The sequence below is a fragment of the Nicotiana tomentosiformis genome, chromosome 12 (assembly GCF_000390325.3).
Source record: "Nicotiana tomentosiformis chromosome 12, ASM39032v3, whole genome shotgun sequence".
Lineage (NCBI taxonomy): Eukaryota > Viridiplantae > Streptophyta > Magnoliopsida > Solanales > Solanaceae > Nicotiana > Nicotiana tomentosiformis.
The window spans coordinates 19,357,089-19,429,177 of record NC_090823.1 but is presented as its reverse complement, the minus strand read 5'-3'; the positions used below and the strand labels follow the sequence as shown (position 1 = coordinate 19,429,177).

Genomic DNA, 72,089 nt, shown 5'->3' with positions numbered 1-72,089 from the left:
CGCTTGACCATTTGCGCTCGGATAATAGGGAGAAGATGTGATCCTTTTGATTTTCAAGTCTTCAAGGAATTTTGTGATCTTTGCGCCTATAAATTATGGCCCGTTGTCGCAGGCTATATCTTTTGGTATCCCAAATCTGCAAATTATGTTCTCCCACAAAAAATCTACCACTTGATGTTTGCCAATCTTCTGATAAGGACCTACTTCAACCCACTTAGAAAAATAGTCCGTTAAAATCAAAAGGAACTTTACCTTACCAGGAGCCGATGGTAGCGGTCCGACGATATCCATTCCCACTTCATGAATGGCCATGGAGACAAAACCGAGTGCAACAGTTCTACTGGTTGATGTACCAATGGTGCGTTGCGTTGATACTTATCGTATTTTTGAACAAACTCTTTTGCGTCTTGCTCCATTCGGGGCCAATAATATCCTACCCTCACCGACTTTAGTACTAGGGAATCTGCGCCCGAATGATTTCCACATATCCCTTTGTGAACTTCTCGTATAACATAATCAGGTTCGAAGGCTCCCAAGCATCAGGCCAGCGGGCCTTGGAAAGATTTTCTGTACAATTGGCCTCCTTTGAAGCTATATCGTGATGCTTTAGCGCGTAGCGCCCGATATGCCTTGGTGTCTTCAGGCAACTTCCCGTGCTCGAGATAATCAATGATCTCATTCATCCAGTACCAGACCAAATTAGTCGTATTTACCTCATAGTAGTTATTTGCGTCCAGAACTGAGTACATGAGTTATACTACCGTACCGGAATCTGATCCCTTCATTTCCGTTGACGAGCCAAGGTTAGCTAATGCGTCTGCTTCTGAGTTTTCTTCTCAGGATATATATAATTGACCACTCTCGAAATCGTGCAAGCAGAGCCTGAACCTTTACTACATATTGTTGCATGCGCTCCTATTTGGCTTCGAAGATCCCGTAGACCTGATTTACCACCAGCTGGGAGTCGCATTTGATTTCTACGACCTCAGAATTTGGTTCCCGGGCCAATTCGAGTCCTGCAATCAAAGCTTCATACTCTGCTTTGTTGTTAGTCAAAGGGACCGTTCTTATGGCCTACCTTAGGGTTTCACCCGAAGGCTTGGTTAATACTATGCCAAGCCCGGACCCTTTTACGTTGGAAGCTTCGTCCGTAAATAGGGTCCAAACTCGTGATGTCAATTCTGACACCATCACTGCTTCTTTGGTTGCCAGAGGCAGCAATCCTGGACTGAAAACGGTCACAAAGTCGGCCAAAACGTGTGACTTAATCGCAGTCCTAAGTTTGTATTCTATGTCGAATTCACTCATTTCGAAGGCCTATTTGGCCAGCCTACCGAGAGTTTGGGCTTATGAAGGATATTCCGCAGGGGAAACGTGGTCACCACAGCTATCGGGTGACATTGAAAGTAAGGCCTTAGCTTCTGAGTGGCGACTACGAGAGCTAAGGGCAGCTTCTCCAAATGCGGGTAGCAAGTTTCTGCTCCCGTTAAAATTCTACTAACGTAATAAATGGGAGATTACGTACTTTCATCCTTACATACTAAAACAGCGCTTACCGCTAGCTTCGATACTGCTAGGTGGATTAATAATATTTCGCCTTCCTTCGGCTCTGATAGTAATAGAGGGCTTGACAAGTACCTTTTTAAATCCCTTAAAGCTTGCTGGTATTCCGGGGTCTATTCGAAGTTGTTCTTCTTTTTGAGTAGCGCGAAGAAATGGTGGCATTTCTCTTATGACCGGGAAATGAACCTACTCAAAGCGGCCAATCTCCTTGTGAGCCTTTGAACCTTTTTTACGCTTGATAGCTGGTCCAGGATGTCTTCGATGGCTTTTATTTTGTCGGGGTTAACCTCAATTCTTTTTTGTGATACCAGGAATCCTAGGAACTTCCCGAAGCTGACCCCGAACGCACACTTCTCAAGGTTAAGCTTTATGTTATGCTTCCTTAGGATGTCAAAAGTCTCTTGCGGGTGTTTAAGATGATCACCTGCATTCAAAGACTTAACAAGCATATCGTCTATATAGACTTCCATAGTTCTCCCTATTTGTTTTTCAAATATTTTGTATGCGAGCTGCTGGTAAGTGGCTCCGGTATTCTTTAGCCCGAAGGGCATCACATTATAGCAATATGTGCCAAAGTTCGTTATGAACGATGTTTTTTCCTAATCCTCCGGATTCATCTTAATTTGGTTGTACCCGGAGTAAATATCGAGGAAACTCATTAATTCATGACAGGTAGTTGCATCGATCATTTGGTCAATGTTTGGCAATAGGAACGAGTCCTTTGGGAATGCCTAATTCAAGTCCTTATAGTCTACGAACATACGAAATTTATTATTCTTCTTTGGAACCACTACTACGTTAGCTAGACAGTCTGGATACTTTACCTCTCTGATTGAACCGATATCAAGTAGACGAGTTACCTCTTCTTTGACGAATTTTTTTCTGGCCTCGGCAATAAGAGATTTTTTCTGTCTTACCGAAGGAATGTTGGGATAAAGCGTAGCTTGTGCACGGCCACTTCCGGCGGGATACCTATCATATGTGCATACGACCATGCAAAACAATCGACATTAGATTTAAGAAATTCAATAAATCCGACCTTATTTTGGGGTGCAGTCATGTCCCCAAGTGGAATTGTTTCTCCAAGAACTTTTCGAACAATGCAACTTGCTCAAGCTCTTCCGTTGTGGACTTTGTTGCGCCCGTCTCTTTTGGTACGTGGAAATACCTTGGCACTTCATAAGATTCTGACACACCTTCCCTCCGGTTGACTTCGCTTGAATCGGAGCAGGCGTTAGTTCCTGTAATTGCTATGCTGCATGATCTTTCCCTTTGATACTGGAGACCGAAATTGCATTCATCACCTAGTTGGTCACCCCTTATTTGTTTAATTCCCTCAGGAGTTGGGAATTTCAACAACTGATGATACGTCGATGGCACAACTTTCATCTCGTGCAACCATGGTCTTCCCGGGATAATGTTGTAGCCCATATCACCGTCCACCACCTCAAAAAGTGTCATTTTCATCACCCCTTCGGCATTCGTCGACAACAGAATCTCCCATCGGGTTGTCACGCTTGCTAGATTGAACCCGACGAGGAGTTTTGTGGCCGAAATAATGCTTATGGTAAGTTTAGCTTGTTCCACTACCCTTCATTGTATAATATTGGCCGAACTCCCTAAATACACCAGAACATGTTTGATTTTAAAATCTAAAATATTTAGAGAAACTACTAATCCGTCATTGTGAGGTAGCAACAATCCATCTGTGTCATCCTATGTGAAGGTGATGTCGTCTTCAGCGATTTCCCGGAGTCTCTTGATGTGGGTTACTGATACCTTTGTCTTTTTCGCCGCCGAGAAGGTAACCCCGTTAATATCGTCCCCCCAAAAATCTTGTTGATCGTCAGCCGCGAGGGATCTTCCCCTGGTTTTGAGGGCTCTGCGTTGTCACGATTATGACCGTAATTGTTCTTTGCCCGGTCACTTAAGAATTCCCTGAGATGGCCATTTTTCAGTAATGTCGCAACCTCTCAGATGCCGGCAATCTCTGGTCTGGTGACCGTTCGTCCCGTGGTATTCGCACTATAAATTAGGATCTCTCTAACTGGGATCAAATCTCATTGCTTCGGGAACCGTGCTTCTTTAATGTTTCTCATAGCCGATACCAACTCCACTACACTGACGTTGAAGTTATATTCTGAAATTTTGGGGTAGAAAGAATCTCGAGAACCTGACATTTCCTTGTCCTGTAACAACCTATTGCTCCGGCCTTGATCAGTTCTTCTATCATTAATGAACCTATCCGCCGACCAAAAACTTCTGTCACATCCCTCAGCTCATTCATAGGGAAAGAATTAGCTCCTCGAAGACCGTGGATCTGTGTCGGAATCGTCTTTTGATTTATCTTTGTTCTTCTCCTAACCCCGAACCATGTCGGAAAACTGAGCTGATCATCCTCAATCCTTATCTTTGACTCGTACCGGTAATGAAAATCCGTCCAAGTTGTCGTTTGGAACTCGAGCAAGCTTTCTTTCAATTTCTGGGAAGCATCGGAACTCCTCAGATTCAAACCTTTGGTGAATGCTTCAGCCGCCCATTCATCCGGGTCGTCCCGTAGTAGTATCTTTTCCTTTTGGAACCGGGTTACAAATTCTCGCAACAACTCGGACTCTCCTTGTGCAATACTAAAAATATCGGCCTTTCGGGGCATGTACCTTTCTGTCCCCGGCATGGGCCTTAATGAAAGAATCCGCGAGTATCTCAAAGGAATCTATGGAATGCTCGGGCAAAAGCGAATACCACATCAAGGCTCCCTTCGTGAGAGTCTCTCCGAATTTCTTCAGCAATACTGATTCAATCTTGTGGGGGGCTAAATCGTTCCCCTTGACAATCGTTGTATAGGTGGTGATATGCTCCTGAGGATCTGAAATCCCATCATATTTCGGCACGTCTGGAATTTTAAACCGCTTCGGGATCAATTCTGGTTATGATCGGATCTGCTCCCCCCGGCCCTATCAAAGCTGACCACTTCCCTCAGGGTATTATTGTCTACCCTCTGCGTTGTTTGATTTGAGGGAGCACCAGGAAGAACTGGACCTCGCCCATTCGCGTTATTGGAAGCACCCGATAACGCTTGCTTCAGTTCTTCCATTACCTTATCCTGTTGTGTGAGATGACTTAGAATGGCCTCTTGCTGCTCCTGCAGGACCCTTACCGCTTCGACGACGTGCTCCTCTTTTGCATCATCAGGAGTCGCTACTCGAACATGTCGCGGATATCGCCTTCTGTGGATCGGTGTGGCCTCGTTCCCCTCGTTGCGGGTATCGTTGATTGCATCCTCATGCTGAGGGTGATTTCCTTGGGCCTCAAGGTTGTATGTGTTGTTAGCACCATTATCTGTCATTTTTTATGATTTTTTGCCAAGAACAAATAATCAACCACGTTAGTAAAATAGACAAGGATCAACTTAATTACACAACTGTCTAAGCCCCACGGTGGGCGCCAAAATGTCTACTCGTAAAATGGTACAGTTGAATTTATACGTGGTTTATAAACAAGTGAATTAATTTGATCCTGAAATACTAGATGAATTAGATTTAAAAAATAAGATATTTAGCCTTGAAATGGAGACAAAATAGCAGAGATAATAGTTTCGGGAGCAGGGCTTCCGGACACAACAGCAATGAAATCAAGAAGCAAGAAGTTAAAATTATATTAAGCTTTGAACAGAGTGTAGCGTATGTTTGCCAGAAAATCCGTGTCCTTTACAATGATAATAGAGTTCACTATTTATAGATGCACCTAAGGAACAATGTCCTAGGATCAAACTCCTCTTTAATGTCAATTATGAGGGTCATTGAAGAATGTGTAACGATGGACATGAATGCCATATCTTTTGTAACGGGCAGTGTATTAAATGTTATATAATATTCTTCATTAAATGTTACCAGGTGGCAGGCATTTATTTTATCTTTATGAGTATTTTTCTCTCCGGTAACAGACGAGATCCGGTCATTAAATGTTATGAGTATCATTAAATGTTACCGAAGGCTATGAAGAAAATTATGTTTGCTAATCCATGAATCAAAAGTAACTTATTGGCTGGAGAAATTTGGAAATACCACTGAAAATATATCAACTATTCTTTCCTATACAATTGACGTATTAAAACAAACTCTCTTGGCATGATGATAAGTCCATCCTCCACCAAACACTTTTTTGTTTTATAAGGATTACTGTATTTAGGGGGAGTTAGAAGACTGCACACGAATTCAGCCGAATTTAGTAGTTTTAGTTTAAGTTCCATATTTATATTATAAAATCTAGTAAATATACATAAGAATTTAATCAGAACTCAATTATTAACAATAATGTCGATAATTTAAAATTTATAGCTCATAAAATTTAAATCCTAGTCCGCCCTTGCTTGCATTTTGCAAAGTACATGGTTTGCTTTTGTTTTTGCCACATGCGTTGAAACATCCAAGGGAGCCCCGGAGCAAACAAATTTTGAAAATACTTGTCAAAATTAAGCTCTCGTTTAGCCATAGATTTTGGCTGCTTTAATACAACCCAAATTCACTCTTCTCTGGAATATTCTTATAGGTACATCCAAACTAACACGATTATTCGAGGCATTTGATCAAGGAAGAATGATGAAGCATGCAAAATTTTGAGTAAATGGTGTCTTGTCTATTGTACAAGCGGACTTGTATATATAGATCCATTGATTATGCTATTTAAGTGGATCTAGGATTTAAGGGTTTACAATTCTACTACATCTTATCTAATTTAATGGGTTCAAAATTTATTATTTGTATGTACTTAATTATTTTTAGAAAAGAAATACATGTAAGAGTGAAAGTTATGGGTTCACTTGAACCCATAGTTTCTACAGTAGATACGCTGATTTGATCGCAGGACTTTTAGGTTTTAATTTTTGTTTTAAGTTGATAGTATTTATTTTGCATTATTTTTTAAACAATATTGACATGTAGTATAAATACATATATAATTTTTTTTAAAGTATTGCAAATTGATGTCGAAGGACATGACTTAGTTCGATAGGCTATTGAATCGAACAGGTGATAGAGTTACAATTCTACTTACGAATTCCACAAAATTCAATAACTTTGGCCATATATAAATTCAAAATTCTAGCTCCGTCTCGAGAGTCCGGAGAATTCTATCATTTCACCACATCTCTTGAGAGATTTCTCCAAAATGCAGTCATTTTTTGCTAAAATGTGGCTCCATTGCTCCCCATTTTTGACTGCAAAATGGGGGTTGAATAGTGTTACTCCAAATTTGGAGTGATACTATTCATCTCCTCCATTACTATTCATCCTTACTTTATTATTATTTTTATTATTTAACTCTTTTAATTTATCTCTTTATATATACCTAATTATGTTTATGTAATATCTTTATAATATTAATTTTTTATCCTAACTTTGGCGTATAATTTTGATAAATTAATTTTCGTGCATTTATTATTTTTATGTAAAATGGTAAGTTAAATTTATTATAAGTTATAATTGTACAAAAAATATATAATCATCTCAAAAAATGAATGGTGCAAATATAAAATATTAGATGTTGCTAAAACTGAAAGGTGCGAATATAAAATATTAGATATTGCTAAAAGTGAAAAGTAAAAATTAAAAATACATTAATGGTCGAGGATGAGCGTGATCTTAATGCACCAATTCAAGATGATTGAGAATGTCCACCTCCAATAGTAGAAATGGTAGCAGATGAAAATCACCGATTTGAATAATTCTTAGCTCGACACAAAAGAATTAAGGACAAAAATGCTCATTTTGCACTTCGTAATGCATTAATAGATCATTTATGGAAGCATACTAGAGGTGAAAGTTGAATATTTATGTAATATTGAATCAGAATTTTACCATAATGTAATATTTATTTAATTATCTTGTATCTCAATGATTTCTGTCACGACCCAAAATCCCAACCTGTCGTGATGGCGCCTATCTCGATATTAGGCAAGCCGATAATCTCAATAAACCCAAACTTCTCTTTAAGGTTGAAAATATAATATTTAGATACAATACAGACACTCCCTAAAATCACTGAGTACATGAGCATCTAATATGAATACAAGTCTGAAAAATATAGTCTATAATAGTCTGAGACCAAATACAGTGAACAAAGAGATAGAGAAGGAGAGACAAGGTCTGCGGAACACGGCAGCTACCTCAAAATCTCCTGAAATTCAACCGCATAAAAGGATCAACACCCGCTATGTCTGGGAACACCTGGATCTGCACACGAAGTGCAGGGTGTAGTATGAGTACAACCAACTCAGCAAGTAACAATAATAAATAAGGAACTGAAGATAGTAACGAGCTACACGGTTATGTTTCATTTTCAGTAATCCCAGCAAAGAATAGACATGCTATCAAATCTGGCAGTTTAATGTCAAATCAATTTTTATACAGTTCCTGTTTATGTAATCCGTATATCAACAATCTTTTAGAGATTTCACGACAATGACAGATAGCAACTAAATGCAACAAAAAATGGAAATCAAGTACAACCTCTAAGGACAACAATCACTCACTGGGCTCCCAGCCCTCATCACTCCCTAGGCTCTCAGCCCTCATCACTCACTCTCAATGGGTACCCGCGCTCATTGGGGGTGTACAGACTTCGGAGGGGCTCTTACAGCCCAAGCGCTATAATCTGCACGGACAACTCACGTGCTGCACGGACAACTTACGTGTTGCATGGACAACTCATATGCCATAATATAAATATCTGGATCCGCACGGCCAAATCACGTGATGCATGGCCAACTCACGTGCTATAGTATAATATAAGGATCCGCACGACCAACTCACGAGCTATAGTATAATATAAGGATCTGCACGGCCAACTCACGTGTTGCACGGACAACTCACGTGCTATAGTATTAATATCTAACAATCAGGCCCTCGGCCTCACTCAGTCATAAATCTCTCCAGTTTCTCGGACTCTAAATAATTATGAAATCAGCTCAAATAATAATGATATGATGTATCAATAATAATAACAGAGACTGAGATAAAATGTACAAGTAAAAACTGAGACTGAGTACATATAGCATTTAGCAGGCAATTCAACAAGTGCGCAACCTCTGTGGGTCCCAACAGTACTATCACATAGCCTAAGCATGATTTCTAATATGATTTACAGTCAAATTTTATCAACACGTAGAGAGAATATATCTAACAATAAATTATTCAACTTTACAGTTTCCCGGGACGGACCAAATCACAATTTCCTCGGTGCACGCCTACACGTCCGTCACCTAGCATGTGCGTCACCTCCAAAATAATCACATGATACCTAAATCCGGAGTTTCATACCCTCAAGACCAGATTTAAAATTATTACTTACATCAAGCCGTGAAATTCTTATTCTGCAATGCCTATTCCTCGTGAATTGGTCTCCAAACGCCTCGAATCTGGTCATAAATAATTCGTTTCAGTCAATAAAATTCATTGGAATTAATTACATAAGAAAATAATGATTTTCCATAAAATTCCGAGAATTAGCTCAAAAATCGCTCGTGGGGCCCAAGTCTCGGAACTCGATAAAAGTTACAAAATCCGGAAACTCATTCAACCACAAGTCTAACCATACCAATTTTACCAAAATCCGACCCTAACTCGACCCTCAAATCTTCAATTTAAACCAAGAGGGTTTTCAAATTCTCTCAACTCAATTCACCAATTAAATGATAAAAACAACCATGGATTCGGGTAATTTAACCAATATTGAGTTAAGAATACTTACCCCGCTATTTTCTCTGAAAATCACCCAAAAATCGCCCCAATCCGAGCTCCAATTCGTCAAAAACTGAAAATGGGACAATGTCCCATTTTCAGAACTTAAACTCTCTGCCCAGACATTTTCTCTACGCGATCGCGAAGAATAATTTTCCATCGCCCAGATTTTACTCTACGCGATCGCGAAGCACAAAACGCGTGACATCTACTCCGCTCCACTTACTCTACGCGAACGCGGCCTTCGTCACGCGTTCGCGAGTCACAAAATTCCAGAGCTACGCGATCGCGAAGCACACGATGCCACTGCCTCACATTAACCCTACGCGATAGCAGATATCCCACACGATCGCGTAGAACAAAAAACCCCCCACTGACTAAATAAGCCTACGCGATCGCAAGCGCATTCACGCGATCGCGTAGAAGGAAAACATTATCAGATATCAGAAAATTGCAGCAGCTATTCAAGTCCAAATTTTTGATCTGTTAACCATCCAAAACTCACCCGATCCCCTCGGGACCTCGAACAAATATACCAACAAGTCCTAAAACATCATATGGACTTAGTCGAACCCTCAAATCACCTCAAATAACGCAAAAATCATGAATTACACCCCAATTCAAGCCTAATGAACTTTGAAATATTTAATTTCTACAAACGACTCCGGAACCTATCAAATCACATCCGATTGACCTCAAATTTTGCACACAAGTCATAAATGGCATAACATAGGTATTTCCATTTTCATAATCGGATTCCGGCCCCGATATCAAAAAGTCAACCCCCGGTCAAACTTCTCAAAAATTAAACTTTCGGCATTTAAAGCCTAATTCTTCTACGGACTTTCAAATAATATTTCGGACATGATACTAAGCCCAAAATCACCATACGAAACTATTGGAATCATCAAAATTTAAATCCGAGGTCATTTACACATAGGTTCATATCCGGTTCACATTTCAAACTTAAAGTTTTAATTTTGAGACTAAGTGTCTCATTCCACTCCGAGTTCCTTCCGGACCCGAACCAACTAACCCGATAAGTCATAAATCAATTACAAGATATAAATTGAGTAGTAAATAGGGGAATGGGGTTATAATATTCAAAACAACCGGCCGGGTCTGTAATACCCCGAAAATATTTGAAGTATTTAAGTGGTAAGCCTAGTAAATTTTGCAAAGAAAAAAATATTTTATGGTGTCGAACTAGTCTTACGTGTATGAGGATTGTAGAAATTCTTCGTGGCGAGCTTGCTCGCCGCGGCTCGGACTTTTTGGGTTGAACAATGCACCGGAAGGTTAAAAAAAATTGATGGAAAAGTGCATTTCTGTGGTCCATTATGCGACCGCAGAATCACTCTGCGGACCGCATAATGGCCATAGAGTGAGGCAGTTAATTGGGCCAATTGGAAGCAATTATGCGGTCAACTATGCGACCGCATAACTATTATACGGTGCATTATGCGATCGCATAACGGTTATGCGGACCGCATAGTGACCGCATACACAGACAGTTCTTTTGGCTATTTTATAACCAATTATGCGACCGGTATGCGGTCCGCATATCGGTTATGCGATCGCATACCTTGTTCAAGAGCTCCATTTTTGAATTTTTAAAATCTGACCCTATTTTGTTAAATACACTCTTTGGGCCATTGTTTAGACATAATCTGATATTTTAGAGTGAGAGAGAGGGTCCTAGAGTGAGAAGGTGTTCTTCTATAATTTTTCTTCAATTTTTGCTCAAGTTTTGGAAGATTAATAAGGGAAGCTCACTAGGTCTTCATCCTAGAGGTAAGATTCTATACCCTAAACCCTAATTTTGAAATCTTCTGAAAATGGGTAACTAGCAAGATAACTCTTTGGCATGAGAGTTGTTTATTTTGCATGCATGTGTTATCAAAGGGTGTAGGAAGATTGTTGAGCTAAAAATGGTAAAGATTGGGTTGTGGGATGATGGAATCCTTCATAAAAAGGACATTGAAACCTTATGCACACTTAGTGTTTGATAAAATGCTCAAATGAGCTAGTACCATGATCATCTTTCTAATTTTGATTCAATTTGTTATATTTCTACAATAAATTGAAGTTGCTAAGAATTCCGGAATATTTTAGAGTTTAAGGAAGCTCAATTGAGATGTGTTGGCTGAACTCTTCTCTTAGAATTGAATCCCACGAGATTCATGTAAATTATGTAAGTCCCGAGTGATTCATTATGAGACTGGCCATTCCGAGTAAGATTGGGTTGAAAGATATATATATTCAACAAGAATACTAAATGTTTTATTCATGTTATGTTACCAATTGAGGATGTGTTAAAATACGGGATGTGCATTAATAATGTTTCGACTTACAGTAAAGTTCAAACGAAGGCTATTATACCAAATTTTGTGAAATATCTCTATGTGCCTTAGACTCTAAATTGCTCACATGTGTACTACACACCTTGATTTGAATTGTATTTGTTGTTGACGATGATAATGATATTTGAAATTGATAAGGTGAGCATGAAATACTGAATATGGCCAATCTGCCAAGAATGATCTTATAATTATGGCTATTAGTGCTAATGAAATGAAAAGATGTGAAATTAATATGAAATGCGATGATTGATATAAAAAGGTTTATGTCTCAAATAAGACGGCCTAGCCGGTCGGGTCGTGATCGGATACCATGCCGCACACATGGTGATAAATGTGCTGGAAATTGTAATTGAAATGGTAATTGTGGTTGATGTCTCTAATGAGATGGCCTAGCCGATTGGGTCGTACGTCCACAACATAACATAGTTTGTCTTTCCCCAGCACCAATACACAACCCACACTATGTCTACGGAGCCTCTATAAATAAAGAAGAGTACAATGATAATACCGGCAACAAGGACCCGGCTATACCTCAAACCGAATACACAAAGTACAAAAGATACATGACCCCGGAATGAAGTGGGGCTCACCAAGTCAGCTGGGAAGAAGGTGTACTGCTATCACTGATCAATATCTCCTGCTGTGGAACTACCTGCATCCATTTAAAGATGCAGCACCCCCGACAAAAGGGATGTTAGTACCGTCGAATAGCACTAGTATGCATAACTAAACAACCTCTCAATAGAATGACAAATAATACAAACAAGATTATCATAATATCAATGGAAGCCTTAATTAACATCAAACCTCAATTTAGGATCAAAACAGTGTTCAAATTAATTTCCATATCTCACATTGGGAGATTTTTAGTATCGATATATCATTGTCCACAATACCATTATTCACAAAATCAGTACCACCGTACTCTTAGCACAGAGTCCGATCACGACCCGATCGGCTAGGCCATCTCATTAGAGAAATCAACCATAATTTCTCTCAATATCAATGCCACCGTCTTTAGCACGGAGTCACTTGTCCATTTGAGACTTTAAAAATGATGAAACTATTGAAAATGAATTAGTATTGTAGACATGAACACATTTTCATCTAATTAATGATAATATGTATTATCTCTATTCGTGGATGAATTTGGATATAATGAAATCTAACAGGCTTGCTCGGTCGGGTTCACTCGGTTGAGCGTCGGTCACGCTCCTCGGTTTTGGGGCGTGACAAACTTGGTATCAGAGCCTAAGGTTTTAAAGTGTCCTAGGATGTCTCGGAGCCGTGTCTAGTAGAGTCCTTATTATCGGTGTGTTGTCGACCACATCTATAATTAGGATGCTACATGGGCATTTAGGAATAATACCCTTCTTTCATGTTCTTGATCGTGCGATAAAACTGGTTGTAAGATTGTTCCTCCTTTAACTCTTGCGTTGCTCTAATTTTCAGTACATGGCACCTAAGAAGAAGGCAAGAACTGGCCAAAGAGTGACAGTTGATCGTAAAAATTGATGATGCGGGTGAGCACCCGAGGAGTGAGGATATTCCTCTAGTTACTACACCTATTGATCAGACCGCACATGTCCCTACACCTACTGAAGGTGCAACAATTCCTCCAACTAATATACCAGTTCCATCTCCAGTTCCAACTTCCTATTCTGGTGTTTCTGATGTTGATCTTAGCGGATCCATACAGATATTGGCTCAAATAGTGGCTTCCCAGACCCAGAGGTCAAATGTTTCACCCACTTCTTCTAGTCAGCCAGAGGATTCTACTGGTTCCAGGGTGAACAGGTTTCTCCAGTTGGATTCTCCGGTGTTCACGGGTACTAACCCAGAGGAAGATCCCCAGGATTTCATTGTTGAGATGCACAAGACTCTCAGAGTTATGCATGCTACTGAAACAGAGGCAGTGGAATTGGCCTCTTACCGCCTGAAAGAGGTGGCATATTCTTGGTTCGAACTATGGGAGGAGTCCCGTGAAGAAGGGAGCTCTCCGGGAAGGTGGGGTGAGTTTGTCGATGCCTTCATTGATCATTTTTTGCCTGTAGAGACTAAGTCAGTCTGTGCTGCTGAGTTTGAGAACCTGAGGCAAGGTAGCCTGAGTGTGTGGGATTACCATATGAGATTCGCGTACCTGTCTAAATATGCTATTTACATGTTTCCCACTATGGAGGCTAGAGTTCGCCAATTTGTACAGGGCCTTAGTTCCTTGGTAATTAATGAGGCTACTACAGCTGCCTTGAATTCTGATATGAACTATGGAAAGATTGTGGCATTCGCTGAAGCCACAAAGACCCTTAAATTAAGGAACGGAATGGAGCGAGAGGGTAATAAGGCCCGGTCTATGGGCAACTTTTGTGGTTCTTCAGGTGGTGGCAAGTCAACATTCAGAGGAGGGTCGTCATGGCCATCACAGTCCTTTGCTCAGTCTTCGGCTAGTGCACCGCCATTAGGGCCTAGTCAGCAGCAGCAGTAGAGCTGTTTCAGTCCCAGTCAGGGCAACAGGGGATCCAATCAGCAGGGTCGTCATGGTGGTAGATTCCAGCAGCAGAGGAAGACCCCATGCCCTAGGTGTGGAAAAATACACCTAGGAATATGCTACATGGACTTACCCATATGCTACGGATGCGGATTGAGGGGTCACATTCAGAGGGATTGTCGTTCGTCCCGCCAGGGTGCGGGCAGGGGCATGGCACAGCCAGCCAGTTCTGCAGCTACTACATCTGCAGCATCTTCTCCAGCTCGAGGCACTTTAACACTCACAGGGCGTGGTGCAGCTAGGGGTGGAGCACATAATTCGGGAGGATCCGGCCGTTTCTATGTTATGAGGGGTCGCCAGAATTCAGAGGCTTCTCCAGATGTTGTCACAGGTATATTGACTGTCCAATCTCATGACGTATATGCTCTTATTGATCCCGATTCTACTTTGTCATATGTCACACCTTATGTTGCTATGGAATTTGGGATAGAACCAGAACAGCTTTATGAGTCGTTCTCTATATCTACTCCGGTTAGTGAGTCTATTTTGGCCGCGCGGGTTTATAGGGATTGCGTTGTCACATTGCATGGTCGAGACACTGTGCCCGATCTTATTGAATTGAGAATGGCCGATTTTGATGTGATAATGGGGATGGATTGGCTTTATTCTTGTTTTGCCAAGCCTGGTTGCCGAACCAGAACTGTTAGGTTCGATTTTCCAAATGAGCCAGTTATTGAGTGGAAGGGTGACGATGTAGTGCCGAAGGGTAGGTATATTTCTTACCTTAAGGCCACAAATATGATCAGCAAGGGATGTATTTACCATTTGGTTCGGGTTACGGACACCGATGCTGAGGCACTTACACTTGAGTCCGTGCCTGTTGTGAATGAATTTTCGGGAGTCTTTCCGGATGAACTCCCTGGGATCCCCCTAGATAGGGAGATTAATTTTGGGATTGATGTGATTCCAGACACACATCCTATATCAATTCCACCCTACAGAATAGCACCAGCAGAATTGAAGGAGCTAAAGGAACAATTAAGAGATTTGTTAGAAAAGGGTTTCATCCGGCTGAGTGTGTCGCCTTGGGGCGCACCGGTCCTTTTTGTAAGAAAGAAAGATGGGTCACTGAGAATGTGTATTGACTATCGACAACTTAATAAGGTAACAGTCAAAAATTAGTACCCACTGCCAAGGATAGATGACTTATTTGACCAATTGCAGGATGTTAGGTACTTCTCCAAAATTGATTTAAGATCCGGGTATCATCAATTGAAGATCAGGGAGCGGGATATTTCGAAAACAGCTTTTAGGACCCGGTATGTGCATTTTGAATTTATGGTGATGTCTTTTGGGCTAACAAATGCCCCAGTAGCCTTCATGGATCTTATGAATCGCGTTTTTAAGCCATTCCTCGACTCCTTTGTGATAGTGTTCATTGACGATATTCTTGTATATTCACGAAGTCAGGAGGACCATGCTGACCATCTCAAGGTAGTTCTGCAAACCCTGCATCAGCACAAATTATATGCAAAGTTTTCAAAATGTGAATTTTGGCTCGAGTCGGTCATATTCTTGGGTCATGTTGTCTATAATGAAGGAATTAAGGTTGACCTCAGAAAATTGCAGCTGTGAAGAATTGGCCGAGGCTACAACTCCAACAGAGATTCGCAGTTTCTTAGGCTTAGCTGGATATTACAGAAAGTTTGTGGAGGGGTTTTCTACTCTTGCCTCTCCATTGACTAAATTGACGCAGAAGGCAATTAAGTTCCAATGGTCAGATGCTTGTGAAATGAGTTTTCAGGAATTGAAAGCAAGATTGACTACGACACCAGTGTTGACTCTACCAGAGGGTATAGATGGATTTGTGGTATATTGTGATGCTTCAAGAATCAGGATTGGGTGTGTATTAATGCAACATGGAAAGGTGATAGCTTATGCTTCTAGGCAACTAAAGAATCATGAAAAGAACTATCCAACACATGATTTAGAACTTGTGGCGGTGGTATTTGCATTGAAAATTTGGCGTCATTATTTATATGGGGTCCATGTGGATATATTCACGGACCATAAGAGCCTTCAATATATTTTCAAACAGAAGGAATTGAATCTGAGGCAGAAAAGATGGCTTGAATTACTCAAGGATTATGACATTGATATTTTATATCATCCAGGGAAGGCTAATGTTGTGGCGAATACTCTTAGCCGAAAATCTATAGGTAGCTTAGCACACTTGGAGGCATATCAAAGGCCATTGGCCAAAGAAGTTTACCAATTGGCTAGTTTGGGAGTTCGTCTTACGGACTCTAGTGAAGGAGGGGTAATTGTGCAAAATAGGGTTGAATCATCACTTGTAGTGGAAGTCAAAGAAAACAAATACAACGACCCATTGTTGGTACAATTGAAAGAGGGGATTCATAAACATAAGACCATGGCCTTTTCTCTTGGCATGGATGATGGTACACTAAGGTACCAAGGGCGACTATGTGTTCCAAATGTGGATGGTCTCCGTGAAAGAATTTTGACTGAAGCTCACACTTCTAGATATTCCGTGCACCCAGGTTCTACAAAAATGTATCATGATCTTAAGAAAGTCTATTGGTGGAATAATATGAAGAGGAATGTGGCAGACTTTGTGGCAAGATGTCCGAATTGTCAGCAAGTGAAGGCCGATCACCAAAAACCCGGTGGGTTGGCACAGAACATAGAAATTCCAATGTGGAAATGGGAAATGATTAATATGGACTTTGTGGTAGGATTATCGCGCACTACGCGTAAGTTTGACTCGATTTGGGTGATTGTGGATCGACTCACGAAATCATCACACTTTTTGCTGGTTAAGTCTACCGCCATAGTGGAACAGTATGCTCAGTTGTATATCAAAGAAATAGTCAGGTTGCATGGCACCCCAATTTTCATCATTTATGATCGGGGAGCACAATTCACTGCTAATATTTTGAAGAACTTTCAGCAAGGTTTGGGTAATTAGGTGAATCTTAGTACAGCCTTTCACCCGCAGACTAACGGGCAGGCAGAGCGAACTATTCAGACGCTTGAGGATATGTTGCGCGCTTGTGTTATAGACTTCAAAGGTAGCTGGGATGATCATTTACCACTCATAGAATTTTCATATAACAATAGCTATCATGCAAGCATTCAGATGGCAACGTTCGAGGCTTTATATAGTAGGAGATGTAGATCTCCCATTGGGGGGTTCGAAATTGGGGAAGCAGATTTGATAGGGCCAGACCTTGTGCATCAAGCTATGGAAAAAGTTGAAATCATTAAGGAGCAGTTGAAGACTGCTCAGAGTCGTCAGAAATCCTATTCGGATGTTCTTCGTAGGGATTTGGAGTTCAAAGAAGATGATTGGGTATTCTTGAAAGTTTTCCTCATGAAGGGTGTAATGCGATTTGGTAAGAAAGGAAAATTGGGTCTGAGGTATGTCGGACTGTACAAAATCATTCAGAGGATTGTTGAGGTGGCGTACAAGCTTGAGCTACCACCTGAGATGTCATTAGTACACCCGGTGTTTCATGTGTCTATGTTGAAGAAAGTAGTTGGAGATCTGACACTCATTGTTCCGGTTGAGACTATTGAGGTAAATCAGAAATTGACTAACGAAGAAATTCCGGTTTCTATTATGGATCGGCAAGTCCGAAAATTAAAAAATAAAGAAATTGCTTCAGTGAAAGTGTTGTGGCGAAACCAATAGGTTGAAGAGGCTACTTGGGAGGCCGAGGAAGAAATGACGAAAAAGTATCCTTATTTGTTTGAATGACCATGTATTTAAAGTTGTGATCTAGGAAAAAAATAATAAGACTTACTTTTTATGAATTTTGTATCATGTGAACAATTGGCATTAAGGGTGTTCCTTTCTGGATATATATTGCTTATGAGATCAAATTTAGTGTTGTTTTGTATTATGTTACGTCGTTGGAATAAGTATATGTTTTTAGGATGTGTTTCTGGGGCTCTCTGACATGTGGATAGACCCAATTACAAGGGAAACTCTAGCGAAATATTTAAAAATTTAGGGAGTTAGTCAAATTTGGGGCTGCTAGTTTGTTACCAAAAACAAACTGAGTTGCATAAGATGTTAATAATAGGTTTTGAACCCTCATTCGAGAACGAATGATCCTAAGCGGGGGAGAATGTAACACCCCGAAAAATTTTGAAGTATTTAAGTGGTGAGTCCGGTAAATTTTGCAAAGAAAATAATATTTCATGGTGTCAAACTAGTCTTACGTGTATGAGGATTGTAGAAATTCTTCGTGGCGATCTTGCTCGCCGTGGCTTAGACTTTTTGGGTTGAACAATGCACCGGAAGGTAAAGAAAAAATTTTGGTGGAAAAGTGCATTTCTGCGGTCCATTATGCGACCGCAGAATCACTCTGCGGACCGCATAATGGCCGCAGAGTGAGGCAGTTAATAGGGCCAATTGGAAGCAATTATGCGGTCGACTATGCGACCGCATAACTGTTATGCGGTACATTATACAATCGCATAATGGTTATGCGGACCGCATAGTGACCGCATACACAGATAGTTCTTTTGGCTATTTTGTAACCAATTATGCGACCGATATGCGGTCCGCATATCGGTTATGCGATCGCATACTTTGTTCTGGAGCTCCATTTTTGGATTTTTAAAACCCGACCTATTTCGTTAAATACACTCTTTGGGCCATTTTTTAGACATAATCTGATATTTTAGAGTGAGAGAGTGTGTCCTAGAGTGAGAAGGTGTTCTTCAATAATTTTTCTTCAATTCTTGCTCAAGTTTAGAAGATTAAGAAGAGAAGCTCACAAGGTCTTCATCTTAAAGGTAAGATTCTATACCCTAAACCCTAATTTCAAAATCTTCTAAAAATGGGTAACTAGCAAGATAATTTTTGGGCATGAGAGTTGTTTATTTTACATGCATGTGTTATCAAAGGGTGTAGGAAGATTGTTGAGCAAAAAATGGTAAATATTGGGTTGTGGGATGATGGAATCCTTCATAAAAAGGACATTGAAACCTTATGCACACTTAGTGTTTGATAAAATGCTCAAATGAGCTAGGACCATGATCATCTTCTTAATTTTGATTCAATTTGTTATATTTCTACTATACATTGAAGTTGCTAAGAATTTCGGAATATTTTAGAGTTTAAGGAAGCTCAATTGAGTTATGTTGGCTAAACTCTTCTCTTAGAATTGAATCCCACGAGATTCTTGTAAATTATATAAGTCCCGAGTGATTCATTATGAGACTGGCCATTCCGAGTAAGATTGAGTTGAAAGATATATATATTCAACAAGCATATTAAATGCTTTATTCATGTTATGTTACCAATTGAGGATGTGTTAAAATACGGGTTGTGCATTAATAATATTTTGACTTACAGTCAAGTTCAAACGAAGGCTATTATGCCAAATTTTGCGAAATATCTCTATGTGCCTTAGACTCTAAATTGCTCACATGTGTACTACACACCTTGATTTGAATTGTATTTGTTGTTGACGATGATAATGATATTTGAAATTGATAAGGTGAGCATGAAATACTGAATATGGCCAACGTGCCAAGAATGATCTTATAATTATGGCCATTAGTGCCAATGAAATGAATAGATGTGAAAGTAATATGAAATGCGATGATTGATATAAAAAGGTTGATGTCTCAAATAAGACGGCCTAGCCGGTCGGGTCGTGATCGGACACCATGACGCACACATGGTGGTGATTGTGCTAGAAATTGTAATTGAAATGGTAATTGTGGCTGATGTCCCTAATGAGATGGCCTTGCCAATCGGATCGTCATCGGACTCCGTGCTAAAAATGGTGGTATTGATATTGAGAGAAATTGTGGTTGATGTCTCTAATGAGATGGCCTAGCCGATCGGGTCGTGATCGGACTCCGTGCTAAGAGTACGGTGGTACCGGTTTTGTGAATAATGGTATTGTGAATAATGGTATTGTGGACAATGGTATATCGATACTAAAAATCTCCCAATGTGAGATATGAAAATTAATTTGAACATTGTCTTGATCCTAAATTGAGGTTTGATGTTAATTAAGGCTTTCATTGATATTATGATAATCTTGTTTGTATTATTTGTCATTCTATTGAGAGGCCGTTTAGTTATATATACTAGTGCTATTCGACGGTACTAACGTCCCTTTTGCCGGGGGCGCTGCATCTTTAAATGGATGCAGGTAGTTCCACAGCAGGATATTCATCAGTGATAGCAGTACACCTTCTTTCCAGCTGACTTGGTGAGCGCCACTTCATTCCGGGGTCATGTATCTTTTGTACTTTGTATATTCGGTTTGAGGTATAGCCGGGGCCTTATTGCCAGCATTATCATTGTACTCTTCTTTATCTATAGAGGCTCCGTAGACATAGTGTGGGTTGTATATTGGTGCTGGAAAAAAACAAACTATGTTATGTTGTGGATGTATTACTTGTCCATTTGAGACTTTAAAAATGATGAAACTATTGAAAATAAATTGGTATTGTAGACATGAACATATTTTCATCTAATTAATGATAATATGTATTATCTCTATTCATGGATGAATTTGGATAGAATAAAATCTAACATGCTTGCTCGGTCGTGTTCACTCGGTTGAGCGTTGGTTGCGCTCCTCGGTTTTGGGGCATGACAGGGTCGTTACAATTTCACTTTTATTTGAATTATCCGTTAATATATATAATCTATAATATTTGCTTATAAATTATATTATTTAAAAATTTATGGTATAAAATAATTTTATATTAAATTATATGTGATGAATATGTAAAAAGAAAAAAAGATAAAAATTTTTTAATAGAAATAAGAAAATAAAATTTAAATAAAAGATAATAATACAATATTGAAGAGAGAGAAGAATATAAAATAAAATATTTTTTTTGGAATAAAAAATAGAGTAATGATTTAAGTAATTTTACTCCATTTTAGAGTTTACTCTATTTTAGAGGAGCAAATGGAGATAGGGATTGGAAATGACAAAAAAACAAACAACTAAGCAAGGTTGCTTACAAGGGAACAAAGCCAACTTTTTTGCAGCTTCATTTTTTTAGTTATGCACAGGACTTTTGACATTCATTGAATCATTTTCTGTCTTCTTATATTTATGTCCAATAACTTTTCAGTGATTGTGACTCATCAGCCAAAAAGTCTTTTTTTCTTCTTCTTTTGGTGCAATTTTTAATTAATTTTTCCACTTTGCTATGCCAATGCTTCATGGCCATACACTTGAGGTTTGGGTATAGTTGGGATAAGGAATTAAGGAGGAAGTCCATGTGGGATTATTGCATTAAAGTTGAGTATAATAGTGATATATAGGCAAAATATCAAAAGTATTAATACATAGTGATGAAAGTTTTACATTTTCTTTTTATTTTATGTGAGTGATAGTAACTCGCAAAGGTCCCAACAATTCATGTCATTAAGGACAAATGAGAATAATAAGATTAAATAGCTTTTAAAAAAGAAAATAATTTTTTTACCGACTAAGAAGGAAAGTATATGTGTATCACATAAAATGAGGCATTAATAATAAGTCTATATAATGTGACAAAAGACTAGGTCCACTACAAACTCCAATCCAATGTTTGACAAAATCTTCATTACGTAACTTGTTTTCTAAATAATAATAATAATAATAATAATAATGCAAAAAACATAACTTGCTTTCTTTTGTATCTTTGTCCTAATAGGTTATAGTAATTCCAATATTGTGCACTTATATTCAATCTATTAGAATTGCTTTCCTCGTGATGTTTTAGTTTAGCGAATACAATTTGGATTTTTCTGTTTAGCTACATATTTTATTAGGCAAAAGGGTATACTGCCAATCTTAGTAAGTTAAAGGGTCCAAAATCACATTGTAGAAATTATTTATTTAAAAAAATCACATAAACTTGAAAGGTGAACCCAAATACTATATATGAGAAGTGTGAAATATTTTCCTTCAAATGGCAAATCAACTCAATATACGACAAAAATCCGAGTTATTTATTTAAACATTTAGTCCTTTTAATTCGTATCAAGAGAGGATAGAGTAATAATAGAACAAAAAGTCAACAAATCTATGGAAAGATAACCGTAGAGATTACTATTTCGATTATCATAAAATAATTCTAGTCAATAAAGGGCAAATTTGTCTCTTTCGTCAATATTTTGTAAAAGGATTCTACAGTTGCGTGTGTTGTGATGTGATGTATAATGAACCTATTAATGATCAATTCATAATGTCATCTAATCAATATTAGAAATGATGATTTAAATCGTATCAGTAATATATTAATTGGCAAAAGGGTATAATGCAAATCTTTGAAAGTTAAAGGGTCAAAATCACATTTTATCATGTTATTTTAACAAGAAATTCAGAACTTATATGCGACAAAACACTAAACAACTGATGAGTTATTTCAAGTTCAAGTACTGAATATGCCACAAAACACGGAGTTATTTATTTAAACTTTTATTTTCAAGAGAGAGTAATAACAAAACGTTAAGTTACTCCCTTCGTTTATTTTATGTAACACTATTTTTAACTAGCCAGTTTTAAAAAAACTATATTTTTTATATTTAAAAATAATTTAATTATAAATATTTTATTTTACTTTTAATGACATGGCAGTATAACAAATCTTACGGCATATTTAAAATTGTAAGGTTCAATTATTTATTTTTCAATTTTGTGTACAACTATAACTATGCCACATAAATTAAAATAAGAGAATATTTGTTATAATTAGGTATAGAATGGTTCTAATCAAGATAGGACAAATATGTCTCATGCTCATATCTTGAAAAAGGATTCAAGTTGCGTGTGTGATGTATAATTCCCTATAAATCAATTCATAATGTCACAACTTCAAAAATTTAAGCAAAAAAAAGAATAACAATTCTAATGGTATAAGTAATAGTTATTAATGTGAATGGAGTTCCTTTCGCTTCGATATGGAAAACCAGTTATAGAAGGATTTGGTCGTATCATATAAGCATTTACATCATCTAGTAGTTAGTAGTAGTATCAGTAACAACTGTTAGCAATAGAATATTTCTTGTATTTATTTTCTTAGTAATTGCAATTTGTATGGTATGTAATGACAACGCGTAGTCTAGGCAGAGGTGGATGCAGCATTGTGACACCGAATTCATATTTTTGGTGTAAAGCATAAATTTATGTGTAAAAATAAATTTAAATCACAACAAATAGTAGATTTGAATCGATAATATTAAAAATACAGTGAGTTGTTAATTAACATTTCTAAAAATTGAGTCTATAGTGTAAATCATGAATCCAGCTCTATCCACATGTACACATAACGACAATAATAAAACATATTTGAGTTTGAGATTTGAGAATATTGTGATTTGATATGTGGCTATAATTCTATATTTTAGTACATTATTTACCTTACATTTTATGTACTTTAATATTAAATTACACTTTATTTGCGCATAATGGAGTCTATTTTATGTGTAAGAACAATAGAGATGAAATTAGAGCAAAAAGAATATTTGAAGTAATAAGTGTGCTCGAAAACAGTGGAAAGAAGAAAAAATGAATTGAGTAGTGAAAAGATGAAGAAGATGGCGAGGCAAGCATCTGAGCTCGCGTGGGAGCAGGCGACGCGAGGGATAAGGCGAGGTCGAGCTCGTGTGGGAGCAGGCGTCGCATGGTCTGGGGCGAGGTGCATCTCGCGTTGTGCCTCGCGAGGCACGGTCTGAGGCGAGCCTGATCCGGATTTTGAAGGCTTATTTCGTCTCCTGATTTGACTAGGACTTGGCTTATGTCGTCTTTTCCTACAATGTAAATAGACATTAAACACCACTTTTGGGAGAGTTTTGCGACCGGAGGCAAGAATAGCTCGTGGAACACCAGTTGGGAGATAGAATCATCGATTTCTACATTCCTTCATCTTTACTTTGTAATTTATTTATACACAATACTTGGGATATTGTTACTATGAGTATGAGTAGCTAAACTCCTAATCTAGGGTTTTGATGGAACTTATTAAAGGATGATTTTCCTGTTACATTAATATAGATTTGTCGTAGTATTTTCTCTATTTATTCAACTACGTTATTATTGCGGTTGGTTGAAGATCTCTCAATCGACTATGCCTGTTTAGTGTGTATTACTCGGAAGAGAGTGCATATTTAGGTAGTTGTTGAACAACATCACTCCTAATTGTGATGACCCAAAAGGTCATCTTATATTTTAGAACACGAATCTGCACTCTTAAGCTATAAAATCTCATTTTTTTACCCTACTTGATTTGCGTGCGCAATCGAGGCAGGTTTTCGAAAAGCTTTTATGTTGAAAATTGATGAAAATAAGAATTTATGCATTAAAAATTTGATTTTATTTGAATTCGGTTAATATTTTTGGTAAACGGGCCCGGATCTATATTTTGATAGTCCCGGTGGGGCTGTATCGAATTGTGGGACTTGGGCGTATGCCCGGAATCGAATTCGGAGGTCTCTAGCTTGAGTTATGAATTTTTGATGAAAATTAAAAGTCTGGAAATTATTTATTTTAAGAATTGATTGGTGTTTGGCATTGTTAGTACTGGGTCCGTATTTTGGTTCTGGAGTCCGGTACAGGTTCATTATGATATTTAAGACTTGTCTGTGAAATTTAGTGAGAAACGGAGTTGATTTGACGTGATTCGGACGTCTAGTTAAGAAGATAGGAATTTTAAAGTGTTCTTGAGAATTTCATTTGATTTGGTGCTAAATTCGTAGTTCTAGGTGTTATTTTGGCGAATTGATCGCACGAGCAAGTTCGTATGATATTTTTAGACTTGTGTGCATGTTTGATTTGGAGCCCCGAGGGCTCGGGTGAGTTTTGAATAGGCCACAGGTTGTTTTGGACTTTGGAAAATCTGGTTTTCTGCAGATTCTGGTATCTTGCATATCCTTCTTCGCGTTCGCGAAGGTCCTCTTACGAATGCGAAGAGTAAAATGATGAGGCCGGAATTTCTTCTTCGCGAACGCGAAGCGATGGGGGCATTACCCTTCGCGAACGCGACAAGCCCATCGCGAACGCGTAGTGTTAGGCACTGGGGGGAGTCAGCCTTTTCTTCATCGTGAACGCGAGCAATGTCTCGTGAACGCGAAGTCCAGTGGGGTAAATGGATTTTGGTCTGAACCTCGAGTTTTGACCAAGCGGGCTCGGGGTCGATTTTTCGACTTTTTGGAGAAAAATTTGGGAAATTTAATTTATGCAATATAATTGATTTCTTTAGCAATATTTGATATTATTGAGTCATTTTTAATAGATACGAGTGGTTTGGAGATGAATTCCAAAGGAAAAGCTGTGATTGAGAATTAAGTAGCCTTCGGAGCAAGGTAAGTGTTGTGTCTAACCCTGACTTGAGGGAATTAGGAACCTTAGATTATTTGCTAAGTGAAATTCATGTGAGCGGCGTATATGTGAGGTGACGAGTACTTATGCGCCACCGATTTACCTGTATTCCATGTTTCTTCTGTTTTCTTATATTGTCTCTTTCCTATGCCTAATTGTTGCATGTTTATACTAGTGTTGTTAAATTAATCGGCATTATCATGGTTACGGATTTTCTGTTAGTAATCGAGTATTCATTTAAAAGTTGAGATTTATATTGTGGAACCAAATGTTGAAGTAAGGTTTGTAATTGTTATTCTATCCCCCTGTTGTTATTTATGCATTGAATTATGGTAAGGGAGAGTGTTAATGCACGAAGGGTGATGTTGTGCCATATTGTGAGTGTTAATGCACGAAGGGTGATGTTGTGCCATATTGTGAGTGTTAATGCACGAAGGGTGATGTCGTGCCATATTGTGAGTGTTAATGCACGAATGGTGATGTCGTGCCATATTGTGAGTGTAAAAGTATGATGGGTGATGTCGTGCCATGATATGAGAATTAATACACGAAGGGTGATGCTGTGCCGTTTCTATTAATTTTATGGTGAGATTGAGAGTAAAAGCACGAAGGGTGATGCCGTGAATTTTTCCTTTACGGTATTCCCCATTCCTGTTGATTCATGGCATATTGACTGCTCCGGTGATCATTCTGTTGTAGTTATTTATCTTGTATTCCCCTCAGTATATTCCCCTCCCGACATTTTTTATATAGTTCTTCATTTTTGTTATTTGTATATACACTGTTAAATTGTACAGGTCGATTTGTAGGTGCCTTGCCTTAGCCTCGTCACTACTTCGTCGAGGTTAGGCTCGACACTTACTAGTACATGGGGTCGGTTATACTGATACTGCACTCTGCATTTTTTGTGTAGATTTTGATACCGACTCGGGTTGATCGAGATTTTGCTATTGGTCCACTGTCCGGAGACTCAAAGTAGATCTGTCGGCGTTCACAAACCTTGAAGTCCCCGTTTATCTTTTCTGTTCTACTGTTTCTTTCATTCAGACAGTTGTATTTCTTTCAGACTATTACTTGTAGTAAATTCTAGAATGCTCGTGAATTGTGACTCCAGATCTGGGTGGTAGTAATTAATACAGTTTTATGATATTCTGCACTTATTATATTTCATCTTAGTTAATTATTGATAATTACTGAATGGGAATAAGGAATTGGTTTAATGATTCTCTAACGTTGGCTTGCCTAGCAAGTGAAATGTTAGGCGCCATCACGGTCCCCTCGGTGGAAAATTTCGGGTCGTGACAAGTTGGTATCAGAGCACTAGGTTTCCTAGGTCGCACTATTCACGAGCAAGCTTAATAGAGTCTGGAGGATCAGTACGGAGACGTCTGTGCTTATCTTGCAGAGGCTATGAAGTTTAGGAACAAGTTTCACTTCTATTCTTCTCTGTCGTGCGATTTTTCTTTCTCAATGCTGATTGAACTTTTCTACTCTTATTCTCTCGCAGATGGCGAGAACACGTACCGTTCCTCAACTGAGCAGCAGCCAGAGCCTCCAGTGGCAGCTTCTTTGCGGGGCAGAGGTCGAGATCGAGGCCTTGCCAGAGGCCGAGGCAGGGGCAGGGCTCAGCCTAGAGCCCGAGCAGCTGCCCAAACAGTGGAGCCTCAGATAGAGCTTGACGAGGAGGTTCCAACCCAGACTGTTCCTGCCGAACCAGCTCATGTTCCGGAGGGGTTCATTGCTACCCCAGTACTTCAGGACGCTTTGGTCCGTTTGGTGGGCCTTATGGAGAGTGTGGCCCAGACTGGCACATTTCCCATGGCACCAGCAGTCTCTCAGGCTGGAGGAGGAGCCCAGACTCCTACCACTCCCGCTCCGGAGTAGATAGCTCCCCAATATCAGGCTCCAGTAGCTCAGCCAGTCGAGTTAGTTCAGCCGGTTATTGCGGCACAAGTCGGAGATAGGCCAACTATGTCTTCTGAGGCTTTATGGAGATTGGACAGGTTTACCAAGCTCTTTCCTGTTCACTTCAGTGGTGCTCCTTCAAAGGATCCCCAGGAGTATCTTGACAGCTATCACGAGGTCCTACGAAACATGGGTATAGTGGAGACCAATGGGGTCGATTTTGCTGCATTTCAGATGACTGGTTCCGCCAAGAAATGGTGGAGAGATTACTTGTTGACCAGACCAGCTGGGTCGCCTACTCTTACTTGGGACCAGTTCTCTCAGCTCTTCATAGAGAAGTTTCTGCCTATCACATTGAGAGAGGAGCGTCGCTGTCAGTTTGAGCGTCTCCAGTAGGGCAGTATGACTGTTACTCAGTATAAGACCTATTTTGTAGATTTGGCCGTCATGCTATTCTTCTGCTTCCCTCCGAGAGAGAGAGAGAGGGTGAGGAGGTTTATTGATGGACTTGCTCAGCCTACCAGATTGCATATGGCTAAGGAGACTGGGAGTGAAATGTCTTTTCAGGCGGCTGTTAATGTTGTCAGACGAGTCAAAATGGTTCTTACTCAGGGAGGTCAGGGGTCTAACAAGAGACCTCATCATTCCAGTGAGTTCAGCGGTCCCTCATCTAGAGGCAGGAGTACTTTTGGTAGAGGCCATCCTCCCAGGCCATTTCATTCAGCGCTCCAGGCATCCCACGGTGCCTCAGGTGGTCATAGCCCTCAGATGCATTATTCCGACCAGCTAGCCTACGGTGCACCACCAGCTCCTATTAGTGCACCTCCATTCCAGAGTTATCAGGGTGGTTATTCAGGTCGACAGGGTCAGTTTCAGGGTCAGCAGTCACAGAAGCCGAGGTTATGTTATACTTATGGTGATCCGAGGCACATTGCTAGATTTTGCCCTCGAGCAACGGGCAGCTCACAGCATTAGAGTTCTCGTTCTATGGTTCCGGCACCAGTTGCTACACCACCTGCTCAGCCAGCCAGAGGCATGGGTCAGGCAGCCAGAGGTAGAGGCCAGACTATTAGAGGTGGAGGTCAGGCCGTTAGAGGTGGAGATTAGCCAGTTAGAGGCCATCCTAGGGACGTAGTTCATGGTGGTGGGGCCTAACCCCGGTGTTACGTTTTCCCAGCCAAGCCTGAGGCTAAGTCATATGACATTGTTAGCACAACAATTGTTTCAGTTTGTAGTAGAGATGCTTCAGTTCTATTTGATCCGGGATCTACTTACTCCTATGTGTCATCCTATTTTGCTTCCTATTTGGTTGTGCCTCGTGATTCTTTGAGTGCTCCTGTATATGTGTCCATACCAGTAGAAGATGCTATTATTGTAGATCGTGTTTATCGTTCGTGTGTGGTCACCATTGGGAGTCTTGAGACTCGTGTAGATCTTCTACTTCTCGACATGGTTGATTTTGATGTCATACTGGGTATGGATTGTTGTCACCTTATCATGCTATACTAGATTGTCATGCCAAGATGGTGACCTTAGCCTTGCAGGGGTTTCCTCAATTAGAGTGGAGAGGGAATCTTGGCCATTCTGCCAGCAGGGTTATCTCTTATGTGAAGGCTCGGCATATGGTCGAGAAGGGATGTCTAGCTTATTTGGCTTATGTCCGCGATTCTAGTGTGGAGGTTCCTTCCATGGATTTAGTGACGGTTGTTCGTGAGTTTCTAGAGGTGTTTCCTGCAGACCCGCCGGGGATGCCACCCGACAGGGATGTTGATTTCTGCATTGATTTGGCTCCGGACACTCAGCCCATTTCCATTCCACCATACCGCATGGCCTCGCCAGAGTTGAAAGAATTGAAGGATCAGTTGCAAGATTTGCTTGATAAGGGCTTCATTAGACCTACTATCTCGCCTTGGGTGCACCTATGTTGTTTGTGAAGAAGAAAAATGGATCGATGAGGATGTGTATAGATTATCGGCAGTTGAACAAAGTCACTATCAAGAACAAGTATCCATTGCCGAGGATTGATGATTTATTTGATCAGCTTCAGAGTGCCCAAGTGTTTTCGAAGATTAATTTGAGATCTGGCTACCATCAGTTGAGGATTAGGGCATCCGATGTCCCTAAGATAGCTTTTCAGACTCGGTACGGGCATTTCAGGTTTCTAGTGATGTCATTTAGGCTGACAAATGCCCCAGCAGCATTCATGGATTTGATGAACCGAGTGTTCAAGCCCTACTTGGATTCCTTTGTGGTTGTGTTTACTGATGATATCTTGATATACTCTCACAGCCGAGAGGAGCATGAGCAGCACCTTCGGATCATTCTTCAGACTCTGAGAGACATCCAGTTATATGTTAAGTTCTCAAAATGCGAGTTTTGGTTGAGTTCAGTTGCTTTCTTGGGTCACGTTGTATCAGCAGAGGGTATTCAGGTGGATTCTAAGAAGATTGAGATAGTTTAGAACTGGCCTAGACCCACATCAGCTACAGAGATCCGTAGTTTCCTAGGTTTGGCAGGCTATTACCATCTATTTGTGGAGGGGTTTTCATACATAGAAGCCCCGTTGACCAGATTGACCCAGAAGGGTGCCCCGTTCAAGTGGTCAGACGAGTGTGAAGCGAGCTTTCAGAAGCTCAAGACAGCTTTAACTACGGCACCGGTATTGGTGTTACCCACAGGTTTAGGATCTTATACAGTATATTTTGATGCATCTCGTATTGGTCTGGGTGCGGTGTTGATGTAGGGTGGCAAGGTTATTGTATATGCTTCACGACAGCTGAAGGTTCACGAGAAGAATTACCCTGTTCATGATCTAGAGCTGGCAGCCATTGTTCACGAGCTAAAGATTTGGAGGCACTATCTTTATGGCGTGCCATGTGAGGTATTCACTGATCATCAGAGCTTGCAGTATTTGTTCAAGCAAAAAGAACTCAATTTGAGGCAGAGAAGGTGGCTGGAGCTATTGAAAGACTATGATATCACCATATTGTATCATCCCGGGAAGGCCAATGTGGTGGCCGATGCTTTGAGTAGAAAGTCAGCCAGTATGAGCATCCTTGCTTATATTCCAGTTGGTGAGAGACCACTAGCATTGGATGTTCAGGCCCTGGCCAACCAGTTCGTGAGGTTAGATGTTTCTGAGCCCAGCTGTGTTCTAGCTTGTACAGTTGTTCAGTCTTCTTTGTTTGACCGCATCAGAGATCGGCAGGATGACGATCCTCATCTACTTGTCCTTAGAGATACAGTGCGGCACGGTGGTGCCAAGCAGGTTACTATTGGAGATGATGGAGTATTGAGGATGCAAGGTCGTATTTGTGTGCCTAATGTAGATAGACTTCGTGAGTTGATTCTTGAGGAGGCCCACAGTTCCCGGTATTCTATTCATCCGGGCGCCGCCAAGATGTATCAGGACTAGCGGCAGCATTATTGGTGGAGGAGGATGAAGAAATACATAGTTGTATATGTAGCTCGGTGCCTAAATTGCCAGCAGGTAAAGTGTGAGCATCAGAGACCTGGTGGTTTACTTCAGAGGTTAGATATTCCTGAGTGGAAATGGGAGCGTATCACTATGGATATTGTTCGATGTAGTTTGGGTCATTGTGGACAGGCTGACTAAGTCAGGCCATTTCATTCATGTGGCAGTTACCTATTCCTCGGAGCGGTTGGCAGAGATTTACATTCGTGAGATCGTCCGTCTTCACGGGGTGCCCGTGTCTATCATTTCTGATCGAGGTACGCAGTTCACCTCGCACTTCTGGAGGGTAGTACAGCATGAGTTGGATACGCGGGTTGAGTAGAGCACAGCATTCCATCTTCAGACGGATGGGCAGTACGAGCGCACTATTCAGATCTTGGAGGATATGCTCCGTGCATATGTTATAGAGGATCGTGGGATCAGTTCTTGCCCCTTGCAGAGTTTGCCTACAACAACTGCTACCAGTCGAGCAATCAAATGGCTCCCTATGAGGCATTATATGGTAGGCAGTGTCGGTCGCCAGTTGGGTGGTTCGAGCCGGGAGAGGTTCGGTTGTTGGGCACAGACTTAGTACAGGATACCTTGGATAAGGTCAAGATTATTCAGGATCGACTTCGCACAGCTCAGTCCGGGCATAAGAGTTATACCGACCGTAGAGTTCATGATGTTGTATTCATGGCCAGAGAGAGAGTGTTACTTCGGGTATCACCCATGAAGGGTGTAATGAGGTTCGGAAAGAAGGGCAAGTTGAGCCCTAGGTATATCGGACATTTTGAGATTCTAGAGAGAGTGGGAGAGGTGACTTACAGGCTTGGGTTGCCACCTAGTTTAGCAGTTGTTCATCCGGTATTCCATGTATCCATGCTTCGAAAGTATCACGACGATCCGTCCCATGTCTTAGATTTCAGCTCTGTCCAGTTGGACAAGAATTTGACTTACGAGGAGGAGCCGGTGGCAATTCTAGCCCGGAAAGTTCGCCAGTTGAGATCAAAGAGTTACCCTTCAGTTCGAGTACAGTGGAGAGGTCAGCCTCTTGAGGCAGCTACTTAAGAGTCCGAGTCCGATATGCGGAGTAGATATCCCCGCCTTTTCACCAGCCCAGGTACTTTTTTATGTCCGTTCGAGGATGAATAGTTGTTTTAGAGGTGGAGAATGTGATGACCTAAAAGGTCATCTTATGTTTTAGAACTCGAATCTACGTTCTTAAGCCTTAAAAATCTCATTTTTTACCCTCCTCGATTTGCGTGCGCAGTCCGGACAGATTTTCGGAAAGCTTTTATGTTGATAATTGATGAAAATAAGAATTTACCCCTTAAAAGGTTGATTTTATTTGACTTCGGTCAACGCTTTTGGTAAACAGGTCTGAATCTGTATTTTGACGGTCCCGGTGGGTCCGTATCGAATTATGGGACCTGGGCGTATGCCCGAAATCGAATTCGGAGGTCCCTAGCTTGAGTTATGAATTTTTGATGAAAATTAAAAGGTTGAAAATTGTTTGTTTTTAAGAATTGATTGATGTTTGGCAATGTTAGTATCGAGTCCGTATTTATGTTCCGGAGCCCGGTACATGTTCATTATGTCTGGCATATCCTTCTTCGCGTTCGCGATGGTTCTCTCGCGAACGCGAAGAGTAAATGATGAGGCCAGAATTTCTTCTTCGCGTACGCGAAGCGATGGGGGCATTACCCTTCGCGAATGCAACAAGCCCATCGCGAACGCGTAGTGTTAGGCAATGGGGGGGAGTCAGCCATTTATTCATCGAGAACGCGAGCAATGTCTCGCGAACGCGAAGTTCAGTGGGGGGTAGCCTACGCGAACGCGAACACTGTCTCGTGAACGCGAAGGCTTGGCAGCCAATGCTCTTCGCGAATGCGATAGTGGCCTCGCGAACGCGATGCACACTGTCGCCCAGCACTTAACAGAATCCAAAAACGGGATTTAGCCAAAAAATTATTTTTCTCAAAAACCAAACGGTGAGATGCGATTTTTCAAGAGCCATTTCTACCCCAAATTGTTGGTAAGTGATTCTAAACCATTTTTTTTCAATTATCCATTATATTTCTTGAATTATCAACCTAAAATATATAGTTTTCATGGTAGAATTAGAGGTTAGGGTAGAAAACTAGGGATTTCAGAAATTTGAGAATTTAGACCTCAATTTGAGGTCGGATTCCAAAACTAATTACATATTCGGGCTCGGGGGTGAATGGATAAATGGATTTGGTCCGAACCTCGAGTTTTGACCAAGCGCGTCCGGGGTCGATTTTTCGACTTTTTGGAGGAAAATTTGGGAAATTTAATTTATGCAATATAATTGATTTCTTTAGCAATATTTGATATTATTGAGTCATTTTTGAATAGATACGAGTGGTTTGGAGGTGAATTCTAAAGGAAAAGCTGTGATTGAGAATTAAGTGGCCTTTGGAGCAAGGTAAGTGTTATGTCTAACCCTGACTTGAGGGAATTAGGAACCTTAGATTATTTACTAAGTGAAATTCATGTGAGCACCGCCAATTTACCTGTATTCCATGTTTCTTCCGTTTTCTTATATTGTCTCTTTCATATGCCTAATTGCTACATGTTTATACTAGTGTTGTTAAAATGATCGTCATTATCATGGTTACAGATTTGCTGTTGGTAATCGAGTATTCATTTAAAAGTTGAGATTTATATTGTGGAACCAAATGCTGAAGTAAGGTTTGTACTTGTTATTCTATCTCCATATTGTTATTTATGCATTGCATTATGGTAAGGGAGAGTGTTAATGCACGAAGGGTGATGTCGTGCCATATTGTGAGTGTTAATGCACGAAGGGTGATGTCGTGCCATATTGTGGGTGTTAATGCACGAAGGGTGATATCGTGCCATATTGTGAGTGTTAATGCACGAAGGGTGATGTCGTGCCATATTGTGAGTGTTAATGCACGAAGGGTGATGTCGTGCCATATTGTGAGTGTAATAGCACAAAGGGTGATGCCGGGCCATGATATGAGAGTTAATACATGAAGGGTGATATCGTGCCGTTTCTATTAATTTTATGGTGAGATTGAGATTAAAAGCACGAAGGGTGATGCCGTGCATTTTTTTTTTACTGTATTCCCCATTCCTATTGATTCATGGTATGTTGATTGCTCAGGTGATCATTCTGTTGTAGTTCTTTATCTTGTATTCCCCTCAGTATGTTCCCCTCCCGACATTTCTTGTATAGTTCTTCATTTCTGTTATTTGTATATACACTGTTAAATTGTATAAGTTGATTTGTAGGTTCCTTGCCTTAGCCTCGTCGCTACTTCGTCGAGGTTAGGCTCGACACTTACCAGTACATGGAATCGGTTGTACGGATACTGCACTCTGCACTTTCTGTGCAGATTTTGATACCGGATCGGGTTGATCAAGATTTTGCTATTGGTCCGCTGTCCGAAGACTCAAGGTAGATCCGTTGGCGTTCACAGACCTTGAAGTCCCCGTTTATCTTTTATGTTCTACTATTTCTTTCATTCAGACAGTTGTATTTCTTTCAGACTATTACTTGTAGTAAATTCTAGAATGCTCGTGAATTGTGACTCTAGATCCGGGTGGTAGTAATTAATACAGTTTTATAATATTTCGCACTTATTATATTTCATCTTAGTTAATTATTGATAATTACTGAATGGGAATAAGGAATTGGTTTAATGATTCTCTAACGTTGGTATGCCTAGCAAGTGAAATGTTAGGCACCATCACGGTCCCGTCGGTGGGAAATTTCGGGTCGTGACACTAACGTATATGAGGAATCAATATGGAGGGTTTAAAGGTGGGATTAGGAATAACGAAACCTTGGTGCGATCCGAGAGAGCCGTAGCTTAGTGCTAGCTATCGTAATTCGGAAAAATATGTCTAGTAAATTGTGGTAGTTACTCGAGAGAAAATTACGACACTCAGAGAGCTCATGATCGGTAGAGAAAACTTAGGCAAATTTATAGGAAACGTAGCGGAAAAGATTCCGACAATAGGGAAAATCAGAACCTTAGATCATTCCAATTCTTGTCTACAACATGGCCGTATTTAGTTATTAATTACTGCATTTTCATTACGTGATATTTAGTTAATAAACATCCAATTTGTTATTTAAATATTCCTGAATATTGATTGCGTGAATTTGTGCGAGTCTACTAGTTTTGCTTAATAGGTTAATTCCCTGTGGGATTCAACTCCAGACTTGTTAACCGGAATATATTTGCAACGGCCGCTTAGTCCTTTTTATAAGGCATAGTTGGGCGTGATCAAATTTTGGCGCCGTTGGGGAGTTAACGGTGTTATTAATTGCAGCTAAAAGAAGTTCTAGAATTCTTAGTGCAGTCTATTTTCTTCATTTTAAACTAAATACATTGAAATTCTAACATTTTTAGTCTTGGGTGTTACAGGTGCATGCCTAGACACTCCTCAAGAACTGGTGAATTGTTCGAAGCATTATCAGATCCTGAGAAAGTTTTCAAGGCACTGAATCGTGCAAACAAGAAGGGCAAATAGCAACAGAACTCAACAGAACAAATCGAACCAGACATGGATGACAGAATAGAAAATCTAAACAACGAAAACAATGCGAATGACCCGAACAATCAAGGTGTGATGCCTCTTGTGCCAGAAGCAGCATTATATGATTGGGCACAACCCACCGTCGAAAATCTGGCACCCGCAATTGCAGTACCTCAGATACAAGAGGAATCATTTTAAATCACAAACAACATGCTACATTTGTTGCAGAACAAGGGACTGTTCTCAGGGTTTTACATTGAAGATCCTCAGCAACATCTGAAAATATTTCTGTCGATATGTGTCACGCAAAGGCAAACTAATGTGACACCGGAAGAAATAAAGTTGTTATTGTTTCCATTCTTGGTGACGGGAGAGGCTTAGACTTGGCTTAATTAACTCCTCATAAACTCCATCACTACTTGGGAGGAATTAGTCAAGCAATTTTTGAACAAGTTCTACCCACCCAATAAGACTGCCAAACAAATTGATGAGATATTGAGCTATAGGCAGAGACCAACAGAAATACTACAAGAAACGTGGGAGAGGTTCAAGGGTATGCTAGTTAAGTGTCCACATCATGGCATTCCAGATCATATGTTGGGGTAGAGGTTCTATATGGGATTGGCAGACAACTTAAAGGCCAATGTTGATGCTTCAGCAGGTGGAGCATTTTTGAGCAAATCATTCATAGAATGCAAGATCCTACTTGATAAAATAGCTCAAAACTCAGGATGGATGACAAGAGACTCTACGATCACTCCTGTAGTTCACTCGGTGGCTTTGGACCCAAATAACTCCATAGCCGAAAATATGGCCACTCTGATGACACAAATGAGTATCCTCACCAAAATGATCGATGAATCAAGTCAGAAGCAACAGGTACACATAGTTGACGCGACTAATGAGGGCTTATATACACCATGCATTAACCAACCATATGCATGCTCTTGGAGTGCGGAAAGTGACAACCAACACTATCAAGAAGATATGAACTATGTGGTCAACTATAGAGGACAGAGGCAAGGTGGTCAGAATTGGGGGCAACAGAATCAGCAATATAGACCAGCACAACAGCAGTACAATAATAGCAGCAATCCTAGAGCTATGCGACCACAAGGTCAAGTTGTGCCGTACCAAAGGCAACAGGGATACAACCAGCAAAATCAGTAGCTAGCTTATCAACAGCCTCAATAACAGCAAAAAGTGAGACAAGAAGATGGTTTGTCTGAAATTAAAGGAATGCTACAACAACCGATTGGGTCCAATGGTAAAATGCAAGAGAGAGTGGACGCACATGAATCGACAATAAAAGGCATTGAGATTCAATTAGGACAGATATCAATGGCTCTGAATAATCGCCCCCAAGGGACGTTACCGGCAGACACACAAGTCAATCCAAAAGAGCAGGGCCCAAAACAGCTTATGGCAGTGAGTCTAAGAAATGGTAGAGACCTAGATCTAGAGCAAGAAATTGCTCGCGAAAGCCGACCAACTGAAACACTTGTGCCAGTTCCCATTGAGGTAGATGATTCAACAGGATTAACTGAGGTGACGATACAACATGCACAAGAGAGCACAAGCAAAGAAAAAGAGGTTGCGAAGGAGACTGAGGTAGCACAAGAAATGACATTAGAAGTAGTTCCTGAGCAGGATAAGACTCAAATCACAGGAAGGAAGCGACCTCCAGCACCATTCCCATAGAGATTGGCCAAATATCAAAAGGATGAGCAGTATAAGAAATTCATGGAGATGTTGAAACAAATTCAGGTAAATATTGTACTGATTGACGCCTTGAAGGAGATGTCTGGGTATGCCAAAATGATGAAGGATTTGATGTCTCGTAAGTTTGACTTCCAAGACTTGACCATTGTTACCCTAACCCAGACTTGTAGTGCTGTCGTGACGAGACCAATAGCTGAGAAGTTGTCAGACCCAGGGAGTTTCACAATCCCATGCACAATAGGTAGCTATGTTTTTGCTAAAGCATTGTGTGATTTGGGAGCAAGCATAAACTTGATGCCCTTGGCTATCTACAAAAGGTTAGGCATTGGAAGAGCAAGACCCACATCCATGTTACTACAGCTAGCCGACCAGATAGTGAAGAGGCCATCAGGTATCCTTGATGATGTACTAGTGCAAGTTGGAAAGTTTGTGTTTCCAGCAGATTTTGTCATTTTGGACTGCCGGGTTGACGAGGAGATTTTCATAATTTTGGGAAGGCCATTCTTGGCCACTGGGAGAGCACTGATTGATTGTGAAACTGGAGAGCTAAAAATAAGACTGAATGATAAAGAGATAACATTCAATGTGCAGAAGTTTATGCGGCGACCAAGTGAATTTGCTAACTGCTCTCTAATAGAAGCTGTGGATGTAATTTTGGAGGAGGAAGATGAGACTCTGAATGCTAAAGACCCTCTAGCAGCCTGTCTCACGAACTTAGAAGAAGTAAATAGAAAGGACTTGGCGGAGTGGGTGCTGGCTCTTGAAGGCCAAGGGTTCTTGAAAAGAGAGCTCGAAATTGAGTCTTTGCACTTAGAAGAAAGAAAGACTCCTCCAGCTAAGCCATCGATCGAAGAGCCACCAAAGTTGGAACTGAAACCGCTACAACCTCATCTCAGATATGCTTTCTTGGGATCCAACTCTACTTTACCTATTATTATCTCATCTGGTTTGTTAGATGTGCAGGAAGAACAGCTTTTGTAGGTATTGATAGAGTACAAAACTGCAATTGGTTGGACCATTACAGACATTAAGGGTATCAGCCCGGCCTTCTGTATGCATAAGATTTTACTGGAAGATGTCCACAACCCTTCCAGATAACATCAAAGAAGGTTGAACCCCAACATAAAAGAAGCCGTGAAAAGGGAGGTGATAAAGTGGTTAGATGCAGGAATTATTTTCCCCATCTCCAGCAGCAATTGGATTAGCCCAGTTCAATGTGTACCAAAGAAAGGTGGAATGACTGTTGTGCAAAATGAGAACAATGGGCTAATCTCAACAAGAACAGTCACGGGATGGCGAATTTATATGGACTACAGAAGATTAAACAAGGCCACCCGAAAAGACCACTTTCCCTTATCGTTCATTGATCATATGCTAGATAGATTGGCTGGGAGGTCTCACTTCTGCTTTTTGGATAGATACTCGGGGTATAATCAGATCTCTATTTCCCCGGAAGATAGAGAAAAAATGCCATTCACCTGTCCTTATGGCGTCTACGCTTTTCGGAGAATGCCGTTCGGCCTATGCAATGCACCCGCCACATTTCAAAGGTGCATGATGGCCATCTTCACAGATATAGTAGAAGATATAATTGAGGTTTTTATGGATGATTTCTCAGTAGTGGGAGACTCATTCGATGATTGCCTAAAGAAACTAAAAAGAGTGCTAAAAAGATGTGTGGAGACTAATTTGGTGCTCAATTGGGAAAAGTATTACTTCATGGTATAGGAAAGTATAGTCTTGGGGCACCTAGTTTCAAGTAAGGGCATTGAGGTGGATCGTGCAAAGGTTGATGTGATAGAAAAGCTACCACCACCCACTTCCGTCAAAGCAATAAGAAGTTTCCTTGGCCACGCCGGTTTTTACAGACGGTTTATAAAAGATTTCTCCAAAATTGCTAACCCCTTATGTAAGCTGCTTGAAAAAGATCACTCTTTTGTGTTTTCTGATGACTGCAGGGTAGCATTTGAGGAGTTAAAGAAGAAACTGGTGACTGCACCAATCATAGTGGCCCCCGACTGGGGGCAACCTTTTGAGCTGATGTGTGATGCGAGCGACTATGCGGTGGGAGCAGTTCTTGGGCAAATATAAAATATTAGATATTGCTAAAACTGAAATGTGCGAATTTAAAATATTAGATGTTGTTAAAATTAAAAAGTAAAAATACATTAATGGTCGAGGATGAGCGTGATCTTAATGCACCAAATCAAGATGATTGGGAATATCCACCTCTTACAATAGAAATGATAGTAGATGAAAATCACTGATTTGAACAAATATTAGCTCGACACAAAAGAATTAAGGACAAAAATGCTCATTTTGAACTTCGTAATGAATTAATAGATTATTTATGGGAGTATACTAGAGGTGGAAGTTGAATATTTAATCAGAATTTTACCATAATATAATGCGTACTTAATTATCTTTTATCTTAATAATTACACTTTTATTTAAATTATCCGTTAATATATATAATCTATAATATTTGCTTATAAATTATATTATTTAAAATTTTATGGTATAAAATAATTTTATATTAAATTATATGTGATGAATATGTAAAAAAAAAAAAAAAATTTCTTTAATAGAAATAAGAAAATAAAATTTAAATAAAATATAATAATATAATATTAAAGAGAGAAAAGAATATAAAATAAAATATATTTTTTTGGAGTAAAAAATAGAGAAATTATTGGAGAAATTTTACTTCATTTTAGAGTTTACTCTATTTTAAAGAAGAAAATGAAGGCAAAAGTTGGAGATGGCCGGACCAAGAAACCACGTTTGCTATAAAGGTTGCTTGCAAAGGGACAAAACCAACTTTTTTGCAGCTTCATTGTTTTAGTTACACACAGGACTTTTGACATTCATTGAATCATTTTCTGTCTTCTTATATTTATGTCCAATAACTTTTCAGTGATTGTGACTCATCAAGAAGTCTTTTTTTCTTCTTCTTTTGCTGCAATTTTTAATTAATTTTTCCACTTTGCTATGCCAATGTTTCATGGCCATACACTTGAGATTTGGGTACGGTTGGGATCGGCGGCGGATCCAGAATTTTATACAAGCGGGTTCAGTAAAAAATGAGTGGCTATTCATATAAGTAATGTCGGGTAAGACAAGTAGGGTTTGAACACTTTTTTTGTTCTTAAATGATTTAAACAAATGTACTTTCATGTTTTATCAAAATTTAAAAAAAAAACAACCAAAATTCACTTTTTAGATAGGTTAATTTTTGAAGTAGGTAAAACTGTAGAACAATTTTTATTGATTTCAATAAAAAATAAAGTGAAATAAAAAAATATAAAAGTAAGAATAATAAATTCATAAGGGACTACGCATATAACTCTAGCACGCTAGAGATTACAAAACAAAATTTACAAGCCCTAAAAAAGGGATTCGAATACAACACCTTCCTTACATTTTGAACCCTCTTTACTACCTCAACAGATACCACATTTGGTTTCAAGTGGGTTCAAATTTTTATTTCTATACATATTTTTGTTGTTTCAAATATAATTTTTTAATATATACAGTGTAATTTTTCAGCGAAACGGATTCAACTGAACCCGCTTGACACTATGTGAATCCGCCCCTGGTTGGGATAAGGAATTAAGGAGGAAGTCCATGTGGGATTATTGTATTAAAGTTGAGTACAAAATAGTGTCCCAAAATAGTGATATATAGGCAAAATATCAAAAGTATTAATGCATAGTGATGAAAGTTTTACGTTTTCTTTTCATTCTAAGTGAGTGATAGTAACTCGCAAAGGTCCCAACAATTCATGTCATTAAGGACAAATGAGAATGAGAAGATTAAATAGCTTTTAAAAAAGAAAATAATTTTTTTACCTACTAAGAAGGAAAGTATATGTGTATCACATAAAATGAGGCATTAATAATAAGTCTATATAATGTGACAAAAGACTAGGTCCACTTCAAACTCCAATCCAATGTTTGACAAAATCTTCATTACATAACTTGTTTTCTAAATAATAATAATAATAATAATAATAATAATAATAATAATAATAATGCAAAAAACATAACTTGATTTATTTTGTATCTTTGTCCTAATAGGTTATAGTAATTCCAATATTGTGCACTTATATCCAATCTATTAGAATCGCTTTCCTCGTCTAATAATATTTTAGTTTAGCGAATACGGTTTGGATTTTCCTGTTTAGCAACATATTTTATTAGGCAAAAGGGTATACTGCCAATCTTAGTAAGTTAAAGGGTCCAAAATCACATTGTATAAATTATTTATTTAAAAAAATCACATAAACTTGAAAGGTGAATCCAAATACTATATATGAGAAGTGTGAAATATTCTCCTTCAAATGGCAAATCAACTCAATATAAGACAAAAATCCGAGTTATTTATTTAAACATTTAGTCCTTTTAATTCGTTTCAAGAGAGGATAGAGTAATAATAGAACAAAAAGTCAACAAATCTATGGAAAGATAACCGTAGAAATTACTATTTTGATTATTATAAAATAATTCTAGTCAATAAAGGACAAATTTGTCTCTTTCGTCAATATTTTGTAAAAGGATTCTATAGTAGCGTGTGTTGTGTTGTGATGTGATGTATAATGAACCTATTAATCAGTTCATAATGTCATCTAATCAATATTAGAAATGATGATTTAAATCGTATCAGTAATATATTAATTGGCAAAAGGGTATACTGCAAATCTTTGAAAGTTAAAGGGTCAAAATCACATTTTATCATGTTATTTTAACAAGAAATTCAGAACTTATATGCGACACAACACTAAACACTGATGAGTTATTTCAAGTTCAAGTACTGAATATGTTACAAAATACGGAGTTATTTATTTAAACTTTTATTTTCAAGAGAGAGAGTAATAACAAAACGTTAAGTTACTCCCTTCGTTTATTTTATGTAACATTATCGTTTAAAAAAAAATATTTATTATATTTAAAAATAATTTAATTTTAAATATTTTATTTTACTTATAATGACATGGCAGTATAACAAATCGTACGGCATATTTGAAATTGTAAGATTCAATTTTTTTTTTTCCTTCAATTTTGTGTACAACTAACTATGCCACATAAATTAAAATAATAGAATATTTGTTTTAATTAGGTATAGAATGGTTCTAATCAAGATAGGACAAATTTGTCTCATGCTCATATCTTGAAAAAGGATTCAAGTTGCGTGTGTGATGTATAATTCCCTATAAATCAATTCATAATGTCACAACCTCAAAAATTTAAGCAAAAATAAGAATATTTCTTGTATTCGTTTTCTTAGTAATTGCAATTTGTATGGTATGTAATGACAACACATAGTCGCAGGTAGAGGTGGATGCAGCATTGTGACACCGAATTCATATTTTTTGTGTGAAGCATAAATTTATGCATAAAAATAAATTTAAATCACAACAAATAATAGGTTTGAATCGATAATATTAAAAATAAAGTGAGTTGTTAATTAAAAATTTTAAAAATTGAGTCTATAGAGTTTAAATCATGAATACAGCTCTATCCACATGTAAACATAATGACAACAAAAACATATTTGAGTTTGAGATTTAAGAATATTGTGATTCTTTTGCTAGTAGATGTTTTCCTTATCCTATCATATTTTTTTTTGAAAGAAATTATCATAATCTAAATGAAGAAAAAAAGGTAAGGCCATTTTATGGAGAGAGAAATATTGCAGGACCAAACAGAAACATATTTTCTTTCGTTTCATTTTACGTGGTCATATTTGAATAGACATAAATTTTAAAAAACCATAACATTCAAAAATTATCATCTTAAATATGTATGTGTAAGCATTTAAATTTTATTGGACTTAAATCCAATAAAATAATTTGTACTATATGTTAAATACATTAGTTCAAATAAGTATTATGGGCTGATATAATTGGATTAATTACATAATTCAATATATATAGATTAAATAAATAGGTCCAAATTCATTGGGCTAGCCCATTTAGTGGGGCTACAAATGATAAGCCCATTTCTTTAGGCCCAAGATATTATTTTCCTAGATGCCCAGTTTGGTGCCACACGTGAAATGATGTGGCACGCCAAGTCAAGCGGAAGAGCCAATAGGATCGTGCCACGTGTCAAAATGACAAGGCCATGCCAAGTCAAATTAAAGGGCCAATGAAATCGTGTCACGTGTGCAAGTGACATGTTCTAACCAATCAAATGCGGCCATGTCACACTTCAATTTGATTGGTCGGAAAGAGTTTGTTCTTATCATAACTCTTCCCTCCCACAACTATAAATAGGTGTCTTCATAACCCAGGAAAAGGACCAGAAGTTATAACAAGAAGCAAGAGAGAGCTCGTGGATCAAACGCTGCAGATTTCTCTAAAATCTACAAGCATTCAAGTGTTCTAAGGATTAAAAGATCAAGACGAAGATTCAAGAACAAGCTGCAAGCACTTGGATTAAAAATACGTCAAGATCAGACCTCAAGCACTTGGATTAAAATAAAATAAAATTCAAGATTAAGCTCGAAGGCTCTTTTATTTACTGTTGAAAAGTAAAATCAGAGGATTCATAGAGATTGTACACTCAAATATTTGAAATCAAATACAACGATTGTTGTAATATTTTTAGGTCTTGATTTTATTTTCTTGACGCAATTTATTGTCTACAAATTCTGGCACGCCCAGTGGGACAATCTTTACCTCTCATCTCTTCTTTTTCAAGTTCAAGAACAAGATCTAACAATTCAACCACGGAAGAACAACTTGCAAATTTGACCAAATCACTTGAGAAGTTGACCAAGTATACGGAGGATCGAGATACTCGCCTCGAAAAGTTAGCAAGTGAGATCGAGAGCTTAGCAGAAGCAAAATCAATTCAAGCACCTGTGGAGCTTTCCGAAGATAAAGAAGGGGGAGAATCCGATGCGAGGCAAACGATCGTGGTCAAAGAGATCCAAGTTTCTCGAGAAGGTCTAATTCATGTTGATCAATTGAAGGACTTCATTATGGGGACAATTGAAGACAAAATTGATCCTTCGATTAAATCTTCCCTCGCATATGCAAAGTCATACACACAACGGATTGATAACTTGAAGATGCCTACTTGATATCAACCTCCAAAGCTTCAACAATTTGATGGAAAAGGAAATCCCAAGCAACATGTGGCGCATTTCGTCGAGACATACAACAACACTGGAACTTATGGTGATCATCTTGTCAAATAGTTTGTTCGATCTCTCAAAGGTAATGCATTCGATTAGTAAAAAAGACAACGATCAACTTAATTACACAATTGTCTAAGCCCCACGGTGGGCGCCAAACTGCTTACCCATAAAATAGTACAGTTGAATTTATATGTGGTTTATAGATAAGTGAATTAATTTGATCCTGAAATAATAGATGAATTAGATAAAAATATGATACTTAGCCTTGAAATGGAGATAAAATAGCAAAAATAATAGTTTCGAGAGCGGGGCTTCCGGACACAACATCAACGAAATCAAGAAGCAAGAAGATAAAATTATATTAAGCTTTGAACAGAGTGTAGCGTATGTTTGCTACAAAATTCGTGTCATTTACAATGATAATAGAGTTCACTATTTATAGATGCACCTAAGGAACAAGGTCCTAGGATCAAGCCCCTCTTTAATGCCAATTATGAGGGCCATTGAAGAATGTGTAACGGCGGACATGAATGTCATATTCTTTTGTAACGAGCAGTGTATTAAATATTGTAGAATATTATTCATTAAATATTACTGGGTGGCAGGCATTTTTTTCATCTTTATGAGTATCATTCCCTCCGGTAACAGACGATATCGTTGCATTCGATTTCAGCTATCCTCTATTTTCGACTCCACGTGTTACTTTCTCATGCGATCATTTAATATAACATATTATATCACATACAGACACAACAAAAAACAATGAAGAATATAATTCTTTTTAGAAAATGATACATATATATATGCACCGAAGGCTATGAAGAAAATTATGTTTGCTAATCCATGAATCAAAAGTAACTTATTGGCCGGAGAAATTTGGAAATACCACTGAAAATATATCAACTATTCTTTCCTATACAATTGGCGTATTAAAACAAACTCTCTTGGCATGATGATAAGTCTATCAACCATCCTCCACCAAACACTTTTTTGTTTTATAAGGATTACTGTATTTAGGGGGAGCTAGAAGATTGCATACGAATTCAGCCGAATTTAGTAATTTTAGTTTAAGTTTCATATTTATATTAAGAAATATAGTAAATATACATAAGAATTTAATCAGAACTCAATTATTAACAATAATGTCGATAATCTAAAATTTAGATCTCATAAAATTTAAATCTTAGTCCGACTCTGCTCATTTTGCAAAGTACCTGGTTTGCTTTTGTTTTTGCCATATGCGTTGAAAAAAGCCAAGGAAGCCCCCGGAGCCAACAAAAGTGTCTGTGAGATCCAAGTTTTGAAAATACTTGTCAAAGTTAAGCTCCCGTTTTGCCATAGATTTTGGCCGCTTTAATACAACCCAAATTCACTCTTCTCTGGAATATTCTTATAGGTAAGTCCAAACTAACACGATTACTCGAGGCATTTGATCAAGGAAAAATGATGAAGTATGCAAGATTTTGAGTAAATGGTGTCTTGTCTATTGTACAAGCGTACTTGTATATACAGATCCATTGATTATGCTTTTTGCAGAAGCGGATCTAGGATTTAAGGGTTTACAATTCTACTACATCTCATCTAATTTAATGGGTACAAAATTTATTATTTGTATATACTTAATAATTTTTTTGAAAAGAAATACATGGTAAGAGCGAAAGTTATGGGTTCACTTGAACCCATAGCTTCTACATTAGATACGCTGATCTGATCGCAAAACTTTTAGGTTTTAATTTCTGTTTTAAGTTGATAGTATTTATTTTGCATTATTTTTTAAACAATGTTGACATGTAGTATAAATACATATATAATTTTTTAAAAGTATTGCAAAATGATGTCGAAGGACATGACTTAGTTCGATAGGCTATTGAATCGAACAGGTGATAGAGTTACAATTCTACTTACGAATTCCACAAAATTCAATAACTTTTGCCATATATAAATTCAAAATTCTAGCTCCGTCTCGATAGTCCGGAGAATTCTATCATTTCATCACATCTCTTGAGAGCATCTCCAACGCTCCCCCATTTTTCCAAAATGCAGTTATTTTTTGCCAAAATGTGGCTCCAATGCTCCCCATTTTTGGCTGCAAAATGGGGGTTGAATATTGCTACTCCAAATTTGTAGTGACACTATTCATCTCCTCCATTACTATTCATCCATACTTTATTATTATTTTTATTATTTAACTCTTTTAATTTATCTCTTTATATATACCTAATTATGTTTATGTAATATTTTTATAATATTAATTTTACATCTTAACTTTGGCATATAATTTTGATAAATTAATTTTCGTGCATTTATTATTTTTATGTAAAATTGTAAGTTAATTTTATTATAAGTTTTAATTGTACAAAAAATATATAATCATCTCAAAAAATGAATGGTGCAAATATAAAATATTAGATATTGTTAAAACTGAAAGGTGTGAATATAAAATATTAGATATTGCTAAAATTGGAAAGTAAAAATTAAAAATACATTAATGGTCGAGGATGAGCGTGATCTTAATGCACCAATTCAAGATGATTGGTAATGTCCACCTCCAATAATAGAAATGGTATTAGATGAAAATCATTGATTTGAACAATTTTTAGCTCGACACAAAAGAATTAAGGACAAAAATACTCATTTTGCACTTCGTAATGTATTAATAGATCATTTATGGGAGCATACTAGAAGTGAAAGTTGAATATTTATGTAATATTTAATCAGAATTTTACCATAATGTAATATGTATTTAATTATCTTGTATCTCAATGATTTTACTTTTATTTGAATTATCCGTTAATATATATAATCTATAATATTTGCTTATAAATTATATTATTTAAAATTTTATGGTATAAAATAATTTTATATTAATTTATATGTGATGAATATGTAAAAAGAAAAAAAGATGGAATTTCTTTAATAGAAATAAGAAAATAAAATTTAAATAAAAGATAATAATATAATATTGAAGAGAGAGAAGAATATAAAATATAAAAAAAAATTGGAGTAAAAAATAGAGTAATGATTGAAGTAATTTTACTCCATTTTAGAGGAGAAAACGGAGGTAAGGATTGGAAATGCCAAAAAACAAGCAACTAAGCAAGGTTGCTTACAAGTATGGGTGTTTAACGGGCGGGATGGGACGGACTGGACACAAAAAAAATTAGTCCGTCCGTTTAACGTTGCGGGCTGTTAGCGGGATGAATTAGCGGGCTGTTAGAGGGCTATACTTTTTCGAATTTTTTTTTGTCCGTCCGGGTTCGGACTTAGCGGGCCGTGCAATTTTATTTTATTTTAAAGTAAATTTTATTTTTCTTATTAAATGTTATTGATACTTAAGTGTTTGAAAATTTTTATGGCTTAGAATTAAACTTTGAAGTTTAAAGTTTTAAATTTGAAATTTGAATTTTATAATTTTAAAATTAAAATTTGAAAGTAAGTGGCTACAAAAAATTATTTAATAAGACCAATTGGCAATATGTAAAGATCAAGCTCCGAAGACTTTCATTTGATATTTTTATTGAATAATATATAATATTTCAAATTAAGTTGCAAGTTCTTTTTTGATTTTGTTATTTTTGAACTTGCAAATTAAAAGTTTACAACAATTATAAAAAATAAAAATAAAAATAATACATCACATGTTTTGCATCATTTTTGTAAGTTCATCTATGTCAACATGAGGTTCTTGATTTCCGGCATTGGTTGAATCAGCACCATAAACCATTATATCTCCAATTTCTTGATCCTCCGCTTCATCTACCTCGTCACGCCCTTGATTTCGTCGTTATGATCTTATCCAATCTCTGAAGCACACTAGAATTTCTAAAGCGTTGCTACCCAATGAATGACGGGTATCTCCTAGTTGCTGCCTTACTTGGCTAAATGCACTCTCTGATGCGACTGTTGAAATCGGCACATTTAGCACGTCTCGAGCCATGGCCGAAAGAACAGAAAATTTATTTGAGTTGCTCCTCCACCAATCCAGTGGTAGAAATTCCTTTGTGCCGGGCTCTGCTGACTTTTGCAAGTAGAATTGAAGTTCATCAATATTCCTGCTAATGGTTTGTTGATGCTCCCCTAGTGTAGACCAAATCAAATAATCTTCAACACCATCATTATCATCCAAAGCACTGGTCCCAGATGTTGAAACTGAACTTGAAGGAATATTTGCATCTACAGCAGAAGAAGCATCAACAATATTAGCATAATAATTATATATTATTTCTAAATATTTGTGTAAATCCGAAATACAAGTGTCAATATCAGGAGTTTCAGTTGGTCCATTAAAAAAAATTATTAAAAAACGGGCTGAACCGGGTTGTAGCCCGTTAACAATCCGTTAACGGGTTAACGAGCTTAGCGGGTTCCGGTGCACCGGTATCTAAAAACTGTTCATTTGAAACCCACTCTCCGCCCAACCCGCCCTCACGCTATAGTACCGGACTGACCCGGACTGAACCGAGTTATAAACGGTCAGCCCGACCCGATTAACAGGTATACTTACAAGGGAACAAAACCAACGTTTTTGCAGCTTCATTTTTTTAGTTACACACAGGGCTTTTGACATTCATTGAATCATTTTCTGTCTTCTTATATTTATTTATGTCCAATAACTTTTCAGTGATTGTGACTCATCAGCCAAAAAGTCTTTTTTTCTTCTTCTTTTGCTGCAATTTTTAATTAATTTTTCCACTTTGCTATGCCAATGTTTCATGGCCATACACTTGAGGTTTGGGTATGGTTGGGATAAGGAATTAAAGAGGAAGTCCATGTGGGATTATTGTAGTAAAGTTGAGAATAAAATAGTGTCCCAAAATAGTGATGATACATAGGCAAAATATCAAAAGTATTACTGCATAGTGATGAAAGTTTTACATTTTCTTTTCATTTTACCTGAGTGATAGTAACTCGCAAAGGTCCCAACAATTCATGTCATTAAGGACAAATAAGGACAAATGAGAATGATAAGATTAAATAGTTTTTAAGAAAGAAAATATTGTTTTACCGACTAAGAAGGAAAGTATATGTGTATCACATAAAATGAGGCATTAATAATAAGTCTATATAATGTGACAAAAGACTAGGTCACTACAAACTCCAATCTAATGTTTGACAAAATCTTCGTTACGTAACTTGTTTTCTAAATAATAATAATAATAATAATAATAATAATAATAATAATAATGCAAAAAACATAACTTGCTTTCTTTGAATCTTTGTCCTAATAGGTTATATTAATTCCAATATTGTGCACGTATATCTAAGGCTGACAAGTGGGCCGGTCCAGACTCGAGATCGCGGGCTAAACGGATCAGGACCGTTTGGGCCAGTTTTAGTAGATTTGGGCCGGTCTCGTGGACCGATCCTATGCTTTGGGCCCGTCAGGCCCGGTACCATTTGACCCTCCCAGGACCGGATCGGTCCCTTAGCGGGCCAAACGGTCCCAACGGCTATATTTTTAAAAATAATAATAAAAAAATAAAAAATATAGCCGTTGGGCTGTCAAAAATAGCCGTTGGCTATTTATAAAATAGTCATTTAACCCCCCAACTTTATTTTAATCCCAAACTTTTTATAATTATACTTTTTTCCTATTTTCAACTATAAATACCCCCTCATTCTTTCATTTTTCTTACAAAATCATCAATCTATCACAAATCTCTCTCTAATTTTCTTCTATAATTGCTACTATTGTTTACTTTATTGTTACAATTCGTGAAACAATTGTGAAGTTGGTGAATTGAATTCATTAACATAATCAATTTTCAACAAGTTGTTCGTCAATTCGGTAAACTCGTTTCAACTCTTAAGTTTTAATATTATAGTTTTATTTGTTTTATTTATTTTCTATTACTTTATTAATTAAGATGGCTTCCTTAAAAAACTTTTTGGTAAAAATAAGTGAAAATCCAAGAGTGACGAATCTAGTGCTCAATCTGTTCCTCCTCCACTGCCCCGGGCTCCCCGAACCAAACTCCATATCCGTCCTACACTTTCTATTCTTGATAGCGATAATAGTTTATTACAATTTACCGAAATTCAATTTTGCCATAATATTAGAGCTAGTGAACAATTAGACCATGAATTAATGAATGCTCTTTATTCTAATCTAACTATTGATGAAAATGATGACGAGGAAATAGATTTTGATAAAACTCAACCGAATGATGATACACCAACTAGTCCTGCTCATGATGTTAACCCAACTAGTGATAACCCTGCTAATCCAAATGATGCCCCATCTGATACTCATGTTACTACCCCTACTTTTTCTAGACAACCTAGCAAACGGACGGAAACATCTCCCGTTTGGCCATTCTTTACTCAACTAATTCCAGAAAATAAGGCTAAGTGTAAAACTTGTGGCACGAAGTTAGTTTTTAAATATTTTGGATCGCGGGGAAGGGGGAGAGAAACAGGAGATGGAAATTTTGGCTAGACACATATTGAAACACCCTCAAGATAGAGTGAAATATCTTCGTTTGAAAGCTTTGACCGAGGGAAAAAGTCTACATACTCCTAGTCAGGTTGACCCTAGTACCGGTTCAAATCAATTTCAACCGGGAATTAACACTGTTACCGATTGTATTTTATATTATGATCCAAAAAAAGATCGAAAAGAATTGGCAAAAATGGTAACTGTTATGTGTTTACCCTATAGTTTTCCTTCTGACCCTAACTTTGTGCATTATATTAGAATTTTTTTTAATCCTACTTATAAAGGTTTTCCTCGCACAACTGTAAAGAGCGATATTTATAAATATAAACATGAATATGAATAATATTTGCGCTATTTATTTACTCATATAAATTGCCGTGTTGCTATTACAACTGATATTGGTAGAAGTGGTAACGACTGTGATTATCTTACTATTACCAGTCATTGGATTGATGAGGATTGGATAATGCAAAAGCGCATTATTTCTTATAGAATAATTAATTCACGTCATACATGGCAGTTTATTGCTAGCACAGTTACAGATATTTGTAGATATTTTTTTATTAGTGATAAAATAATGTCAATTTCAATGGATAATACTACTAGTAACACAAATGCTATAGCCTTGCTTACCACAACGCTAAATCCTGCATTTAATGATATTTTTCATGTTAGATGTATTTGTCATATTTACCATTTAGTTGTGGGTGATGGTATGAGAATTTTAAATATTGAAATTGAAAAGGTTAAAATGGCTCTTAACTGGCTTTTTTATTCAAACCGTAGAAGTAGACTTAGAGAATATTTTAAAAAATGTGATGAATTTGGCCTAAGAGAAAGAAAGGTTCCTAAACCTTGTCCAATTAGATGGAATTACATGTATGAAAGTTTGGTTGTTGCATATGAATATAGAAACCCCATAAACTCAACATTTAATGTACATGTAAGTAATGATGATGAACACCTTACAAATGGGGATTGTGCTAATGTTAAAATACTTGTAGATTTTTTAGAAAAATTTTATATTGCTACAAATGAATTTTTTGGGCAATATTATCCTACTATTTCTAACTGTTTAGTTTATATTGCAGAACTTACAAATTTGTTTGCTCATTTTTCAGAGGGTGGAAAAATTTATAAACTTGCTATTGATTCTATGAGAAAAAAGTTTAAAAAATATTGTTTCCCTATTCCCCCTATTTATGGTGTTTCTGTTTTGTTAAATCCTTGTATGAAATTAGGAGGTCCTCATTTTTGGTATGAAACTGTTTAGAATGGTTTAGCACTTGAAGATGAGGAATTGTCTCAACTTCCGGAAGCAATAGCCATAATTAGAATAAATGCTCAAACTATTTTTAATACTTATCAAGTTGCATTAAATCATGCTAGACCAAATGTTCTAACTCCTTATTCTTCTGATTCTCAATCATCTAAAAGCACTGCGGGAGTAAGAGCACTTAGTGCTTGGGCGGCGTTTAGAGGTTCTCAAGGTTCTAGTAGTAGTGATTTTTTATAATTAAATAAGCTTGAAGTTTATTTGTCGCAAGGAATTGAGGAAGTGAATCCTGACGGCTCCTTTAATCTTTTGGAATGGTGGAAGGACAAAGAAAAATACTTTCCGGTTCTTTCAAGGATGGCCCGAGACATTTTAACTATTCAAGCTTCAACAGTGGCATCAGAGAGCGCATTCAGTCAAGCAAGACTTCAACTCGGTGATTATAGAGCATCTATGAGGGAGAGTTTGGAAAAATCAGTTGGATCCGGTTAGAAAGAAGAAATTTTGGACTTGCTGAATCACAACCAGATGAAGACGAACCTTACGAAGAAATGCTAGCTGAACTTGCGGGGGATGTTGCTTCGCGCGGAAGTGGCGATGACCAAGCTACTTTTCCGCCACCACCAACGAAAATTCCTCCGGACCTTGATAGATTTATGAAGTTTGTAAGAGATATCATGTAACTTGTATGAACAAAAATTAGTATGTATTATGTAACTTATATTTTGGCACATCTTTGATTAGTTTCTTTTTTTTTTTTCTCAATGGTGGTATTAGCACCTTGTTGTGTTCATTCCATAGGGGGGATGAAGACTAAGAAAGATATTGCCATATTTTTTAATGCTATAATAAAATTACAAGGCATTGCTTTGAATATCTCTTTACAATATTTTTGTCTTTAGACTTTAAATTTGAATTAAAAAATATTTAAAAATTTAGGTCATAATTCTATAATACATTTTACAAGGCATTGCCTTAGATATTATTTTTAACATCATTTTGTATCTAATTTCTATTTAATTTTTTTTAAAATCCGTTGGGCCCACTTAGCCCATTTAGTCCGCGGGCCGGGACCGTTTGGCCCGTTTAATTTGGGATCGGGCCGGATCCGGGACCGAGACCGTTTGAACCGGATCACTTAGCCCGTTTAGGCCCAGAACCGGCCCACTTGCCACCCTTACTTATATCCAATCTATTAGAATCGGTTTCCTCGTCTAATGATGTTTTAGTTTAGCGAATACGGTTTGAATTTTCCTGTTTAGCTACATATTTTATTAGGCAAAAGGGTATACAGCCAATCTTAGTAAGTTAAAGGGTCCAAAATCACGTTGCACAAATTATTTATTTAAAAAACCCATATAAACTTGAAAGGTGAACCCAAATACTATATATGAGAAGTGTTTGAAATATTTTCCTTCAAATGGCAAATCAACTCAATATAAGACAAAAATCCGACTCAATATAAGACAAAAATCCGAGTTATTTATTTAAACATTTAGTCCTTTTAATTCGTATCAAGAGAGGATAGGGTAATAATAGAACAAAAAGTCAACAAATCTATGGAAAGATAACAGTAGAAATTACTATTTTGATTATCATAAAATAATTCTAGTCTATAAAGGCAAATTTGTCTTTTTCGTCAATATTTTGTAAAAGGATTCTATAGTTGCGTGTGTTGTGATGTGATGTATAATGAACCTATTAATCAATTCATAATGTCATCTAATCAATATTAGGAATGATGATTTAAATCGTATCAGTAATATATTAATTGGCAAAAGGGTATACTGCAAATCTTTGAAAGTTAAAGGGTCAAAATCACATTTTATCATGTTATTTTAACAAGAAATTCAGAACTTATATGCGACAAAACACTAAACGTTGATGAGTTATTTCAAGTTCAAGTACAAAATATGCCACAAAACACGAAGTTATTTATTTAAACTTATTTTCAAGAGAGGGAGTAATAACAAAACGTTAAGTTACTCCCTTCATTTATTTTATGTAACATTATTTTTAATTAGTCAGTTTTTTTAAAAAAAATTATATTTAAAAATAATTTAATTTTAAATATTTTATTTTACTTATAATGACTTGGCAGTATAACAAATCTTACGGCATATTTGAAATTGTAAGGTTCAATTTTTTTTCCTTCAATTTTGTGTACAACTAACTATGCCACATAAATTAAAATAAATAGAATATTTGTTTTAATTAGGTATAGAATGTTTCTAATCAAGATAGGACAAATTTGTCTCATGCTCATATCTTGAAAAAGGATTCAAGTTGCGTGTGTGATGTATAATTCCCTATAAATCAATTCATAATGTCAAAATTTAAGGAAAAATAAGAATATTTCTTGTATTCGTTTTCTTAGTAATTGCAATCTGTATGGTATGTAATGACAACACGTAGTCGTAGGCAGAGGTGGATGCAGCATTTTGTGACACCGAATTCATATTTTTTGGGTGAACCATAAATTTATGTATAAAAATAAATTTAAATCATAACAAATAGTAGGTTTGAATCGATAATATTAAAAATACAGTGAGTTGTTAATTAAAATTTTTAAAAATTGAATCTATAGAGTTTAAATCATGAATACAACTCTATCTACATCTAAACATAATGACAATAATAAAACATATTTGAGTTTGAGATTTGAGAATATTGTGATTCTTTTGCTAGTAGATGTTTTCCTTATCCTATCATTTTTTTTCTTGAAAGAAAGTATCATAATCTAAATGAAGAAAAAAGGTAAGGCCATTTTATGGAGAGAGAAAATATTGCAGGACCAAACAGAAACATATTTTCTTTCGTTTCATTTTACGTGGTCATATTTGAATAGACATAAATTTTAAAAAAACATAACATTCAAAAATTGCCATATTAAATATGTATGATATTCGTATGTGTATAAAAAATCATGTCCAAATGAAAAAATTAAGAATAAAAAATTTCTACACAAAAAAAAATCCATTATTATTGTAACAGATTAAAAAAATATCATCACGAAACAGAAGTACAGTAATATTAATTATAGAGAGGCCCACAAGCATATGCATGAGAATAGAAGACAAGAAGAGAAGGTTAAAAGAGGGAGAGAATATTTGGCAAAAAGGCGTACCAAAAAGGCTACTTTAATTAGCCTCTCTCTTCCCATTACACGCCACCTTTTTATCACAAGAAATTATAGGGAAATAATAAGTACTTCTCCATTTTTAATTAATAATTTTGAGTTCAAATTTTAAGAATTAAGTTATTTTTGTTTGAGCGTTATACCTTTCAATATAAAACTTGTCGGCAAGAATTCAAACTAAAAAGGGAAAGAATATTTGGCAGAAAGGCGTACCAAAAAAGGCTACTTTTATTAGCCACTCTCTTCCAATTACAAACCACCTTTTCTCATCATAAGAAATTGTATTGAAATAGTTAGTACTTCCCGTTTTTAACCAGTAATTTCGAGTTCAAATCTTAAGAATAAAGTTATTTTTGTTTGAGCATTTTACTCTTTTAATGTGAAATTTGTCGGCGTAAATTCATATTAATTATGCTCAAAACTAATACCGAACACCACACTTTCTTATTTATCCCTAACTCTCCTGTGAGAACCCCCACCTTGCCTTACCCAATTGTCTCATCCATATATTAATTTCTTGCCTCTCTGTCTAATCCCTGTTCACAACTCACAAGTATTTATTGCAAAAAGTTGCATCGCAAAAGTTCCTACCTTTTGGTTTTGTTGCATTTACTTTTCCATACAAGTTCATGACTTACTTTCTTGCCCTTCTTTCTCTTTATTATTCTCATGCATACCACATTTGGGAAATCTCCAACTTTTCCAAATCGATTGGTGGCATTTGTTTTAGATTTTGTAAAAAACATATTTTCTACGAAGCATGACAAAAAGTAAGCTAGTGTTTGGATATAAATTTGGTTGAAAGTTGAAAAAGAATTAAAATTATGTTAAAAAATATTTTTTGAAAATTGAAATTGTGCTTGAAAATGCATTTTTACTTGAAATATTATTAAAGTTTTGTGAGTGAAAAAAATTCACCCAAAAATTAGTCCAAACCATTTTTGGGAACTTGAAAAATTCTCTACAATATTTTTTTAAAAACTGATCAAATTCCATGAACAAACAATATTTTCAGATTCTTTTTGACAAAAAATAGCTAAATCTATGTCCGAACGGGAGCTAAAACTTTCACAAGATTTCAAATTTCATTTCTCAAAATCATTCAAATTAAGTTTGAAAATATTTTTAAAAATACAAAACCAACTCCAAACAAACACTTTTTGTGAAAACTCAAAAACTAAGTTCTTAAATTATGCTTACTTCTAAACAAACACCACCACTATTTTGATCATATTGTCACAAGTTTCGGACCAGGCAAGAGATATTCATGTTTCTACAAAAACCATGGGAGTACAAACAAATCTCCAAAATTCTAAAAGAAAAAAAGAAATCATGATTCATGCATAGACAGGATGCAATATTTAACAGATAATAAGATTCCTTGTGGGTTCTACTTGTATATCCTTCTAAAAACCGTCCTAATAATTTAATATTGTCAAAATCTCTTAAATTAGAAAAATAAGAAATAAAAAAAAATTAAAAAAAAGAAGAGAAAAGGAGTATTCTGTACTACACTAATAAGTGTCCAATATTTGCCTTTTACTTCAATCTATGTCACAACATCACTTTTCAACCATTAATGAAGTGACCTAAAACCTACTCCATCACAAAAATATAGTAACAATAATAATAATAATAAATTAAAAAACCTACTATCACACAAAAATAAATATATCTAGGGTTCCCCTATCCCACTCCTTTCTCCTCCTTTTCCTCCACAAATGATCAACTCCACCACCATCACCACCGTTGGCGCCGCCGTCAAACGCCACAAAACTCACCACCACTGCCACGACTACGACGACGATCAGTCCTTGATCCCTGGACTTCCCGATCATATAGCTCAAATTTGTTTAAATCTTGTACACCCTTTTACACTTTTTTCCGTTTGCCATTCTTGGCGTAAGCTTATTTATTCTCCTTCTTTTCCACCATATTTATCTATATATGCTTTATTATTACCTTTACAAACTATAACTGAAACATCAAACTCAGCAAATTTTGCAAACTCTATAGAATTTGCTTCTTTTGATCCAATCTCATCAAAATGGCATCTTCTTCCATCACCACCACCGGACCCACCACTTAGACTCCTCGTTAAGCATCCTTCGTTTATTTCGAGAAATCTACCGGTTCAATCGGTAAGTGTTTCGAGAAATTTAATTCTCCTCGCTGCCACAGCGGATCATTTCTTGCCGGCGATTTCTCGCCCGCTCATTTTCAATCCGCTGAAGAAACAATGGAGCTACGGTCCTCCACTCGCCAAGCCACGTCGTTGGTGCGCTACAGGCGCATTAAATGATGCGGTGTATGTGGCGAGTGGAGTTGGGTCCCACTACAACCCCGAGATAGCTCGCTCAGTTGTAAAGTGGAACCTTAATGAAAGTAACAGAAGTGAACCCCATTACTGTACATGTAAAAGTGACATTTACTGTAACAGAAAGGAGGAAAAAAATGGGTGGAAATGGAAGGAAATGAGTAGGTTAAAAGATGGGAAGTTCAGTAGGGAAGCAATTGATGCTATTGGATGGAAAGGAAAGTTATGTATGGTAAATGTGAAAGGTGATGCTGCTAAAGAAGGAATAATTTATAATGGGGGAAGTGACACGTGGCAAGAGATGCCGGAGGGTATGCTTATGGGGTGGAGGGGTCCGGCAGCTGCGGTGGCGGAGGAGACAATATATATGGTGGATGAATCTAAGGGTGCATTGAGGAAATATGATGAAGAGAGGGATATTTGGGTGGAGATAGTTGAAAATGAGAGGCTGAAGGGTGCGGAATATGTAGCGGCGGGCGGTGGTAGAGTGTGCGTGGTTGGCGGCGGAGGGAATGGAATAACGGTGGTGGATGTGGTGGAGGAGCCGCCGAGGGTGGTAGTGGTGGAAAGTCCGGTAGGGTTTCAGGTTTTGAATATACATGTTTTACCTAGGATGAGTCAAATGGTTGAATATTCTGAGTCAATAGAACAAGGTGAATATTGAGTATAATCTTTTGCTTTTATTATTTTTTTCGAATTTGTATATTTCTTCTCCAATATATGGAACGGTATACGTATTAAAGTATGTGCAATGTTATAAAGTTATATAGTATTTAATTTGCGTAATATATACAACAACAACAACTCAGTATAATCTCACTAGTGGGGTCTGGGGAGGGTAGTGTGTACGCAGACCTTACCCCTACCCTGGAATAGAGAGGTTGTTTTCGATAGACCCTCGACTCCCTCCCTCCAAGAACTCCCCACCTTACACTTGGGGTGACTTGAACTCACAACCTCTTACTGTAGTATATACACATACAACGGATTCTCATCATGTGCATCGTGAGGCTTAACAAGATTTTATATATGTATACGAGATGAATCTCAATGCTTTTCTTCTTTTTTTTGAAATTCTTGTCGGTCTTGTATTGTACCAGAATCCTGATTAATTTAAATTCATGTCACGTAAGGTTTAAAAAATACTCCGTACAAAATTTTTTCCATTCTCAAGTAGTGAACTTGAGCCTTCGATTGATCTTATCCATCCCGTCATGACCGTGTCAATGTTGTTTGGTCTTCAAATACATCAATAATAGTGATCCAAGTCGGATTGCTGTCATAGTATTTAGCCATTGTGGAACAGAACTAATGCCGGTCCCAAGTGTTAGGACGTTTTAGTCACAAACGTTTTAAACCATTTCTAATAGGAAAAGGGCCAAATATACCCCCTCTGCTTTCATATATTGTCTATATTTAACATTTGTTATATTATCAGGTCAAATTTACCTCTACAATCAGCAAATTTTTAAAAATACCCCTTGATCTGTTAAGTAATCTAAAATCTCTCAAATTTCTTTTATTTAAAATATTTGTTGTTGTTCTTGGTCCATTATTTTGAAATAATTGGCATTTTATCTGCTTTCTGAATTAGAGAAAAAAAATAAGAGAAAAAAATATTAAATAATACAACTAAATAAACAAAGTATAATAAATTGAAAAATCTAAATTAGGTAGCTTTTCTAAATTTTAAAAGTATTTACAACATCCCAATTTTAATGAATTTGTTGCACCAAATGTATGGAGACTTTGTAAGTATTAGTGATTGAAGTTGAAGTTCATCGGAGACTTTACATTGTCTAATTCAACTTTGCTTTAATTAAATGCTTACACATTGTGCACTTTTAAGTTAGTCGATCAAACTTTATACTAACCAGACAATGACAAAATATATTTGAATATACATGTATATACATGATGATCAGCTGCATATAAATCACAATAAGTAGACCCACTAAATTCTACGGTGCGTAAATGATTGAAAAATAAATAATATTCTAAACCAATTTTATTTAGTACAAGAAGAGAAATGGGTGCATTGGTAACATAAAAAATTATGAATAATTTGTATAGTCTAGTAACTTTATCATTCACATCAATAGTAATTATTAAAAATAATAAAGCAAGAAGAACAACAAGCGATTTAAATAAAAAGAATTTGGGAAATTTTGGATTACTTAACAAATCAAGGTGTATTTTTAAAAATACTGATTGTAGGGGTAGATTTGGCCCCGTAGTATAACGATAGGGGTAAATTTGGTCTGATAGTATAACGGAGGTTAAATGTAAATAATATATGAAAGTATATGAGTATATTTCTACTGTGAATTGCTCTTTTTCTTAAAGTAAGGATTGATTGCCAAATCCCAAATAAGTGAAAAACAGCATGCATCGTGGAATTGTAGTTACCCAAGTTTTATAGGGGAAAATGATACTATATATCTGCTTTCAAAATAATAACCAAAAATATATTTAAAAAAAATATTTATTTTTGTATATATATACATTATATATGTAATATACAAAATTATATAAATTCTATACACTGTTTGGTTACTAAATATAAATAGTATGTTAAAAGTGATAATACCCCTTTATAAGATGATATTGGCATTACCGCAAATTTGTGGGGTTGATTTATATTAGATGCAATGTTATAAACCAAAAAAACTATTTGATCAGTTTCATTTTATGTGACACTCTTTTTCTTTAATGTGTTTGAAAAAAAATGTAACCTTTCTTTTAATCATTTTATAGGGAAAGACATGAAATTGTTAACTCATTCATTTAAGAAGATATTAATTTTGTATTTTGCACATTCTAACACATAAAAACTCTTTCTAATTTCTTAAATTTTTAGTTGATAAATACCTTCACCCAAAATAGTTTGGAACACATATTTTCAAACTTACCCGTCTTTTCCTACGAGTATTTTCTAATAAATGGGAAGGTGGTATATTTCACGGACAAGGAAACATGTAGGGAGGTGCTAACTAACTCTATCTTTCTATTTTTATTAGTACCTTTCACTTTTTAGAATTAATTTCAAAAGTCAAGGACACGAGATAAACTAGTGAGTTTCTCGGGTTACTTTATTTATTTAAATTGACTGATATTGTGTCAACAATATGATAGCTCATTCCTCGTGAAATTAGTTACGATACTCGTAAGATAGGTCAAATACTACGGTTATTATTTTAAAAAAGGACCATTTGCACACTAATTAGTTAAAAGTGTACATCTAATAATTTTGTCAACTTTTATATTAGGTTCGAATAATATTTAGATAAATGGTTTTGCTTTCAACTAATTAGATTTTCTTGGTTGGGTCATGAAAATTGGATTGATTTAAAATGTTTTTTTTGGTTCCTCCACTAATAAATCCCCACTTATTCAAGCTCTTTGTTAACGTACATTGCACCATCTGATTACTGTTAAAGATTATTTTAATTCTTTTGCTCTAGAAATTTCGAAGGTCATGTAGGGTAAGTTTGGTATGATACTAAATGTTTTGGTATGATACTAAATGTTCCCCTGAATTCAAATTATTTTTTTCATGTGGTGTGTATATTTGTTGTTTGTTTTTGTTCGCTTAAATTATAGTGAAAGTATACACCAATTTAGTGTAAACATCATTGTCAATATTTATTAATAACAACTATTCGGAAAGCACTACTCTCATCTTTGTGCTCACTAATATCACATCCACCCCTCTTTATATTAGGGGCGGACTAGAAGGATAGCTACGAATCCAGTGAATCTAGTAACTTATTTAGTCCAAATATTATATTTGTATTAAGAAACTAGTCTCTGGTTATATTCTGCCGATACCAAAAAATAATTAGGAAAGTCTAAGTAAAACATCTTTTATGTAAATAAAAGTTTTACATGGTGGACGACTTAAGTTATAGAGTATTAAATATATCATTAGGTTAAAATTGTCCCAGAATAACGTATCTTCTAAAATATACAGAAAATTGCAACATTATCCCACTTATCTCACCGCCTAGTAGATACTCTCTCCGATCCATAATAAGTGACCTTTTGGCCTTTTTATTTTTGTCCAAAATAAGTGTCATTTTACATAATCAAGAAAGAATTAATTTTATTTTATCAAAATTTGCCCTTATTTACATATCTCAATGTGTCAAGGTAACAATTAATTAAGGGCAATTTAGTGAATATATCTTTTTTTTAAGAGTTCGTATTTTCTTAAGGGATGTGTCTAAGGCTAAAAGTCACTTATTAAATATGACCAGAAGGAGTAATATTGAGGGAAATGCATAGTTTTGCCGATTATTAAAGGGGCAAGTGCGTATATAGTCATTCTCACGATGCTATTTAGAGATTAGTCACTATTTATTTTGTCCTAAAATTTTAAACTAAAAATCTTAACTTCAGAACAATTCGGGACATTTTTGTCTTGAAAAATTAAACTGAAATAGTAAAATTCAGGACGCACTGACTAATTCTTAAATAACAATCCTTTAGAGTGACCACCAATATCATTTCTACATTATTAGATGAACTTAATTCATATTAAAGTTTAGGTCCCGTGGACCAAATATAAGTCCACAGGAATAATTGGACTGTATCGTTGGGCAATATATTTAGCCGGGCAATATATTTAGCCCATCGGTTACACATATATGCTCATATTCTAGATTGTTGTGTATAATTTTTTTTTTAAAGAATTAACTTAAATAGCCGCTTATTCAATCGCTTAAACTAAAAATAATCGATGGATGTATAACATACGTATAATTCATATATAATATGTATAACCATAGAATCAGTGTGTAATCTATGTATACCGACTAGGAAAAGAATCCAATTGGCTATTTGTGTAAAGACCCCTTTCTTATAACGGTGGTGTCCGAGCCGGTTTGCACAACATGGACTATTTCACTAAAAGAATTTTTTTTTCTGCTGGAATTTGAACAGAATACCTCATAGTTCTTCGCCCACTTTATTGACCATTAGGCTATACCTTTAGGCGTAGATTGTTGTATATAAATTTTATGAAGTTTAAAGGTAATTTAATATCTTTTAATATTATTTTCATTTTGAATGGTTGAAATGACTAAAAAATGCATGTTAACAGAAAAAAACACTTTATGACGGTAATTTTTCTAAAGAAAATTAATTCATCAAATGGGAAGATAAATTCTAGGCCAGCATAGGCTAACCTAGTTGAGATTAAATTGCAGATACAAATTATAAGCTCATTGTTTGGAAGATCTCAAGCTGCTTAAACACGATGTTTAAGAGAGATAAAAGGTAATTTAAACAGACACTATAATTAGATTCATTAGATGCTTTCTGTTATGAAATAATAAAAGGATAATGAAGAATATTGCAGAGAAAAGTAGAGAGGGAATTCTTATTAATTAGGGATAAATTACAATGAAATAGAACCCCTTTATTTATAAGGTTAACTAGTTGTTTACCCTCAAAAATAAAACTATTTACCCTTGCCTACTCATTTACTTATATACCTATCAAACTAATTACATTTCCTATGCATGATAGCTTTTGTGGGTAATTTCTTCTCTTTTTTTTTTCTCCTTTTCTTTTTTATTTCTCTGTTTCTTTTCGTTTTTCCTTCTTTTCTTTCTTTTCTCCTTTTTTTCTCGTTTTCTTCTCATTTTTTTCTTTTTTCTTCTTTTTTGTTTATTTATTTTTACCCGAATCATATTATTATTATTATTATTATTATTATTATTATTATTATTATTATTATCATAATTTAGTTTCACACTCAATTTTGACTCCTTATTTATTTATTTATTCTTTTTCTTTTTTTCCTTTTCTTTATTTTCTTTATTTGTTGTTCCTTTTCTAATTTCATTTAACTCCTTTTTCTTTTATATTTTTTTATCTTCATAATCTAATTTTATTGACTTTTTTGCACTTTTTTATTATTCTTCTTTTTTTATACAAAAAGAAAAGACAAATGATAAAGTAAATATTTGTAATCCTTTTTAAATATAACTAGTATAATATACATTTTTTTCTTATTTTTTAATTCAATTATTAGAATAACTTATACATTATAACTATTTTCTCTTTTCTTTTTTGCTTTCATTTTTTTCTTTTTTAAATCTTATTTATCATTATTTCAAATCATCTTTTATTTCCTTGTTTTCAAAATCTAATTCTGTACGCATTTTGGCTCCTTTATTATTGTTTCTTTTATTTATTTATATTTTTATACATTAATTATTAGAAAATAACTTACTTTAGCATATAGTATATCAAAAAATAATATATTAGTAGCAATTGAAGTATATTATTGCAGTATACTATGATATACACATGCTATATATCATATATTGATTGGGTATATGATATCGAGAACTCTATTAGAAACTTGAAAAAGGACTCATTGAATTTTTAAAAATAAAAAATAAAAAAAATATCAAATTTAACTATATTGTTATATTATACCACATACTGTAATAGTATATTGTTGCAATAAATTAATACTATTATATCCCAAATGGCATATAGTATATTATTTTGGTATATAGTACAAATTGGTCTTCTTTGCTAGTTCAACTCAATTTCAAAAATCTATTCCAGAATTCTCACCAAATTAACTCAAACTTTAGCCACAACCTCCAATCAAATATTTTAAACTCAGTATTTTTATATTCGTGAGATCGTCTGTCTTCACGGCATGCCCGTGTCTATCATTTTTGATCGAGGTATGTAGTTTACCTCACACTTTTGGAGGGCAGTTCAGCGTGCGTTGGGTACGCGAGTTGAATTGAGCACAACATTTCATCCTCAGATAGACGGGCAGTCCGAGCGTACTATTCAGATCTTGGAGGATATGCTCCGCGCCTGTGTTATTGACTTTGGAGGTTCTTGGGATCAGTTTTTGCCGTTAGCAGAGTTTTCCTACAATAACAGCTACCAGTCGAGCATTCAGATGGCTCCCGATGAGGCATTATATGGTAGACAGTGTAGGTCGCCAGTTGGGTGGTTCGAGCCGGGGGAGGCTCGGTTATTGGGTACAGATTTAGTTCAGGAGGCCTTGGGCAAGGTCAAGTTTATACAGAATCGACTTCGTACAACTCAGTCCAGGCAAAAGAGTTATGTTGACCGTAAAGTTTGTGATATTGCATTCATGGTTGGAGAAAGAAAATTGTTTCGGGTATTGCCCATGAAGGGTATTATGAGATTTGGGAAGAAGGGCAAGTTGAGCACTAGGTATATCGGGCAATTTGAGATCCTCGAGAGAATGGGGGAGGTAGCTTATCGACTTGCGTTGCCTCCAGGGTTATCCTCAGTTCATCCGGTATTCCATGTGTCAATGCTCCGGAAATATCATGGTGACCCGTCCCACGTGTTAGATTTCAGCTCTGTCCAGTTGGACAGGGATTTGACTTACGAGGAGGAATCGGTGGCCATTCTAGACCGGCAGGTTCGTCAGTTGAGGTCAAAGAGTTACCCTTCAGTTCGAGTGCAATGGAGAGGTCAGCCTATTGAGGCAGCTACTTGGGAGTCCGAGTCCGATATGCGGAGTAGATATCCCCACCTTTTTACCAGCCCAGGTATTTTTCTATGTCCGTTCGAGGACGAACGGTTATTTTAGAGGTGGAAAATGTGATGACCCAAAAGGTCATCTTATGTTTTAGAACTCGAATCGGCGCTCTTAAGCCTTAAAATTTTTATTTTTACCCTTCTCGATTTGCGTGCACAGTCGGGGAAGGTTTTCAAAAAGCTTTTATGTTGAAAACTAATGAAAATAAGAATTTTTGCCTTAAAAGTTAATTTTAGTTGACTTCTGTCAACTTTTTTGGTAAATGGGCCCGGATTCGTGCTTTGACGGTCCCGGTGGATCCATATCAAATTATGGGACCTAGGCATATGCCCGGAATCGAATCTGGAGGTCCCTAGCTTGAGTTATGAATTTTTGATGAGAATTAAAAGTTTGAAAACTATTTGTTTTTAAGAATTGATTGATATTTGGTATTGTTAGTATCGGGTCCGTATTTTAGTCCCGGAGCCCGGTACAGGTTCATTACGATATTTAAGACATGTCTATAAAATTTGGTGAGAAACGGAGTTGATTTAACGTAATTTGGACGTCCAGTTGAGATGTTATGGATTTTAAAGTGTTCTTGAGAATTTCATTTGAATTGGTGCTAAATTTAGAGTTCTAGGTGTTATTTTGGCGATTTGATCGCGTGAGCAAATTCGTATGATATTTTTAGACTTGTGTGCATGTTTGGTTTGGAGCCTCGAGGGCTCGGGTGAGTTTCGGACAGGCCACGGGATGTTTTGGACTTTGAAAATCTCGTTTTTTTGCAGTATCTATGTTCTGGCATGTCCTTCTTCGCGTTCGCGAAGGTACTCTCGCGAACGCGAAGAGTAATCCGGTGAGGCTGAGAATCCTTCATCGTGAACGCGAAGTGATGGGGGATTTACCCTTCGCGAACGCGAAGCACTTGGGGACCTGGGGGAGGGTTGGTCGTTCTTTCATCGCGAACGCGAGTAACGTCTTGCGAACGCAAAGGCCAGCGGAGCGTAACCATCGTGAACACGAGCAATGTCTCGCGAACGCGAAGGCTTGGCAGATAGTACCCTTCGCAAACGCGACAGTGGCCCCACGAACGCGATGCACACTGTCGCCCAATGCATAAAACAAAATCAAACACGGGTTTAAGCCATTTCTTCAACATTTTTCAAGAACCAAACGGGTAGAGGCGATTTTCAAGAGTCATTTTCTTCCCCAAAGTGTTGGTAAGTGATTCTAAACCATTTTCTTTCAATTACCCATTACATTCCTTGAATTATCAACCAAAAATCTAGAGTTTTTATGGTAGAATTAGGGGTTAGGGTAGAAAATAGGGATTTCGGAAATTTGGGGATTTAGACCTCAATTTGAGGTCGGATTCCAAAACTAATTACATATTCGGGCTCGGGGGTGAATGTGTAAAAGGATTTTGGTCCGAACCTTGGGTTTTGACCAAGCGGGCCCGGGGTCGATTTTTCTATTTTTTGGAGGAAAATTTGGAAAATTTAATTTATGCAATATAGTTGATTCCTTTAGCAATATTTGATATTATTGAGTCATTTTTGAATAGATACGAGTGATTTGGAGGTGAATTCCAAAGGAAAGGCTGTGATTGAGGATTAAGTGGCTTTCGGAGCGAGGTAAGTGTTGTGTCTAACCCTGACTTGAGGGAATTAGGAACCTTAGATTAATTGCTAAGTGAAATTCTTGTGAGCGGCGTATATGTGAGGTGACGAATACCTATGCGCCGCCAATTTACCTGTTTTTCCATGTTTCTCTGTTTTTCTAACATTGTCTCATTCCTAATACCAAATTGCTACGTGTTATACTAGTGTTATCCAAATTATCGTTCTTATTATGTTTACGGATTTTCTGGTGATAATTGAGTTTTTATTTCAAGTTGAGATTGATATTATGGAACCAAATGTTAAAGTACGGTTTATACTTGTTATTCTATCTCCCTATTATTATTTATGCATTGCATTATGGTAAGGGAGAGTGTTAATGCACGAAGGGTGATGCCGTGCCATATTTTGAGTGTTAATGCACGAAGGGTGATGTCGTGCCATATTGTGAGTATTAATGCATGAAGGGTGATGTCGTGCCATATTGTGAGTATTAATGCACGAAGGGTGATACCGTGCCATATTGTGAGTGTTAATGCACGAAGGGTGATGCCGTGCCATATTGTGAGTGTTAATGCACGAAGGGTGATGCCGTGCCATGATATGAGAGTAAAAGTACGAAGGGTGATGCCGTGTCATTTCTATTAATTTTATGGTGAGATTGAGAGTAAAAGCACGAAGGGTGATGCCGTGCATTTTTCCTTACTGTATTCACTATTCATGTTGATTCATGGTATATTGACTGCTCCGGTGATCATTCTGTTGTAGTTCTTTATCTTGTATTCCCCTCAGTATATTTCCCCTCCCGACATTTCCTATTTAGTTCTTCATTCCTGTTATTTGCGTATACACTGTTAAATTGTACATGTTGATTGTAGGTGCCTTGCCTTAGTCTCGTCACTACTTTGTCGAGGTTAGGCTCGACACTTACTAGTACATGAGATCGGTTGTACTGATGCTACACTCTGCACTTTCTATGCAGATTTTGATACCGGCTCTGGTTGATTGAGATTTTGCTATTGGTCCGCTGTCCGAAGACTAAAGGTAGATCTGTCGGCGTCCACAGACCTTGAAGTCCCCATCTATCATTTCTGTTCTACTGTTTCTTTTATTCAGACAGTTGTATTTCTTTTAGACTATTACTTGTAGTAAATTCTAGAATGCTCATGAATTATGACTCCAGATCCGGGTGGTAGTAATTAATACATTTTTTTAATGATATTTCGCTCTTATTATATTTCATTTTAGTTAATTATTGTTAGTTAATGAATGAAAATAAGGAATTGGTTTAATGATTCTCTAATGTTGGCTTGCCTAGCAAGTGAAATGTTAGGCGCCATCACGATCCCGGCGGTGGGAAATTTCGGGTCTTGACAGTTGGTATCAGAGCACTAGGTTGCCTAGGTCTCACGATTCACAAGCAAGCTTAGTAGAGTCTGGAGGATCGGTTCGGAGACGTCTGTGCTTATCTTCCAGAGGCTATGAAGTTTAGGAACAAGGTTCACTTCTATTCTTCCTTGTCGTGCGATTTTTGCTTTCGCAATACTGATTGAACTCTTTTACTCTTATTCTCTCGCAGATGGCAAGAACGCGTACCGCTTCCTCAACTGAGAAGTAGCCAGAGCCTCCAGTGATAGCTCCTACGCAGGGCAGAGGTCGAGGCCGAGGTCGTGCCAGAGGCAGAGGCAGGGGCAGGGCTCAGCCTAGGGCCCGAGCAGCAACCCCAACAGTGGAGCCTCAGATAGAGATTGGCGAGGAGGTTCCAGCCCAGACTGTTCCTATCGGACCAGCTCAGGTTCCGGAGGGGTTCATTGCTACCCCAGTACTTCAGGGCACTTTGGTCCGTTTGGTAGGCCTTATGGAGAGTGTGGCCCAGACTGGCGCATTTCCTATGGTACCAGCAGTCTCTCAGGTTGGAGGAGGTGCCCAGACTCCTACCACTCCCGCTCCGGAGCAGATAGCTCCCCAGTATCAGGCTCCAGTAGCTCAGCTAGTCGGATTAGTTCAGCCAGTTATTGCGGCACAGGTCGGAGATGGGCCAGCTATGTCTTCTGAGGCTTTATGGAGATTGGAAAGGTTTACCAAGCTCTTTGTTCACTTCAGTGGTGCCCCTTCAGAGGACCCCCAGGAGTATCTTGACAGCTATCACGAGGTTGTACGGAACATGGGTATAGTGGAGACCAATGGGGTCGATTTTGCTGCATTTCAAATGACTGGTTCCGCCAAGAAATGGTGGAGAGATTACTTGTTGACCAGACCAGCTGGGTCGCCTGCTCTTATATGGGACCAGTTCTCTCAGCTCTTCATAGAGAAGTTTCTTCCTATCATATTGAGGGAGGAGCATCTCCGTCAGTTTGAGCGTCTCCTGTAGGGCGGTATGATGGTTACTCAGTATGAGACCCGTTTTATGGATTTGGCCCGTCATGCCATTCTTCTGCTTCCCACCGAGAGAGAGAGGGTGAGGAGGTTTATTGATGGACTTGCTCAGCCTATCATATTGCAGATGGCTAAGGAGACTGGGAGTGAGATTTCTTTTCAGGCGGCTGCTAATGTCGCCAGACGAGTCGAGATGGTTCTTACTCAGGGAGGTCAGGGGTCTGACAAGAGGCCTCGTCATTCCGGTGAGTTCAGCGGTGCCTCATCTAGAGGCAGGGGTACTTTTGGTAAAGGCCATCCTCCCAGGCCATTTCATTCAGCGCTCCGGGCATCCCACTGTGCCTCAGGTGGTCGTGGCCCTCAGATGCATTTTTCCGACCAGCTAGCCTACAATGCACTACCAGCTCCTATTTGTGCACCTCCACTCCTGAGTTATCAGGGTGGTTATTTAGGTCGACAGGGTCAGTTTCAGGGTCAGTAGTCACAGCAGCCGAGGTTATGTTATACTTGTGGTGATCCGAGGCACATTGCCAGATTTTGCCCTCTGGCAATGGGCAACACATAGCATCAGAGTTCTCGTGCCATGGTTCCGACTCCAGTTGCTGCACCACCTGCTCAGCCAGCCAGAGGCAGGGGTCAGGCAGCCAGAGGTAGGGGTCAGACAGTTAGAGGTGGAGGTCAGGCCGTTAGAGGTGAAGACCAGCCAGCTAGAGGCCATCCCAGGGACGTAGTTCAAGGTGGTGGGGCCCAGCCCCGGTGTTATGCTTTCCCAGCCAGGCCTGAGGCTGAGTCATATGACGCTGTTATTACAGGTACTGTTTCAGTTTGCAGTAGAGATGCTTCAGTTCTATTTGATCCGGGATCTACTTACTCCTATGTGTCATCCTATTTTGCTTCCTATTTGGTTGTGCCCCGTGATTCCTTGAGTGCTCCTGTATATGTGTCCACGCCAATGGGAGATGCTATTGTTGTAGATCGTGTTTATCGTTCGTGTGTGGTCACCATTGGGAGTCTTGAGACTCGTGTAGATCTTCTACTTCTCGACATGATTGATTTTGATGTCATACTAGGTATGGATTGGCTGTCACCTTATCATACTATATTAGATTGTCACGCCAAGACGGTGACTTTAGCCTTGCAGGGGTGCCTCGATTAGAGTGGAGAGGGAATCTCGTCCATTCTACCAGCAGGGTTATCTCTTACGTAAAGGCTCGGTATATGGTCGAAAAGGGGTGTCTAGCTTATTTGGCTTATGTCCGCGATTCTAGCGCGGAGGTTCCTTCCATAGATTCGGTTCCGGTTGTTCGTGAGTTTCCAGAGGTGTTTCCTGCAGACCTGCCGGGGATGCCACCCGATAGGGATATTGATTTCTGCATTGATTTGGCTTCGGGAACTCAACCTATTTCTATTCCGCCATATCATATGGCCCCGCCAGAGTTGAAAGAATTGAAGGAGCAGTTGTAAGATTTGCTTGATAAGGGCTTCATTAGACCTAGTGTCTTGCCCTGGGGTGCACCAGTGTTGTTTGTGAAGAAGAAAGATGGATCGATGATGATGTGTATAGATTATCGGCAGTTGAACAAAGTCACCATCAAGAATAAATATCCATTGCCGAGGATTGATGATTTATTTGATCAGCTTCAGAGTGCCAAGGTGTTTTCAAAAATTGATTTGAGATCTGGCTACCATCAGTTGAGGATTAGGGCATCCGATGTTCCTAAGACAGCTTTTCGAACTCGGTATGGGCATTATGAGTTTTTAGTGATGTCATTTGGGCTGACAAATGCCCCAGCAACCTTCATGGATTTGATGAACCGGGTGTTCAAACCCTACTTGGATTCCTTTGTGGTTGTGTTTATTGATGATATCTTGATCTGCTCCCACAGTCGAGAGGAGCATGAGCAGCATCTTCGGATCGTTCTTCAGACTCTGAAAGACAGCCAGTTATATGCTAAGTTCTCAAAATGCGAGTTTTGGTTGAGATCAGTTGCTTACTTGGGTCACGTTATGTCAGCAGAGGGTATTCAGGTGGATCCTAAGAAGATTGAGGCAGTCCAGAACTAGCTTAGACCCACATCAGCTACAGAGATCTGTAGTTTCCTAGGTTTGGTAGGCTATTACCGTTGATTTGTGGAGGGGTTTTCATCTATATCAACCTCGTTGACCAGATTGACCCAAAAGAGTGCCCCATTCAGGTGGTCAGAAGAGTGTGAAGCGAGCTTTCAGAAGCTCAAGACAGCTTTGACTACGACACCGGTATTGGTGTTACCCACAGGTTCAGGATCTTATACAGTATATTGTGATGCATCTCGTATTGGTCTGGGTGCGGTATTGATGCAGGGTGGCAAGGTTATTGCATATGCTTCACGGCAGCTGAAGGTTCACGAGAAGAATTACCATGTTCATGATCTAGAGCTGGCATCCATTGTTCACGCGCTGAAGATTTGGAGGCACTATCTTTACGGCGTGCCATGTGAGGTATTCACTAATCATCGGAGCTTGCAGTATTTGTTCAAGCAGAAGGAACTCAATTTGAGGCAGAGGAGGTGGCTGGAGCTATTGAAAGACTATGATATCACCATATTGTATCATCACGGGAAGGCCAATGTGGTGGCCGATGCTTTGAGTAGAAAGTCAGTCAATATGGGTAGCCTTGCATAGATTCAAGTTGGTGAGAGACTACTTGCATTGGATGTTCAGGCCTCGGACAACTAGTTCGTGAGGTTAGATGTTTCTGAGCCCAGCCGTGTTCTAGCTTGTACAGTCGCTCGGTCTTCCTTGTTTGAGCGCATCAGAGATCGGCAGGATGACGATCCACATTTACTTGTCCTTAGAGACACAGTGCGGCACGGTGGTGCCAAGCAGGTTACTGTTGGAGATGACGGAGTTTTGAGGATGCAGGGTCATATTTGTGTGCCTAATGTGCATGGACTTCGTGAGTTGATCCTTGAGGAGTCCCACAGTTCCCGGTATTCTATTCATCCGGGCGCCGCCAAGATGTATCAGGACTTGAGGCAGCATTATTGGTGTAGGCGAATGAAGAAGGACATAGTTGCCTATGTAGCTCGGTGCCTAAATTGCCAGCAGGTAAAGTGTGAGCATCA

The 72,089-nt window shown here is 37.6% G+C and overlaps 2 protein-coding genes and 1 non-coding gene across 3 annotated transcripts; 2 read left to right on the top strand and 1 right to left on the bottom strand.

Annotated features, from left to right (window-relative positions):
• Positions 1-35,894: 35,894 nt before the first annotated feature.
• Positions 35,895-36,001, bottom strand: LOC117278632 (small nucleolar RNA R71). The gene has a single exon (XR_004508987.1). It is a non-coding gene; the product is annotated as a small nucleolar RNA R71 (small nucleolar RNA).
• Positions 36,002-37,160: 1,159 nt separating this feature from the next.
• Positions 37,161-38,120, top strand: LOC138902321 (uncharacterized). The gene has a single exon (XM_070190168.1). It carries the CDS (start codon positions 37,161-37,163, stop codon positions 38,118-38,120), a length of 960 nt encoding a protein of 319 aa, XP_070046269.1.
• Positions 38,121-56,769: 18,649 nt separating this feature from the next.
• LOC104103881 (F-box/kelch-repeat protein SKIP25-like) lies at positions 56,770-58,201 on the top strand. The gene has a single exon (XM_009611823.4). It carries the CDS (start codon positions 56,861-56,863, stop codon positions 58,118-58,120), a length of 1,260 nt encoding a protein of 419 aa, XP_009610118.1. The 5' UTR covers positions 56,770-56,860; the 3' UTR covers positions 58,121-58,201.
• The last annotated feature ends 13,888 nt before the right edge of the window (positions 58,202-72,089 follow it).

What these genes read in the sequence shown, in the direction of transcription:
- LOC138902321 (XM_070190168.1), top strand. Translation starts at nt 37,161, where the DNA reads ATGGAGATGTTGAAACAAATTCAGGTAAATATTGTACTGATTGACGCC.
- LOC104103881 (XM_009611823.4), top strand. Translation starts at nt 56,861, where the DNA reads ATGATCAACTCCACCACCATCACCACCGTTGGCGCCGCCGTCAAACGC.